We start from the raw sequence: 72,089 nt of genomic DNA, 5'->3' as shown, positions 1-72,089 counted from the left end.
CATGTGTATCAATTTTCATCTTTCTTTCTTTTTTGTAAACCCCCTTTTATTACTGGGCATTTCTGCCTGTCTCATCTTATAGGTGTGTGGTGGGAATCAACTGGCCTTTTGTTTTCTGCAGATGGAAGGAATATGACACCAATGTACTTTTCTGGTGTGTTACCAAAATTAACATATTTCCTTCTCTGCCTCTTCCCCAGTGTTAGAAGAGTGATGGAAGTGTTTTGCCTTGGTTCTCTAAATCTATGGCAGGAGGCATCAGGGAAAAATATATAACTGCATGTTCTGCAATGGCACAAAGCTGAGAGAAAAGCTGCAAGGGTAATGTTCTGTCCTTAATCTAATAATGTTCCTTGTTCAGTATTAGTAGAAAATTACTTTTTCTGCATTCCTTCATATTGCTCTGTAATAAACAACAGCATAATACTGAAATTATGAAGTAATTTAGTAAGTTCAGGTTTTGTTGCAGATAATGGATAACTATGCACAGGAGTATAGTAAGTCTTGAATGACAGTTTTATTTGATTACCAAGCCTGAATGCAATGTTCCATGGCACTGCTTTACTGTAACACCCTGTCATGTTGTAGGGAGTCTAACTGCCCTCAGATCTGGTCAAGCAGTTCCCATTCTGTGGCCTCCAGTCTCATCAACACTGACAGACTATACCCCAGCAGTGCTTGGGTGGAACCTCTGGAGAAGATTAACGTACAATAGTGAGAAGTCCTGGTGGACTCAAGCCCACCATCCCCACCTAGTTCAAACCAAAACAAAGCCTCTGAGATAGTGCAAAAGAAATCAAGGTTTGATGCAGTTTCCATTTTCAGGTGTGATGTACTGCTCAGACTCATGCCAAATATTTATCACGGCAGGTTCCAGCCGGGCTGTGCCCGATGGGGAGCTGTGGCCAGGATAACTCAGTGGAGGCTCAGACTTGGTCTGATCTCCCAAGCCGTTCCCAGCTACTGGCAGCCAAGCAAGCTCAAGTGATTTTAGCTCTTAGTGATTATCAGCTCTGTGTGATTATCAGCTCTTTTTGCTTGCTAGGTGACTGGCAGCAGCAGATGCAGGGGGAGAGAGGAGAAGGCTGTTTGACGATTCCGCAGGATTCTTTATTAGGGTGTCCCACGAAGGTTCTCAGTGACAGCTCTTCTGCCGAACCAGGCAGAATTGGTGGTTTTTATACCCTACAGGAGTTTTGGAAATTGTCCAATAGCAAGGGTCAGGGGAAAGTGACCTGTAGGCTTACAGAGAGATAAGCAGGGTCTGAAAGGCGGAAGAGAGGGGCTTCTAAGGCCCGAGTCATCGTGACTTGGCATTTCCTAGCTCAGGCTTCTGACCGCCAAGGAGGCCTTGCAGGCCCTGGGCCTGCTACAAATATTGAGCCATTAAAATAGGTTCTATGGTTTCACTTATTTCCTTTTTTTTTTTTTTTTAATTAAATGAAGGTTTTTTTCAGGTATCCTTGCATTGTTCCTTGGTTTCATTGTAATGATCACTGAAGTGGTTTCTAATGGAGTAGAAAGATGGCAAAGTACTTTGCTGTTTCTGTTAGAAAGCCACAATTATTTAATAATTATTTTGCAGACACAGATAGGCAGATTTAATGTGTTTCTCCTCTCGTGCCCATTTTTTCCATTCATCCTCTTACCACTGTGCTACTTTGGCAGGGTGACTTTGAGCAAAACAAGAAGACATTTGCCAGCTTTCTACTGAAGCACTGACACTGTCCTTTAATCCTGCCCTGAGAGAAGTCATGGTATTTTGCTTTTGTTTGATATGAGGCAGCCAAATGTTGTGACATTTTGTGATGTGTGGGAGTGGGAATGAGAGTTTGTCCTCAGGCACTGAATTAGTTAACTGTTACATTTGTTTTGCAGTCAATAAAGTTCAGTCTGGGTTTGCTGAACACCCTATGGGTGTGGAAGGGTTTGCAGTTCAGTTAGTTTGCTGTTTTCTTTGTGGAGATTGGCAATTTTACCAAAGATCGTGTTGCACATGATTACTTTGTCGGGTTTGTTCACAATTTGCTGATTTCAATTTTTAGATTTTTTTGGTAAGAGGGTTTTTAAATTTTTTTTTGATTCCTACATTTACACATATTTTAAGGAGGTATAAAGTTAAATGGGTTTCCAATTATGTTTTTTGTTTTTTTTTTTTTTTCCCCTTGTTTTACCTGTTTGACAGAGATCCTAGGACAGGTGGAACTATTCTCAATTATAAGATAAATTGCTGGAATGCTCTGTGCTAAAGATTGAAGCTATATAAAACTACTTTGCTGGAACACCACAAGGACAAGTGGTGTTACTGTTTGCTTGTGCTAGAGAGAAAGATTGGAGGCTCGAGAGGTCATTTGGATATGCTCCTAACACCACTGTCAGCTCACAAGACTGCGTAAAAACAGCATTGGATCAGGATCACATTTTTCAAAGTGTGCTGTAAACAGTCAGAATAGGGGCTTCTCTGTATCCCAACCAGTGGATATAATTTATTTTGACTTTCAAAAGGCTTTTGTTATACACATTCATAGAAGATGGCTTGGGCAAAATGTGAGAGGAAGGGGCCCTTTGAGAGAAGGAATAAAGGCTGAGAAAAAATAGCTAATTCTCAGTGTAGAGGGAGGTTAATAGTGGGGCAGACCAGCTAAGATCTTGAAAGGAGTACTGGGAGATCAGAGAAGCTGTTTTAGAGAATCCATCACCTACTCTTTAACATCTTATTCACCACTGAAGCTAACTTACACTTCTAAGGAAACTTCTTTTGTCTCCCTAATTAGACTGAACGTTAAAAAGCAGCTGGAACTTCTGCAGCTAAACTGAGGCCAAGTAGATGAATATTGAAGTTTCAGGGTCCTATGAAGGCAATATAAATACAGTGTGATGAGGGCACTTGTTAGGTAGAGCTCCCGCCTTCTGTCTAGATTTGTGAAGGGAATGCAAGTTTGCAGGATTTGATTCATGTTTTATAATTCTAGAAAAGGCACTTAATAGGGAAAACCAGCTAAAGTTTTTATTTCTCTTTGAAGAAGGTGTTTCTATACTGTTAGGCCCAATAACATCTCTTGACAGACACCAGCTGTTATATTGTGTGTTTTACGGGTTGATTTATTTAGATCACATCAGTGCATTGAGCAGCCAGTGAGGAGACCAGTAATACGTAGCCTGTGGATACAGACCACAGATGAGAATTTTGCTCTAAGGAGCTGTAAGTCAACATGAAAAAAGGATGAACATCACCGTTTTTTTAATCCACTTCTGTGGATTTCTCTAATGTGGCTCATTTTATACATAATGAGGCTCATTTTTGCAGAATGCTGTGCTTGGATTATGCATGTCATGTGTTTGAGGAGAAGAGATAAGGACTGGAATGAAGTAAGGAATAGAACCTGATTTACTTCTGGTCCCTTTAGATTTGAATAATACTTACTAAGTCAAGTATTTGGCCCTAATTCACTTGGCAGAATGAGCTCTCTATACTAAGGCTATGTGCTACATATACCTCAATGTCCTTATTTGCAACCAGCTATTAATGTACTACAGTTGAGTAAATTAGGGATTCATCCTGCAAATAGAATCTTGTTTTTCTCCTTTGGAAAATACATGAGCAGTACAGTCATCTTGGCACCAAGGTCTGCTTAAGTGTAACACTTGCTTTTTGCAAATAAATTCTTAAATTCTTAATTAAGAACTTAAATTCTTAATTAAATCCTTAAATTCTTAATTAAATCCTTAAATTCTTTTTTTTTTTTTTCAACCGTATCTGCTAGTGCGACTCAGTGGCATAAACATATTGGAAAGTGATTGCAAAAAATGTGGTCAAAGGAAGTCTTCTGTCTATTTTGAGATTTTAACATATATATATATATGTATTAAAGTTCTGTATATAGTATTCGCACAGATCTTAACTTGCTGTTCTTTTACTCAGGGAATTGCTGAAGTTATCACGTATGTGATGCTGCCTAAATTAAAATCTACTTTGAGAATGGCATATTTTTTTTATCTAATGTGTTTCTTTGGCCAGAAACTGTATCCAGAATGCAGCCAATTAGAGATTGCCCTGATGATGTAATGGCCATTGGTTGCCTGAGGAGAAAGTGGGTGGAGGTGACAGAGCACTGCATGTACTCCACTCTATTGCCTGCATTTCATCACGGCTTTTAATCAGCTCTCGCTCCCCCCCTTTTTTCTCTCAGGACATCAAACTGATTTGAGAAAAAAGTGTTAAGCCAGGAAGAGAAATCCATTCTTTGTTCTTGAGAAGGTGACAGTGAGCACAGACATGATCCCCTGTGCAAGTGCAGGTAGAATTTCTCTAACACGGCCAGATTTGTCAATACTTAATAATGTGATGGGGGCAGGACATGGCTAAACTGTGTCCATGTCACTTCAAGGGATTAAATTGTGCCCACTGAAATGAAGTGCACACCTTGCTCAGAGGGGGCAGGATGTGGACCTGAGTGATGGAGGAGGTGGTATTACATGTGAGAATGTCAGGCAGAAAGCCACTGTAGCGTTAAGTGTTGATTTTTGTAAAAGCTGGATTTAATGAGTTAAGTCTTGTGTCTAGGACCTTGGTAATGGACTCCTTTTCCTCCTTTGGGTGTTTGGTGTGTAAGGTGGATGTCTAATAGGTACAAACAACACGTGCACAGATGTAAAGACAGCAGGCTTTTATTTATTTGGGTCCATCCTTAAGCAATGGATGAAAGCATCCATAAGCACAGAGAGCAAAATTCGGATATTCAACAAATACTGTCCTTTCAATTAAGCAACAGGCTGAGTTTTAGCTTAATTGTTAAATTTCCTTATGACTTCGGCTTCAAGTCACCTTCTATTACTTTCCCTTGGTTCTGTTGCATGTAGGTGCAGTATCTTATGTTGGAATGGCTGAGGAGTCTACTAAGACCATCTGACCTGTATTATAGAGAGCTGACACATCAGAATTCTAAGTTGTGTCTTTGGTGCCAGTAATCTACACAACCCAACAGGCTGTGACTGCATTAAATTACTATGATTTTTGACAGAAGAGACCTTGTTTGCATAAATCCCGTGAATACCAATGGGAGTGTGATTACAGCTTTAACAAAGGGAGAGGTTGAATACAAATTTGGGAGGGCCAGAAAGTGTTTAGCATCTCTTATTGTTTTCATCAGAATTCTAAATCTTACTCATGCTGGTGACTGATCTTTATATCAATGCACAAAAAGAGAAGAACAGAGGAGCAGAAAGACTCTTCTCTTTTGACTGAAAAACTGATTTTGTTATTGTGTTACCAATGAGTGTCCATTTGGGATATTATTCAAGCACAGTGATCAGTGCTGGCCTTTTGAAAGAGCACTTAAATGTTTGGAATACATTTTCCCTTGAGGGAGATAACCTACTGCAAAAAAGTTATATTCAAAAAAGGAGATAGAGAAGGTGGGATTTTGCTTTGCACATTGATGCTTGCTGGCCGAGCAGTTCTGCCTTAAGCTTAAAGCTACCTGCATTATTTTGTAGCCCTCTATACTTAATAGCTGAGTTCTGTTTTCTATGTCAGGTTTTGTTCATGAAACAAATTGGCAATTAGCCACTGGCTGAGGCAACAAAGCGTATTTGTTTGGGATTAAATGTGGTGATCGGGATGTGTCTTGCTATTTGGTTTCTTTTGAGATCAAAAATACCAGGCATGTGTTTTTTTAACCAAATAGGTGAAACAGACTTCTTATTATACTTAGACTACCCCTTCAGTTTTATTTTCTATGTCCCTTATTGCCTCTTGTTGCTTCAGGGGTGGTAGGGGTGCCTTCCAGACAGACCTGGACAAACCTGAGAAGTGGGCCCACAGGAACCTCATGAGGTTCTACAAGACCAAGAGCCAGGTGCTGCATCTGGGTTGGGGCAATCTCAGACATGAGCACAGACTGGTAGGGGAATTGAGAGCAGCCCTGTAGAGAAGGCCTAGGGTCTTTTAATGGATGAAATTCTGGACATGAGCCAACACTGTGTGCTCACGGCCTAGAAAGTGAACCACATCTTGGACAGTATCAAAGGCAGCGTGGCCAGCAGGTGTAGGAAGGTGATGCTCCCCTCTCTCATTGTGAGAACCTTACCTGGAGAACTGCAGCCAGCTCTGGGGTCCTCAGCACAAGAAAGATTGGAGTGAGCCCAGAGGAGGGCTGGATGATCAGAGGGGTGGGGCACCTCTCCTGTGGAGAGAGACAGAGTTGGGATTGCTCAGTCTGGAGAACAGGTGATTTCAAGGAGGTATCATTGTGGCCTTCCAGTACCTAGAGGGGGCTTTATAAAAAAGAGGGAGAGCAACTTTTTACATGTGCATATAGTGAGAGGACAAGGGGAAATGGTTTTAAGCTAAAAGAGAAGAAATTTAGGAAGAAGTTCTTTAATCTGGTCATGTGGCACTGGCACAAGTTGCCCAAAGAACTTTTCCATGTACCACACAGGTACAGGATTTAGATGCCCTTTTCTAGTTCTGATCATTGGTTGATTAAAGTTGTTTAAGAACTGTCCTGACTGCCTGGAATGTTCCATATGCAAAATTACTCTCCATATAGGCAATGTAAAGGTATACTTAATCATAAGTACATAAACCTACTGACAGATTTTTCCCATGGACGTACACAAATGGACTGGGTCTATTTCTGTCTTTTTTTCCCTGCTTATCTTCCTTCTCCACCTTTCCAAGCTAGAAGAGCTGCCAACAAAGGACATTTCTTCTTAAAGGAATAAGATCTGAATAATTAAAATAACCTTTTTAAGAACTACCATGGGTCATTAAATAGCACTGTAGAGAAAACTGAAATATAAATAGCATTATTGGTTTATGCTTTTATCAATACATACTGCCTCAGAAGTGAGCACTTTACTTTAGGTCATCAGTTTTGACAACCCCAAAGAAAGAGTTGTTAAACAAATGCTCCTAATCAATAATGCAGGGTTTCTAGGTATACATCTTTATCTTAGTTACCTTTTTTGTGCCAAGTGTGTGGAGTGCTATAGGTAGCAGCTCATGTACTGCAAAGGAAATACAAATACTATTGATCTTATCCAGTTTCTCCAGTGAATTTGCTGCTCTGTACTTTCATATTTTCTCCAGCACTGTAAATCACATAAATGCTATTAGGGGATCATAAGCAGAGGAACAAGAATACTTGCAATGCCAATTGCCAGTCTAACAGCAGGGTGCAGTTGTGTTTTGTTGTCCAGTGCTATTTTTGTCACAACACTGACAAAGATGAATACTTCAGTAGTGCTCCTGTGGGCTCCAGCTGATGCAGAGGTGTCTAAATGAGAATGGGCAATGTGAAGGACTGGAGTGTGTGTGATGCATATGAGTAGGAGTGACGGAAGGCCATAGGAGGTGGGGGAGCTGAGGAGAAAAGCCCTGCCTTTACCTGCCTTGCCAGTTCCTTAGTACCAAAATCCTGTTGTCTTTAGGTGCCCTTGCAGCTGTGGAAGAAGCTGGACTGCAGCACTGTGCTGTGACCCCTCTTTGTGGTTGCACAGGTTACACAACATGGTGCTGTGTTTGACACAACAGCAGTTGCCTCGCTGGTCACAGGAAATGACAGATTGCTGTCCAAGTATTTCACTGTATTAGTCCAAGACTTGTATAAGAGTTGTTCTGTGTGATAATTCAAAGCAGAATGATCTTTGAAACTATTCCTGCTCTTCTTTTTTTGCTTTCCAAACAGAATGATGTTTGTAACAAAGGAAAAGCTGGTGTCCTCTGTTATATTAAAAAAAAAAAAAAGATAAAAATATTAGGAATATTGAAGTAACTCATATCTTGCTGCTCACTTGCTGCTGTCTTTTCTCAGATTGCTTCAGAATTAGGATGAAGCTATTTCTAAATTACTTTCAACTTTACTGGAGTTATTGAAACTGGAGTTTTAGAGCCGAATATCAGCTATTTGCAAGTTCCTAGTTTTGACTTTCTTGCTATACATGACAATGTAGTGACATGGCTAAAATGTCAGTGTACAACCCCCATGACTATTTGGGATTCATTCTGATTCCCAGTAGACAACTTATGCCCTAACAGGCTGTCACCTATTTAATACCTTGGCTTTTATCTGGGCCTCTCTAAACAATTAATCAGGAACCACTTAAAGGAAGTCAGTGAAACTTGCCACACCCCTTTATCATATGTTGGCTTGAGTAGCACTCATTTGTGAAGGGAATTCTCCTCTTCTTCACATTTTATTTGCTTTCATAGGAATGAGAACCACGAATATCATGTGAAGCCTAGATCCTAACACAAAGAAATAAATGAAGGCCCCATGGCCAGCATTCATTTCTCTCTGATCTTCTTCCATTTCCATAGTTTGCAACATAACACCTTCCACACACCTGATTAATACTCAGATTTTAAAAGTTGAATCTTGCAGATTTTCAGCTCTATACTCAACAAACCCAAACCAACCAAACAACAACAATATATATATATATTCAAACCAAATGAAGCATCTTGAACTTCTAAAGTACTGCTTTCTGTAGCCAAAAGTAGCCAAATGATGGGCATCAATATTTAGCTTGCTAGGGGAGACTGGTGTTGTCTGTAGACAGAATGAAATCAGTGATTAATGAATTTTTCTTGTGTGCAGATACTGGGACTCCCTGAATATATGGAGGTTAATCATGGGAGATGTTGAAATAAATAAACAAAAAATAGTATACAATCATCACCACTGTTTCAGGGAATGAATGGGACAAATGATACGCTGGATTTTTTCAAATTTTAAATGGTTGATTATTACATTTAATGGCATACTTGTTTCACCTTCTTACTAGGTTTTATGGAGAAATACCTTCAATAGGGAATAAGTATATAGGAAACATTCTGTAACTTGAATTTGTCTAGTTTTGATTTGAAATGTTGCTTGTATAAGCCCCTGTTAATGGGCATGAAAGCAGATATTCATTTTCCATTTGTTTGATGAAATCAATGGACTTGAGGAATGTGCTTCAGGCCAAAACTTGACCATCATGTCCGAGCCAAGTGTGAAGCATGAATATGGCTTGAAAATAAGCAGTGGAGAGACAACATGATTGGGGGTTTGCCTTGCTGGGTCCCTGCTGCATTAGAGATAGTGTTTCTCACTTATTTGCTTTTTGTTTTCCATGTGAGAGCTTGCAGAGGGGCCCATCTTGTCAACTTCTTGGCAGGGCTTTTGCCTGGTCCCTCTGTGGGTTGAAGATATGCATCTGACCTAATTCCCATTAGCTAATGGGAAAAAAAGAAACGCTGTCTGTGGTCTCAGACCTAACAATTCAGGTTCTGAGTGCCTGTCTGAACTCAGTAGTTACCTTCCCAATTCTGGATCTTTGGAGCTAGGATCTTCCCATGGAAACAATCATCTGCTTTGGCGGGCACTCAACTTATACTGAATTGCATGAGATCACCATGAGTGGTCTTGAGTGGTCTTTCACAGCGTGAGAGCTGTGAAAAGCTACTTACACAGGACGTAATATTTTCTTCCTCCTTTCCTTGTGGAAGGAAGTATTGTCCTCTCTTTGCAAGCATCTTGAAAAGCCTTGAGAAAGACCTTGCAAATCAACATTTGTCTTCTGTGTTTAGGAGCAGGAAAAAGGAGGGGAAGGAAGCTGTCCTTTTCTCTGACTGTTGGAGGGAAATACAGCTTATAAATAATGAAACACTGGATACTTACATGAGGTGTGACATAAACACCTTTCTCTGCCTATCTTGCAGGTGAACAGTATTGTGGATTTTTGTTTTACTCCTAAGGAAAAATGGGGGAAAGACCTGTAGAGGTGCCAAGACTATAGTACAACCTTCACACCTTCTGGCAGATAGTAATGGCTATAGACACTTCAGGTTACACAAAGGCTGTCTCATTTCTTGCTGGCATGTGGCACAGCTATCATTTCTCTGCTTGGGCAGGGCTGTCTCATCAATCAGTGCTTGTGCTGCTTGCCCAGGCTGGGAAAAACATATTGTAATAATGACAATAATAATAGCAATCAAAATAAGAGGGCTGCTAGAGGAGCATGATGGGCCCTCCTGTTGAGAATGCATTGTAAACATATTGACAATTGGAAATGTACTTTAGTCCATTTAATGCTCTGTTTCCTTGAATACATTTTGATGATATAGGACTGCCATGTCATGTGTGGACTGGAGAGTTGCTTCATGTTTTGTTCCATTTATGTGTGCTGTAATTATGAAGTGGAAATAGAATTTCAAGTTGTCTCTCACCTGGGTTATGAATCTTCTGCTCAGTGCAGCTGAATGCATACATGCTTGTTTTCACAGAACCAGCAAACAACTACATTAAAAAGAGTGTTAAGGCTGTGAAATAAGTGTGGAGAGTAAGAGATGAGGAGGAATCTCCAGCCCAGTGATGTGGGGTTTAAAGGAATATCAGGCTACTGAACCACACTCATCTGCTACTCAGCAGAGGTTTAATACCTGGGGGTATGTTTCTGTGCTTATTTCATTACTTGAACGGATTTCCCCTGGTATTTAAAGTCCTATGTCAGCTGATACTGGTGGGTTGGTGCTTCTCTGGATAGTCTGTGCTTTCTTATTCTTTGAAATAACAGAAAGCAAATACTCTTATGAAATTACAAGGGTGTGTAGGCAGTGGCTGCCATGCATAAGAAACACATGTAAATTTATTCATATAAGCTTGTACTTGATATGTATTTACATTGTAGAATTATATACATCTATTCTATTTATGTAATTGGCTATTGTCAACCATATATTTGTATGTAAAGAAATACATGCTCTTTACTGACCGCTGTTTAGGTTTTTTTCAATAGATTGTATTGTGAAAGGAACCTGAATATGAAGAACCTGGCCTTCAAAATAGCTGCTTGAAAATGTGGTGATTTTTATCCAAGAAATTTAAATTTAAAGTATCCCATAAAGTACCTTTCTAGTTAATGCAACTGTCAGAATTCTGTCTGGAGTTGTTGCTGTTCACTGCACATGTGGTATTGTGTATAGAACTCCAATGGTGTTTGGAAGATCCTGATTTAAGAAAATTGAATTAGCCTCTCTTATGAGGCTAATAGTGCAAATTGCTGTATTTCTATCATATGGAAGTCTTTCAAGTACAGTTTCACAAATGGAAAAATAGTATAGCATTGTAAATTAGGCATGTTTTGACAACTGCTTTTGGGTTTACAGAATTAATTTTGAGGCTTGGCAGGGCTTTTCTTTGCATTTTGAATGTTTATTCTTTTCATGTATTTTGCCTGCTTGAGAGCACAGTTGTTCCTAGAAGTTAACGGAATTTAAACAAACACAAATGCAGTAAGATTTTTCTAGTTAATTTTCCCAATTCTACTTCTAGATGAAGTGTATCAAAATTGAGGATATTTGTTCATAATATATTTAAGTTACTGAGTTTCTAGTTAATTTTCCCAATTCTACCTCTAGATGAAGTGTATCAAAATTGAGGATATTCATAATATATTTAAGTTATCTGAACCTCAAATATCTTGGTATTTAATAATGAAGTACAATTTTTTGAATCAGTTTTTTTCATCTTGTCCTTTTGGTCTCTGAGAACATGAATTTTGGTTTCATTTTGTAATTATTCCCCCTTTTTGTGTATGTCTGAGCTCTTATCTCTTTCATAGAGCCGAAGCAACTTGATAGGTGGTGCCTGAAAAAGATTTGGAATAAGTGAGTGCTGCTAGATCCAGCAGACAATGTTCTATTGCTGTAAAGACCAATCAGTTTTATGATCACTTTGTCAGCTGTTAAAAATATGCTGTAGTTTGCAGAGTAAATTTAAATAAAGCTGTACAATAAATTATCCTGTAATGCTTCTAAATTAGGCACAATTCTCAGATTGTAATGTCAGAAGCAAAAACTGTAGGGAGACATTCTGCTTAAACCTCTCCCTTTCACAAAGGAAAGCTGTTCCATACAGAAGTCGCACTTATTACTGAAGTCTGAGCTTTGTTAGAATAACTTTTGCCTGAAATAAAAAAAAATTCTCTCCATTACATAGCATGCTCCTGTCTCCATCGTAATTGTTGCCAACTGATTTTATTTATTTTGTTTTTTTTTTTTTTTGGGGGGGGGTGTGTCATGTTCAGCCCCTTCAGAATAGAGAGATTTCCTCTGGTCAAATATGTTGTGTTCTACCATTTGTGTCTTTGGACATAGTCAGCTTCTCTGCTGATTTGGAACTTAAACCAGAGACATAATTAACCCCTAATGAGGTATGACTAAGAGTTGTGTGCCTTACTCCACTAATAATGTATGACTAAGCATTGTGTGTTTGTTAGTGTTCATCTAATTACAAATTTGATATTGATCATTGGAGTATTTGATGAATATTGTATTGTTTGGGATAGCAATTTAAGGAGACTGTTTTTCTGAAAGCTGACTGTGAAAGATTATATGAAGGTAAGGACATTTGTTTCTGTACTTGTGCCATTTATATAAGGTGAATACATTCCTGAAGGAAATGCATACATCAAACCTGCTTTTGGCTATTGATCTAAAACTCTGACTACTGTTTGATTTTTTTCTGCCAGCACTAAGATCACAAAATGAAATAAAAGAAACCCAACAACTTTTCAAGGAGGAGTTAGAACCTGAAATAGAAAGAGCAGGGGAGATGTTCTGTTGTACAACACAGAATATTACAGGGGTTCCTCTGGTCCTCAATACAGATTTAAAGTTAGAAGTCAGGTTTATGCTGTTCTGAGACTGAATTGCAGCCTAGAGGGGAAGCATACAAATGTTTCTGATTGTGGTATAGATACTAGTAACAGCATTCATGCTATGCAGCATGATACAGAGGACTCAGAACTTTGATTTTGGCATTTATAAAATATGATGCTGGTCGTTTTTCTGCCTGCCATTAGATGTAGATGGTTCTACACTTTGGTACTTTGCAGGGTTTGGAAAAATACCAATTTTCATGTAAGATATTTTTGCTGATGGCGTTTTTCCTCTACTGTGCCTTTGCTTCATTGGTGTTTGTTTTTCCTGGAGGTGTTTAGTGACAACTCCAGCAAAGAGGCTTCTCAGCAAGAACACTTGACATGGTACAATGTCCCTGTTTAATTGGTTCCTGTGAGAGCATTTCCAGAGCCCTGGCACAGGTACTTTGCAGCTGAAAATAAATGGATGATGGAGTAGAGTATTCATCTGGAGGCTGCTAACTGGAGTAATTAGTCAGCATAACAAGGATGCCATGACATTGCTGTGTTTATATCCTGCTGGTATATATAAAACAAGTAAGAATATTTCGATTATTCAAGAATTTGACTTAAGAAATCAAAATAAATTAAGAGTATCTCATTCCTAAGATGGACTTTTGGATGATTGATAAAACCAAACATTATCCACAATCTCAGAGGTACATCTTTTTGTATTTGCTTGATGAAAGAAATAAGTGTCTTAAATTTGGGAGCAGGCCAGCAGCCGTGCTATGCTCAGTCCATGGGATGATGGGCTCCTGCATCTCCCATGCATGAGCAGCCAGCTGTGCCTTCATGGCCACGTGAGGCCTGCTGCCTTTCAGGGAGGCATGGGTGGCAGCTGCAGTGAAAGGCAGCAGGAAACCAGGCTCATTTCCTTGGATGTTACTGAAAAGGAAGGTCCAGATCTGTGGCTGATGGGTGGAAAATCACCCTGTTCCACCTGTGACAGCCCAGCCCCACCTCTCTTTGACTGGCTGAGTATGGTGGCATCACTGCCTGGCTCACAGCAGGGTCTGGGAGAAAGCTCTATGTGGTCCTGCCTGTGGCTTTCAGAGGGGCCTTGGATCTAATTCCTTTATTGTTTTGTCCAGAGGCACTGATGAATCCCATGACCAGGTCTGCCTCTTGTCCCCAGACCCTGGGATCTGGTGCTGAGGGCCACCAGGGCTGCTGTCTGCCTTGCCCTGGCGGGCAGCTGGCCCTTTGCTGCTGCCTGACACTGGGTGACTCGGGTGCCCAAAGATACTGTGGGTCTTTGTCATTGCTTTTCTGAGGAATCAGGTCCTGGAAACCAGCGTTTGATTTGCCTGTTTGTTTATCTAAGGTGGTAGTTCTACAGGGTAAATAATGTTAGTATTTCTGGTAGCTTGTGACAGAAAATATCTCCTTGATATCTTGCTTGCAGAGCATAATGAAACAATGCCATGATGACCCAAGACCTCTAGTAGTATAATAACTGTGGTTTTCTGCACCGTGGGGTCTAAAACATGGTACATATGCCATTTCTTTTGACAGACATGCAGCACTTGAAAAAACTGGGTTTTCAACTACAGAATGCTTCTTTACAAACCTGAAATGTGCTGGTGGTATGAAAGATTTTTAGCAAGATGTTAAATGAAATATAGTGAATGTGGGTGCCAGCCAGAACAGTCCTACATATAAAACAACAGTCCTACATGTAAAACAGCAGGAAGCATATGCAATGCTTTCCTTTGTGATGGGACGGGAGAAGGTGACAGCCACCAAGCAAGAGCTTGGCTGTAGAGGCAGTGTAAACAGTGGTTTGTCTTGGGGTCATCATGCTGCAGAATTGTTTCAGAGGTGCTGGAGCAAGGCTGGGAATGGCTTGGCTTTGTTGTGCTGTATGAAAGCATGGAGAAATTATGATCCTGAAAAATCAGGACTGGTGGAAACTTCTTTTTATTTTTCCTTTTTCTATGACAATTTTAAAATTAGGGAGGATTTTTACAAATTTTATTAATGTTACCCACATTAACACAACATCTCACTCTCCTGAGTGGAAAAGAGAGTGGAAAAAAGAATGGCCAGATTAATATGTTGCAGTAAAATGGGAACTTAAATTGACAGAGATCAGTGGTACAATCTTTTGTGTATCAGGGAAACATACAAACCACGCGAGTTCTGTGAATAACTACTTGATTCCCATCAGGATGTTCTTCAGAGTTTGTGGATTCCTTTGTGTTTTGTTGTCATGTGGAAGAAGGGAGATTCTTGTGGAAGTGACCAAAGCTAATGTGCTAAATATGGAAAGTCTTGGGAAAGGTGAATTTAAGGAAAGTAGTCACAATCTTGTTTAACTGCCTATACCACATTACCTTCCTGCTTCCCTCTTTTTGGAGTACTGGATTGTGTTGCTTCTCTGTACCAGTGCTGCTTGTAGATTACATACTTTTTTCCCCCCTCTATGCTTGCTCCCAAACACTTATCCTTGTGTCCTGGTCTACACAAGACACATAGGCACTTCCATCTTACTGTGCTCCTACTTAAGTTTTTAAAAGGCCTCAGTCTGGATCTAAGCTGAGGTAATTTTTCTCCCAGATAAATAACTTAAAGGTACAGGTAATGAAATAATCATGTAAATATAGGACACCCTAATTTAGTAGAGCCACTCAATCTACTTCATCAACTATTTACTAGTATATTAAAAATGCACATGCATAAAAATAGACTGAAGTCTCAGCTAAGTCTCTGCCCATATTTTTCCTAATACAAATATTTAGATAGAAAACTTAAGTGGTTTGAAGTGTTAGGTTGGCTGATAACCTTTTTCTTAAGGGCATGGGAAAATTGTGTGACCTAATTGTTACTCCTATAGGTATATTTTACTTCTTCATAAATTAATCATGCTAACTTAAGTCAATAAATGAACTCAGATGAAACTTATTAAAATCTAACTCCGTTCACATCATTAATTGCGACATTTCATATCCCTAGAATAAGCATTTCTACCGTAGAAGAACCTGCCCACAAGGTCATCTGTCCTTGCAAAGTTATGGATTATAAATCTGGCCCAAGTGTTTATGCTGACAGTCATTTTTGTTCTTCTCTTGCTCATGGTTCATAATATTTTCTAAATAATGGCATTATGGAACTTATTTTAGCCCAGTATGAGCATTTGAGTTATTTACAAGCTGAGAGCCCTTGCCTGGTACTATTAATGTAGATTTTTGAAATAAAGTAATGAAATGCTACAGTTTATAGTGTGGATAGAAACAATGTGAGTATAAGTAGAAATAAGTGAATTCTGGAAGTAATTACTTTCAAATATTGATATGCACACCCAGTGAATTGATCTGTGTTAATGTGATTATCTCTAGGCAGTGTCTAAATTCTGCAGTTCCGTTCTGTGAAATCTCTTAAGTTTTATCTCGTTGTGCAAGCAGATGAGGCTGCTCTTGTCATTACACTCTGTGTCTTGTTCCAGAGATTGGGCCTGCCTCTGTCTTATTGTCTGGTGGCTTGCTGATTGTATTTATGCTCTGCTTGTACTCTAGGATGTGAAAGTGCAGTTTTAGCTGGCTGTGCTGCCTGTTCTTTGTTCACTCGTTGCTGCCTTCTTCTGCACTGACTTGGGTCTGTGCTCTTTGCAAGATCCTTTGTAGCTTTAGATGTTACAGTTCCTTTGTCATGCAGTACTGATAATGTTGCCTTTTCCCTATAACCAGTGATGTGTCCTGCTTAAAACTTGGAAGATTATCTTCATTATTTTGCTTCCTCTCAAACTAGGTAAGAAATCCTAGCAAATATTTATAAATATACCTGTTCCCCCTCCCTATTAAGGCTACCCAGAATGCATCTTGGCTGGGCAGCTCATGGTCTAAACCATTTCTCTTCCATTCCCAGAAAAGATGCTTCAATGTGACAGGAAAGAGCATGGAAAGGCTGGGAGCAGGGGCTGGGTTTATGGCTCGGGATGGGATTTATCTGGCCTGTTTTCCCTGCTGCTCCAAGACAAGGGCCCAAGGACCACAGCTCCTCATGCGGCTGCATGGGGTCTCATGGCTTTACTGGGTGTCCTGTCTGTAAGCCACCTGTTCTCGTGGACTGCAAATATAATTACTAAGCTTTTGGGACAGATGCTGTCATCTGGATGTTTATGCAGTCTCTGGCACAAGTGTAGGATTATTACAGTAGAAAGAGTGTATAATCATCCATGGATTTTATGGAGAGTGCTTTATCCAGAATTTTAGCTGAAAGAAAATAGAAATACAAAGATGAAAGAGAATTGAAAATATTATTTATTTAAGAAAAATGAATTTTAGTGTGGGCTTTTTTAAACTAGTGCATTATGTTGTATGTTCTTTCCATATGTTATTTTTATTCCCACTTATAATGTTTGGAATTAAACGACACAGTAAACTCTCCAAAGCAGAATTGTTTTCTCAAATATATTTGTCTTGCAAGTAGCAGGCTTTCATCTTAAGAGAGCAGCTTCTTGCATAGAATAATAAAAAGCAATAGTAGTTACTTTTGTTTGGAAGTAAAGCTGAAAATGATGTGGACTGTATAGAAAAAGTGTAAAAACAGTAGGCTTTGTTTATGATCTCCCCATGTGCTAGCTTAAGCTATAAGCTACAAGTGTAGTTGTGGTCTGTGGATATACAGCTTTAAAACAGATACAAGATCATGTCCTGATGTATCTGTTCAAAAATTGTTATAATCATTAGTGGTTACAGCTGTAGATTATTTTAGTAAGAGTTTTCATCTACTTTACTTGGATTCCATATTTTACTACTGATTATGTTGACATGAGCTTACATCACAAACGTGACTCTCTGTCTCTCTCCTATGTGATTGTCTCTGAGATTGTACACGGGTCCTGTTGCGGGAAAAATAATTTTTTTTATGTATAAAAAGATTTATTACATAAGTAGAGTTTGTGTGTATGTGTTGGGCAGATTTTTAAAGTGTGACCTTCATTTTCTGCAACTCTGCAACCTGATATGTGCTTTCTAGTTTTCTTTTAAGTTAATCATAGGTCTGCAGCTCTTCATTGCTACAAGGATGCTCTTAAAGCTGTGATTTGTATCTTATTCAGGAGTAGCATTGCTAAAGTTCTTGCTTCTTCTCTGTTTTGTCACCCATTGTTATTCATATGATCTTTTCTCTGTTCTAATTTTAAAACTGTCTGCATTCCAGTTTAGCTGAAGTGTTCAATGTATTCCTTTTTATGTTACTTAAAAGTTTTTGTACTTCTTAGTGGCTTGATTTCAGAAAGAGATCTGACAGAGCCAACTGGCTGAAAAATGGATTTCTCCATTTCACAGGAGAACTTCACCCTACACTTATTTTAGAAAAATGATCTCTTTATTTCTCCAGCACCCCGATTTGAAATGGAAATGAAGTTCCAAATGTTCTGTGGAATTCAGTTTCTGAAAAAAATATTTCAGATGCATCAAGTTAAAAAAATCTCCAAACCCAAACTCTGATGTTATTTTAATGATTTATTTAACATTTTACTTGTGATATTTTCAACAACCAACATGCTAATGTTTTGGTCCCTTTAATCTGATTTTATTTTCTCTGCTCAAAAAAAGCGTAGAGGCAAAGAATAAGTACCTTTGCAAACAATAAAGTACAAGAGACTCTCTAGCCACGGTGTAAGAATACAGAGAAAAAGAAATAGAACATCTGTTGAACATTGCTTTGCCTAAAAAACCATGTTATGGTAAGACTTGTTTTCCTTGTGTAACTGGTAACAAATGTGAGAGTCTGTGCCTATCCCTGTGTCATTTCAGCCATTGCTACTCAGCATTTAAAAACCTGACAACACTTGTGCAGGTTGTGTGGGCACAGCACAGTGTGTTTTGTCCATGTAAATGTGCTGGGTATTTATCTGATTAATGGATAGTTTTTTAAAAATGCTTGGGGTCCCCTGCTGCTGTAGACTGGCTCCCATGGGTAGAGCTGTATGTTTGAAACATGCTGAAGTTAAACACTGTCTCATCTTGCAGGATAAACTTTCAAACCGTGTTTGCTGTGGTCAGTGTGGGTCCTGGGGCTGAGCAAAAGGGGGAGGTCTGTCTCTCACAACAGTTTCTTTATCATAGAAAGACAAAAATATTCTTTTACCCCAAAATGTCTTTCTTGGCTGTAGCCATGCAGTTTGTCCTCAGTACAGCAAGCTTTTTGTGCTGCCACACATAACTGTGAGCTGCAAATTCCTGTGATCTGTTACTGCTGCATTTAGCAGTAACAGTAGTTTTAAATCAAATTACTTCTGAGTGGTTCTCTTGATTAAAGCACTAGAATGAATAAATAATTCAGTGAACTTAATAGTAAGGAAAGAAATAGATAAAGTGGAGCTGTAATTCTTGAGAAAATATATTTTTCTCAACTTTTGACTTTATGGATTCTTTTAAAATATATTTAATCACAATGGTTTTTTTTTGGTTTTTTTTTTTCAGTGTTTTTGTTTAATGTACTAAAATCTACTTTGATCAATTGCTATGGTATTTAATAGGCAATTCTGATATTTAGCCTACAGTATCTTTCCATAATGTACAGACTAATGAAGGTTTACAAGCATTCATTTCTTCTATGTTTTCTCTAGAAAATATGTATGAAATTTAGAGCTTAAACTTTGTAGCTCTTTGTGCTTGTTTGGCATGGAGGAAGATGAAAATTAAGATGTGTAATGCTGAACCACCAGTATGTTTTAATTTTCACTCCTGAGAAGTTGTCTTGCAGGGCCTTGTACAACAGCAAAGATGGGATGAGATCTCAGGATGGGTAGGTTGGGAAGGGCCACAATGGGTCCATCTGGTCCAACCTCCCTGCTCAAGCAGGGTCATCCCAGAGCACACGGCACAGGGTTGTATCCAGACAGGTCTGGAATATCTCCAGTGAGGGGGACTCCACAACCTCTCTGGGCAACCTGTTCCAGTGCTCAGTCACCTGCAGAGTAAAGAATTCCAGAGTATTGCAGAGAAGGGCAGTTCAAAGTGGGAATTAGTTTTACCAATTCAGATGGATCTGCTAAGGTCTGGTGATGGGCATGTTCAGCTAGTGAACAAAGGAAGGAAGCATCAGCTTCGAGTTCTCTCAATGAAGAATGTGGGGTACATTGTTTCTTGCCTTGGGAGATAAAATCTGCAATTAAAAATACATGTTCAAACAACCAAAGAGAGGGAGAGTAACAGGTTCCTTCCCTCCCACCCCCCAAAGAAATATCTGATCTTATTTGACTGACTACTGAGGTAAGGCATATTATCCTCAATCTCCACTGAAATGAACAATTTAGGGAATGTCGAATTTGTTCAGAGATGTGACAGAATGGAAAAAAGAAAGGATATGTCCAAAAATTGAAGCACTCCTCCCCCTTATAATCCTGTGCCTTTTGCTAGAGCAAAAATGATTTTGAAGTACTAGTGAATTTTGGAGTACAACACCAAATTTAAACAGAAAACAACAATTCAGCAACCTATTCCCTTTCCCCAAACTATACCATTTTTTAATTACTCTACTCTCTAGCAGAAGATAAATAGCTCTTGAAGATAAACAACATGTTTTTATTGAATTTTTCCCTGACAAACAAATAGCTCCCTTGGAATCCAGCCAGGTCCTGGGATGAAGATAACTCTTTACAAGAGAAAATTGTGCCTGCTACACAATAAAGGGGTGATGTAATCGACAATTAATACCCAGTCAGTCTAAATTGCTGACAAGAGCAGGGTGCAATCAAATAAAATGAAAGCACTAGAGGGTAAAACAAGTGAGAGGAGTTAACACTGAATTTTTTTCATATAAGTCTAAATACAAATTATGGAGGAATTAAAAGAACGTAATGTGTAGAGGAGTCAGATGACAAGATTGATTCTGACCTTTCTCCTGAAAAAAATCCAGTGAGTGCTTTTAGTATAGGGCATTTATGGATTGGTGATGCATGGGTGGGAGAGGAAAACAAGCTTGATTCCTGGTAGCAAGAATGTAAATATGTGTATGGATTTTGTATGTTGCCATAAGAGAAGAAATCAAATGTCAGCTTGAATGAAAAGACCATGTTTTTAACTTCTGTTATCCCTCTTGTGATGCTACTTGTAAAAAAGTTTGGTGGCCGTGATAGAAAGCTGCCTCTGCAGTAGCTCCTCTATGTTAATTCAGGGATCTGGCTGCTTGACTAAGATGTAGAAGACTTAGGTTTAATTCCTCTCTAGTCTGAGAGTGTTATTTCAACTTTGTTTCTTAGGACAGTGCTGTAGGCACTGATCTAGAACATATGCTGAACTAGATTATTTTCTCATTTGCTGTAGTTGACATTAGAGTCTTCATTTAACCATTTCAGAATGAGGTGGTGGGGAAAAACCCTGTTGCCACTAACTCAGGTGTAAGTTTCATCCTTTGACCAAATGGAGTGGTCCCCAAGGTGGAGTTGGAGGAGGGATATTCAGGCTGTTCTCCTGTGCACTGGGTAAATGCCCTAGTAGCTCTGGGGATGGAGTGGGATGAGAAACACCGTCTTGGTAAAACCACAGTGATGGCAGCACAGCTGATTTTATCATCAGCTTATTATGATTAGCTCTTTGCCATATCTGTGAAGATTCTCAAGAGGGGAAGGAAATATTTGTTCAACAGGGCACAAGAATGCTTTCATTCTCAGCTTTGATAATGACCATGAAATATCCATCTTGAGTGGATCCAAAGTCATGTCCTTTTTTAGCTGATGCAAACACTAAGCTGGGAACTCCTCCTTGCACAAGGAGAGCTGTTCTGGCACAGTCCCTTCCTGGAGGGAGCCTGGGGCAGAAAGGTGTTCTTGTGCTGGGTGCTCGTAAATGATCTGAAGATGAGTGAAAATCGATGCACCCTTGGCAAATTATGATTTGGGAGCTCATTATCTCTTTGTGAAACTCATTTTCCAGCCTAGTGATTAGGCTTATAAAAGCACAATTTTAATATGCCTCCTGCCCTGTTTTTAATTCCCTGGCTGACAGTAAAGAAAATTCTGACCAACTCTCAGGACAATTTATACTCTTCTTTTATCTTGATGGCATATTGATCCTGCTGAACGTTCCTTCTGAAAAATAATGAACATGCATCTTAAATGCATTTCATAGGAGCTGTGTAGTAAGCTTTTTTCTTGCTAGGGGCAGTTTGCTGCTTTTGTATTCTGAGAGCAGGTGCAACCTAGGAGGAATGGGTCATGGCTCTTCTGTGGAAAAATCTTTCTGATCTCTGTCACTCTTGTTTACTCCTTTATTAGAGTTTCCTGACATTTAATGGTCTTATTGTTTTTAAATTTTAATCTTGCGTTTCATTATAGAAAATTGTCCTAGTAACTACAGCAGTGACTGTACTTGGCTGGGAAAAATCGTATCGAAAATGGTCTTAGAAATCTGTCCATGAATTAACTAAACACGGGAAACTCTGCATTTATTTCTTTAACACTGCACTTGCTTTTTTTCTTTTCTTGAAAATAAGTAGCCTAAATCTGCCTTGCCTCCAAAAATAAGAGACTCCCAAAAGAACCTTCTGGTGTAATGTAAACCAGTCTCTAAAGCTGAAAAACCCACTTATGCCAAAGGAGGCGGGGGGAACCATTTGGCTTGGGGAATTTCACTGGTGTATTAAAGTACATTAAACTCTCATCCTACCTTACTTGGTGATTGCTTTCCTTCTTGGAGAAGCCCCAGGCTGTGGGTGCATACATGGTCTGCAGCAGTGCTTGGTCAGGCAGCCCCTTTGCCCAGTTCACTTTGGGCTCTCACTGAGCTGGAGCAGAAGCTGGGATTATCTGCATGTAATTTTTCACGATTGTGAGCAGGGCCTGACTCTCTGAAAAGGAAATAAAGGTCTCAGGATTTGTCCCTGGAATAATGACAACTTCAGGCATATTTCTTTGCAATGCAAGCTAAACTACCTGTATTTTTCCAACAAATAATTATTGCCTCATTCATGCTACACTCTGGAGGCGAACAGGCTCGCAATCATATGAATGAGGTAATCTTTCAGCAACTTAACACTAAACTTGAGAACAGATGAAATAAGGAAACCACTTAGAGGAAAATGACCTCTCTGTGATAGCCCTTTCTCAGAAATAGAAGATTTGCTGTTCAGCACCAGCAAGTGTGTAGGGAACCAGCTGAATGGGAGAATCTGTCCACTCCTCTAAGTACTTAATGGGACACTTATTTCCCTTTTCTAAAGAAAGGCTGGTGACATCTGCATTTAGTTGAAGAAGCTAATGGCAGAGGGAGACAAGGAAAAAGGCTATGCTGTAAAGCAAGAGGACCAGGTGAATATTCCTTTCAGGTCAAATACACCCTTTCTTTCTCATCTGAGGGATGAGGGGGCCTCTGCAGAAGAAAAAAATGCTTCAGCTACTGGAAAATTAAGAATAATCTAGGACAGGAATAAAGACTGTAGGTTTGGCTGGGAGGTGGAAAGGAGAATACCTCAGGTATTACATACAAGTGTGTAGTGTGTAGAATTCATCTAATGCTACAGAGTGTGCATATTTGGAAATTGTAGCCTTAAAAATAAACTTGTGTCTTCTGTGTGAAAAATGTAACTCTCTATGACTGGAGATAAGATAGCAAATGGTAACGTGGTGGTTTTTTTTTTTTTATTTTTCTTAGATTTGGGACAAAATAAAAATTTTCAATATAATCCAAAAGGAAGTTGAATTCCAGATTCATTTTCACACTGAGCTGTCAACACGGAAACTCTTTTTCAAAACAGCCACAGGTGAGCTGAGGTAATCTATGGTGTAGATGTAGATCAGATGTAGGTTCTGCCAATAGGGGCTTAAAAATCTAAAACTAAAAAGCAGAGTTGGGAAGTAAAAAGGAATTTTCAATGAAGAAATGAGCTGGTTTTAATGCTGTTCTAAAGCGCAGGGAGTGTGTATTTGTTACCAATGAGCAGGCAGGTTTGCGTAAATCCAGAGAAGCTGAAGGAGTCTTGTGTGTATTTTTTATTCCAATTCCCAATTTGTAACCACAGCCATTTCTAATTCACATTTATCTCTGCTAATACTGAAACATGCTGGTCTTGTGACGTATATTGTTTTATGCTAGTAAAACTAACAGGGATTTGTCTACCCCAGTTTTGTTGTCTGTACCCAAATGAAACTGATGCCAGGGTTATTCACAATCTGTTCAGGTCATGTTTTTTGCCTTTGGTAAAACTTTGCTTAAACTGGATTTGGGTTCTGTGATGTTTCACTGCAGGTATACTTTCATGATCATTTTTCTCACTTGTGCTCCATGTTCTGCTAATAGTTTGCATTGGAGAGATTTAAATTACAATTGCTTTGGCAAGATAGGAAGTGAACTAGATGGTTTTGAGCTTGAATACTATTCAGTTAAAACTGGTGTGCACTTTCTGTAGATGCCGATAATGTAAACAGCCATGACAATTTTTAAGCCATATATTTGTGTGAGTATATTTGATTACAACTAGGGAGGAATCTCTCATGCAGTATTGATTTTTTAACTTAGTTTTTTTCCTTGTGGTTACAGCACGCATTGATTTGGTACAGTAAGAATTATATAAATTGTTAATCCAGTTTAGCTGGGGTTTGAATTAAATCTGATCTTTTAGAAAATAAACTTGGGTAGTAATGTGAATTGCTTATATCAAGGGGCTCAGTGTGGACCTAATACTGAGAAATGCCTGGAAAAGCAAGTGTGTGTGGGGGGTTTAAATGCAGATGAATACAACTATAAGAAACACAAAGCAACTGGAGGAGGAGTGGGGGCCTGTTTGGAGGCTTCCAAAATTTCACTGTCAGAAGAATTGAATGTGGATGATGATGGTGATGATGATGACGTCTTGGGAAAAAATCAATGAGAATCTCTCAAATATAAGCCTATACACAGATATATGTCCAAAAAATATACCAAACTTTGACAGGTTGTTTTATCAGAAAGATTTGCTTGTTTGTGTTTTGACAGCTGAGGTTGTTCTTTAAATATATATATATATTTTAGGCGTGTTTTAAACATTTGATATTGACATATATTCTACAAAAAGCATATGACTAGAAAAATTACTTATCTAGTTGTGCATAAAAATTCCTCCATTCCTAACAATTGAGGTGTGCTTTGGCTGAATTGTTCCCTTAGAAGGTCATTTAAAATGCAGAATTCACTTCATGGACACTCTAGCAGTCACTGTGCACCTTCAGAGCTCATTTCCAAAAAACCCAGAATCCTTCTTCACAGAGCAAAGCATTTCACTCTTAAACTGAGAATGGACATTTCATATGTCTTATGACATTGAAGAATATTTTGTTTTGAAATAGCCTCTGTGGTTCAAGCTACAATCTAGGTGAGGTTTGTAGAATTTCATATTAACAGTGAAGTTCTGATGTGGTCTGTGTTCTGTAGAAGCAAGTTTAAGATAATTCCAGAGCTGTCTATTAGAGTATAATAGTGATAAAACCCATGGTTTTTTAAAAATTCTGATTAATAATAAAGGATGATCTCATCTATCTTATTTTTATTAAGATAATTGCAAATCTGACAAAATATGTAGTTGCATTGTGGGCAAAAGAGCAGTGGAATTTGGCTTGCATGTGAACTGGTTAAAAGTCTTTGGACATAATCTTTTATTTGAAATTTGTTCTTCTCTATTGTCTTTTTCTATTCTCTTGCAGTTTCTCTGTCTCTTCACAGGTATTTAGATATGGGTAGCAAGGTGTGGGGGCTTTCTAAGTTCTAGAGGAGAGGGAAAAATGTTTTTCTTATGTGTTATACCATTCTATATGAAAAGGAAAAGTTCCTTAGAAGCTAATAGATAAAATTAGTAATCAAACTAAATCTCCTTGAAAATTATGGTTTAGAAGAATCAGCTTGTCTGATTTCAAATAATACATAAAATATGAGTGAGATGGTCAGAGGGATTTGTGGAATGGAGACAGATTTTTAATTTGGAAATGAGCAAGATGTCTCTTAATGAGGTACATTTGGAAAGCTTATTGTGATCTATTCATAGTACTGTAGCCTTATATTTGTTCTGGCCAGAATAACTGTTGGAAATCATACTGAAAACTTTCAAAACTATTGAATATTGTACAGGGTGAAAATAGTTTTCCTTATGAATACACTCTTAGATTGGAGAATCAAATATTTGGAGGCACATTCTCTCAAGGGTTAATGGTGAAATAGGTTTTTTGGTTTATTTTTTCCTGTCAAAGGATTCAGGGATTTCTTTTTTGTTAACTGTAAAGAATAGAGAAATAGCACATTATATAGCAGGAGAATTACTGAATTCTCCATAGAGAAGTTGAAAAAGAAACTTGGATTTTTGAGGGCATGTGGTAAATCCTTCAGGTCACTTACAGGTACAGTGTTATAGCAATGAATGGCTTGTTTTTAAGAACAAGGGATTTTTAGAATCCCTTTTAAGAACAGGGATGTTTTGGTTAATAGCTTCCTGTAAACAAGAGCAGTTGATTAATCATGAAACATGTTGGGCTGTTTTTCACCCTGCCTATGGGGTTTTAATAGATCGAGGGGAAACCAGCTGCCCTTCCAGGTGGCAAAAGATGCTTGGGATTTGGAACATCTAGGTAACAACTGTTTCCCTGAGAAGGCTGAGGTGAGAGGTGCTTGTCAGCAGTGACTTCCACGAGGGAACATGCTGTGACCTGCTGGGATGAAGGCGATGCAGCCACTGGGGGCTGTGCTGCCCAGCTGGCTTTAAACCCACCTCTGCTCACACACATGGGCAGGTGGAAGTGTGCTCACCTCAGCCAAGCTGTTCCTACAGGTTTTGGGGAGAGCTGTCTCCCAGAGGAGCACAACCATAGCTCCTCTGAGGATAGCTGCTGGTGAGCAGCTCCTTCAGTAAGGCTCACATAATAAGGATGTGTCTTGCAGTCTTGTGCATTGTCTCCTTTATTTGTTGAAAAACAGTTTTCAGCAAGGGAAAGGTGGGATGACACCTGTCAGGATTTCATTGCGTATGTACTCCTGCAGAGGGAGGAAACCCAGATGTTGCAGAAGCTGTGATTGCTGTCAGTGGAAACAAAAATTGCACTGTGGTTTATGATGATTTGATGTTTTCAATAATCTCATCTGAAGAGCAAAAGGCAAGGGATTGCTTTTGATATTAGACACTTATTAAATGATAAAACAACATAAATAGAGTGCCACATTTTGGAAACCTACTCAAGGTTAGACTGTTCTTTAAATGCACTTGTTTGTGAAACTGATATTACATAGAGAAATTTTAGTTTAGATTTGTATGGCATTTCAGAGTTAAGAGGAAAATCTGCTTTCCTCTGTCACTGCCCTGACACTGGAGGATGATGAGGAGGAGGCGAGTCAGTGCATCTTGTTGGTGCTGGTTCTGCCATGTCTGCTCTGTGGGGCCTGCCTGGGTTGCCATCAATGTATGCAGTGTGCTCTGCAGCACTTTGATGTTTAAGAGGAGCTGGCCAAAGTGGAGGCATGGCAGAGTCAGGGCTTTTCTCTTCTAAAAGCTGCCCTACATTCCAACAAATACAGGCACCTCAAAGCTGTCTCTGTGATGCAAAAGCCTACAAACTACTGCTTTCCCTGGCCAGAGGTGTAACAAAAGCTTCCAGGCATAGATGAATATAAACTGAAGGGAGGGGGCAGGAGGAGGAAAAAGTCTAATGCCAGAAACAGGAGTTGAACACCCCCCTCCAAATCCCAGAAATAGAGGAGTAGATATTATGAAGCAGGCTTAGTTTCTAGCAGCTTGATCTTTGCCTTTGTGTGCACTTGGCTTTGTGTGCATTGATGTCCTGTTGGTAATTATCATTCTGTTGTCACCTATATTCATGATGACACCCCTATATCACATTTTCATCACAGCGTGAAATGTCACTCTTTTTTTCTTTTGTTTTGTTTAGTATTATGAGTTTTGCCCAGAGCTGAAAAAAACCACAAAAGACACTTCTCACAACCCACAATGGTACATTGATAACCTTGCAGTTTAGTTACTGATCCTATCTCAATGCTTCCATCTCTCTCCTTCCTCCCGCCCCTCTCTTTAATCAGACAAGGTTTTCCCTCAACAAGCTGATGACAGAATAATTTCTCCAGGTTGATTGTTTGCCCCACATGGTCCTCTGGATTTCTTCATACAAGTGGAGAGAAGCAGATCAAAAGCCTGCAAGAAAAAAACAGGCAGAGAATTGTAAAAAACCACCATAAAGAACCTCCTCAGGTTTCATTCTGATGATGAACAGGCTTGTAAAGTATTCTGAGACCTGTCAAATTTTCCCATCTGAAGTCCAGACCTATTTTATAAAGAATTTTCATAATGCGTGTCTCTTTTCCTCCATCCACAGGCTCAAAATATTTTCTGAAAAAGTTCTGCAGGGCAGAGGAGTTGAACAGTTGATCACATGCAGGAGCACGGGATAGATGGAGTACAGCTGACTCAACAACTACAGGGGATTTGGGTAAGTGCCCACCATGTCAGCCAACTAGGACTTACTAAAATATTGGTTAATATCTCACAGTATTCATTACTTTTAAAAGGAAATTCTTACTTTATCACCTGTCAGACAAATATAACCTCACTAGGAAATCTCGGTGGTAGTTTGTTGGGGAAAAAGTAGGCAGGGAATGGTTGATGCAAACACGATGGCGTTAGCATCCAACTGGAATTGACTTTTGCAAGTTAGCTTTTACCTGAGGGTAAACCAACCACACTTGTGCAATTAATGCTAGGGGAGGAAGGTTGTAAGCCCTGTGCAATGTGGAGGCTGTCAGTGTATGTCAAACCCACTTGTGTTGCTTTTAGGAGGGAAACAATTAATTGCTTGAAGGAGGCAATGTTATCCAACTTGTGGTGTAAGTCAGCCTGTTCCCAACAGTCATTGTATTGATGGAGGAAAATTTTGATAAGCAGGACTTCTTATCTGACTCCACTGCAGTTGAATGACAAGGGTTTGTTGATTGGGAGTGACATTGTTTCGGGTCACAAAGCTGGCTGGACATGGTAATTGAACCACCTTTGTTCATTTTTAAAGTAGTGATAACAGCGATATATTCTTCAGTGCAGATCGCCGGGTTTGAAATCAAGTCTTCGGTTAAGCTGATGAACTGATACTGTCCAATTTGACATAGTTACTATAATTGCCTTGGGTACTGTGGGGGGAAGCCTTAAGAGCTGCAGGAGATAGGAATGCTGGCCCTGCTTGCATATTCTTGGTCAAAGAATGGTTTTACCAGTGCATGGTGATTTGTTTTTTTTTCAACTAGATCTTCAGCAGTACACCTTGGGCTTGTTTTATAGGTTGGCTCAAAAATTACTACAAATCTTGTTTTAAGTCCCAAATGGCTACAATACAGACTCAAAACATGATGAAAGAAATAACCATAAGCGAATCTCTTCCATTTCACAATATAGTTTTTCTTTTTTTAAATATAAATTTGAGAACAGAATCTCTTTGATTTAATAGTTTGTGAAATCTGTGGTATTACATACTTTCATAGACCAACATATTGGCAGCATTACTTACTGCTAATTTGTTTAACTTTCAATGATGAGATAAAGTTGTACTCTACTGCGGCGTTATTCTACATCCTTACTGCTTAGTTGTTGTTTCTAAAAGTGAGGAAATTGAAGTAATCATGATGGCATAAACCCTTGGTGCTTTTTGTGAGGGAAGTCTTATTTTACTGGTAACTTTTCAAGCTGCAAACAGATGGCTGCAGTATAATCTACTTGCTAGTGACATCAAGCATTATTTTACTGAAGATTTATATTTATATTGCTCTCTGCAAAAGCATAAAAAGCATAATTAAGTAGAATGATACTCATTTAGATATTTATCTGCCCTTGTGATTGCAGGGCTCTGGGGTCAGGCAATAGGATTAAAAGCATCTCATCACTAGGTCAGTGTGTTTGAATCCAGACCATGGTTAGAGGCAACTGAAGGCTGGTATAATGTGATGACACTTCAGGGGCATCTATCAGATGATTTGACAGTCTCTGTAAATTTGCTAACTGATGGAACCCCCATAATGATCAGTGGTCTGAGAAGGAAATCTGTAGACTGAATGTGCACGTGTGGAGAATGTGTTTAAGCTTAGGAACAATCTTAGTTCCAGGTTTTAGGGGCAGTCTTTGTACACTACCTGTGCAGGGGACATGACACAGCTTTTACTTTTGTGTTTCAGTCCAAGGTGATGTTGGACTTGCTTTAGTCTCAGTGATTGTCATATTGCAGTGTCTCCACTGAAAGTTAAAGAGAAACACAATGTAGAGCAGCTGCAATAGAGCTAAATGGTCCCATTTTTTCCTCACTATTGGATTAATTAGACAGTTTCTTAAACACTCTAGTTCTGTTCATTACAGATACTTCTATATGTGCTTGCCAGCCTGTAAGTGAATGTGGCACAGCTGGTGTTTATCTGATGGCTCTTGTTTTGTCATCAGCTTGTTTATAGTGTTTTGTGGCTGAAGTAAGATAAAGAAAATCCAACATGATTTTTATTTTAGTTTTATGATGTGAGTGAGGAATGCAGTGACCTCAGTAGGGAGTCTATGAATGTTTTCAGTTGGTTTATGTTCCTGGTGTTTCAGTTGCATCCACTGAGGGCACACTAAAGAGTTTAACCACAAACCACAAAATTAAAGAAAAGCAGCACACAAGCCAAATTATGTGGATTTTAATGATTAAAAGGAGGTCGTGATTTGTCAGGAACATCCAAATTTGAGCTAAAATGATCTTTTCAGACTAGTCATTGCAATAGTCTCCAAATCTTATACTGAATTTCCTTTCTTTTTTCTCAGGTATCTTGCTGATGTCAAAGTTTTTCTGATGCAGTAGACATTACTAAGCAGAGCTATGGTGAAAGTAATATGGAACTCTGTAGGGGGAAGATATCTGAAGAATATTATTTCACTAGTGGATGTAGGAAACACTAGAATAAATATGCTATTTAGCACAGAATAGCAGGAAAACAGACCTCAACACTTGCAAGTGAATAAATTTAAATAGACCTAGTAAGTCAAGATCTCTGGCTTGTTCAACAAATAGCTGTTTAGATTTATTTATACTATTATAATTATATTTTCCCAGTAGTCTGACTTCTTGGAAGAAGGTATTATACTGCTTTGTATAAATCTCCTGGAAATATTTCATAAAGGTGTAGTATTCACTTGATCACCATTCTCTTCTTACATTGCAAATATGCAGTTAACTTAGTTTCTTTTCGGACTAGATTAAAAAAAAAGTCAGTGCATCCAAGGATCGGTTGTTAAAATAAAGACATACACCTATGCTAAGGTACAATGTTTAAAAGTTTATTAGGAATGTTTTGAAGTGTTAGAGGGTAGGATTTTTTTTGTTTGTTTGTTTGGTTTTTTTTAAGGGCTTATTGGCAGTATGGAACACCAAATAATTTCCCTAGTCATTAGGCAGGCAGAAAAACTGTCTCAGCTGGATTTTTGCCTATCTGAGGCTCTGAGATGAACTTCAGATGGACCTGTACTAGAGCCTCTCTCTAAACACACCTGGTTTTATAGATTCAAAAGCTGTAAGCCTTCTATTACTTACCCAACATACACATTTATTTCTCACTACAGTCATAAGATTCACAAAAAATACTGAGCTGTGAATTCTGGAAGCAGATGTAGGTTTTCACCCTTTTGGTGTTCAGAAGGGTTTAGAATTATTTCATTTCAATTCATAAGCACATTATATATTACTTCTGTATAAATATTTTATGATATTGAATATGAGTTGCCCAGTGTAGTGTGCTGGTGAAAATCTGAGGTGTTTCAAATGAAAGTCTAATGGTTTTGATGTGGCTTCCTTTTGTGGAAACTCAACGTCTCTTTCTCAGACCCTTTGGCTTTTTTGTTCTGTGGAAGAGATTATTGTAAAAAGACTTGAAAATAACAACATTCTTTTAACTTACACTAGAATTTTTTTAACTTTTGGACCAAATCAAAAGCTTTGTTTTCCAAAAGCTGCAAAAATTTCTTCAGTCTCATTTTCCTGGGACCGTATAGGCACCTACTTGATTCACAAAACATCTTAGCATTTGAGACTTTAGCTATGATTTAGAATTGGTCAGGGAAAGCTCCTGTTTGGTTCTGGTAGTATTTTGATTAAGGAGGTGTTCCAAGCTTTGTCCCAATATTTAATTAGAAATCTAATATATTATGGAGCTAATTCAGGATTCTTTTTTACAAATCTCAAGAACTGAGGGCAAAAATATGACTGAAAAACACATTCAGGTCATTCTGAGGCCAGATAATTGATGCTGAAGGCAAGTCTGTGCCCGACTAATGTGTGTTTTAAATCATGGTCTTTCTCATTCAGTCCACAATTGCTGTGTTCTGAATAGCTGTGAGAGAGATTAGTTTACTTATTCAAAACAAAAGTATTTTCACATTTTCCCTGTGTGAACAATCAGCTGGTTTTGTACATCTTGAGGTGTACTGATTTCTGATGTTCTTATTTTTATTATTTCCTTGTATATGTCAAATTATTACATTTTCTGTGAGCCTTGAACACTGTAATTTTGGGAATATACAGGCTGTTCTTAGGTTTAGTAGGAAACTGTTGGACTTCAAGGCTCATGTATCTGCCTCTGTGTGTTTGCATTTGTCATGTAGGTATAGATATGTGCGTGTCTGTACATATTTATTTTTTCCATTTTGCAGGTTTTTCTAGGTGTCAGAAATGTGATGGCACTATGGGGTGAAAGCACAGAACATTCTAAAAAAGATTTTAAAGTCTCAGAACCAAAGATTATCCACAAACATAGAGAAATTTTGTAGTTGAAATATGTCTTAAAGTTCTTTGCATCTCAGTTGCCCTTTTTCTATAAAAAATCTTTTAAAAAAAGACAATTATCACCTTTTGATAGGCTTATTTTTAAAACAGTTGCTGTAAAGATCTAAGTCCTGTTTTATCTGCATCATAAGATATAAAGTGGAAGGCAATAGTGAAAACAATCTGGATAATTTATTTCAACAGGATGTACAAATCAAAAGAGAAAATTCCACTGAAGAACTTGAGGTAGAGAGATATTCTTCTGTTTTTGTTTACTGGGTTACTTTTAAGTGATGACAAACAGTCTCGTGTGTGTTTAGAAGCAAAGTGGTTCTGGAGGACCTGGCAGTGGCACAGTAAATGCACTTCACAACTGTTCACACCTTGGGTGCACATGCAGAAACAAGTGTGGCAGAAAGATGAATGCAAGCCAGAAGGACAAGGAACTATTTTGTCATGAGATGACTGAGATGGACTTGTTGAACTATGTAATGATAATTTGAAAATATTTTTGTGAGCAGAAGTAATGTTCCTATTCCATTACTTGTAGATACCTGATGTACATTGCTGGACAATATTTAGGCAGCTACTAGGTATACTGGGCATGTGTGAAAACACTTACAAATGTGGCACCAGCTTATTATGAGCTCATCACATCTATAATTGTCTTTCAGAAATTTTTGTTATTACTATTAACTATTATTTTTGAAAATGTATCCAGTCAGAAGGCATGAGGATCACCATATTAGTCTGCTGAACTACCATACCCTGTGAATTAAAAATAGAGAATTAGCAGTGGACTATAGGAAGTTTTTATAAAACACAGGAAGAATATTTGAAATAATAATGTACTTAGAAGTCACAACTGGCTCACAAATGCAATTCATTAAAAATGTAGGGCTGAGTCAGTGAATGTTGTTGACAATGGAAAATTTTTGAAGATCTTTTTAGGGAGGATGGGAGAGAAGAAAAATGAATATCAGGTCATGACAGAGGAAAGAAGAGGGAATTTAAATCAAATTATAGCTTCTCAGTGGAATTAAATTCCTAAACTGGCTGCAAAAGCTTGTGATGTTTAAATCATAAACATCTTTACTTGGGAATTCTCTGCAGGTTTTCTGACATGACGAAGTTTATCAAAGCAGGGACAAGGGCTTTGTAAAGTGATGAAAATTAAAGTGAGGACTGCCTGTTGCAGCTCTGACCTCTCTGTACTCTTCAGTGATGAGTAGCACAGAACAGCAGGGCCTGAGTCTTGGTACATCAGTGAAACATGATATGGATTTGTTGTTTAGGAGTTTAATGAACAGAAAGGGTCAGATTTCCCTTGCAGTATATGTTGGCATCTTTTTAATCCTGGAAATCTTCTTAACAGCCAAATATGTTTGTTGTAGATCAAAGAAGCCTTTGTTTTGTTAAACCACCAAGAGCTGCATTTCTCAAAAAAGGCATACTAAGAATTGCATATTAAATGAAGAAAAAAAGGCAGGTCTCTTCCTCATGAATTTCACTCCAGGATTGTAAATCCCATTCCTGACACTTGCATGCTATCTTATAGATAGCATGGATTTTTAGTTTCATATTTATATGCCAACAACAACATCATGTTCCTGTTAATATTTTGATAAAACTTTGATGCGTCTATAATTGTATTAAATGGTCAGCCACATTGGTATGGTACAAAACTTTTGCTTAGGATGCCTTATACATTTGGGAGGGCTGAAGTTCAGAAATTTCTGCTGAGAAATAGGTTGCTAGGGGCCTTTAAGACCAGACTGGAAAAGCAAGAATGGCTGCCTTAATTGTGTCTGGAGTGGGCAGATCAGTGATGTTGGCCTCTCAGGATGCTTTCTAGCCCTGCAGTTCTCTTGAAAAATGAAAAATAATGCATATTTGTAGCTTATTTAAACAAAAGCAGCAGGAGTCAGCTCAATTGGTGATTTGGATCTGCATGTTGATTCATATGCAGATGAGTCAATAGCCAAAAAGCAAGTAGGACATTTTTGGTTATGGTAATATCTGAATTGTTCTGAATACAGCTAGAGAAATAATGCTATAAATACTTAATGTCTTAATTCAGATTTGTTCCTTAGCAATCATCTATTCTTCCTCCAAAATGCAGCAGTTTAAGTTATGTTTAATAATTAAAATTTTAGAATTTATTCTGAACTTCTATTTTTCATCTAAAATAATAATTACAGCTTTATCAGTGACACCTTTCATTTAACTCTTTTCAAAGTTTTTTTTTTTTTTTTTTTTTTTACTAGCAGAAAACCACTGTGGATGTTAGAAAATTAAACTCAGGTTTAGATCTAGGTAAATTGCCCTTGATGTATCCCATTGTAATGGACATCAGAAACCAGCCCATATACAAGAGAAAAGTCATACCCACTTTATTGATGTAACTGCTGTATGTACAAGCAGAGGTAAGGCTCCAGAATGCTGGAGAAATGCCAGCTTTCTGAAAGAAAAGATGTTTATTTCAAAATAACGTACGCATTTTCATAGTAAACAAACAAGCAAAACACTGCTGTGCTTCTCCATGTGAGAGTGATGGACAGGGTGAAGAGATCATGAAAATACAGAGGTTTCATAGCAACCCAGTTGGAAATTTTTTTTTCCTTTCTTATGTTTTCACAATTCTTCATCAACATTAGCTGCAAGTGCTGTCAATCTCCACAGGAATCTAATGGAAAAATTTTTAAGAGTCAGAGTGCTTTTGTTTGGAGTTTAGTATCCACCTGAAACAAAAAGGAGGTTGCATTGTTGCTGTAACTCACTCGTTGAGAAAGTTGTGAAGAACTAGGTAGGAGAGCTGCTTTTGGATGTGATAATAGCAAAAGTTACACCTGACCTCCCAAATGTGCATGCTTATCTGGAAGCTCGTGTTTCCAATTCTGCGTTTTATTCCGCGTACTTCTGAGCAGAATTACACAGGAATCATTGTACAGTTGGACACACCTTTGACTTTTTAGAAGAATTTGGGTCAGTGTTTTCTTGAAGTTGATCTGTTCATTCACAATGCATGTGGGAGTGTCCTCTAAGGGTCTTTCTTTCAATGCAGAGCATTAAAAGAGCATGGTTTGAAAATTAGTGAAAGCCTTTGTATTACTGAAGAGAAGCAGCTCAGGCTGCTGTGTAACACCTTGAAAGATCCAGTAAAGAATGAGGGTTTGTCTCAAGTGTTCCCTCCATGTGCTGTGGCCAGCTCTTAGCAATGCAGAACAGTTCCTTGCCATGCCAGGTATGGCTGCATTTAGGTGTGCTCCATCCCTGGAGTTTGCACATGTGCCTTATCCACTTGGAGAGAGGTGATCTGTAGTCTTAGAGGAAGCAATTTCCTAAATCTTAGAACTGCTGAGTTCCTGTCTAGGCAAATGGAGAGCATTGCCACATTTGGGGTGTACATCAGCAGCTATATTCTCTGGAATTACAAAATCTTACATATATAAAAAAACCCAAGAAAACAAACAAAATAAACAAAACAAAAAAAATAATGCACTTGGATTTACTGACAAAAATCTCAATATTTTAGGATGCTTTTGACAGACATGTGTAAGAAGTTGGGCATTTTTTGGTTGTGGTAAATACCACAGGTGTTACACCTTAGAGCCTTTCCTTGCTAAAGGAATCATTACTGAGGACACTTGAAATTCATGTGTTCTGATTGCCAGATACAATTCAAGTAGATGCAAGTATCTGTACTAGCTCTCTGTATTAAGCAAATTAATTGCGTTAATTGTATTAAGCAATTTAATTGCATTTGTGCTGCAAAGAACAAATGTTTGGCAAATAGATATGAACCAAATTTTATTCTAGGATCTTGAGCCTGAGAATTGCTGAGCTAACCATTTATTTCTATGGTTTTTCATGACTTGGAACAATACTTTAATCTTAGCCAAGACATCTTTCTTAAGGAATTTTACACTGAAACATCAAAAAAAAAACAGTTGGAATTTAAATATTCAAGCAATTTTAAACTATCAATATATTTTAGGGTTGTTTTTTCCATTTTCTCTTATCCTTATGTGCCTTTTATTTTGCCACAAGTTATGATTGAAAGTTGTAGAAGTTAATAGAAATTGCACATTACTCAGGAGCAGAGAAATGGGCCCTGCTGTCTGTGGCCTCATTCCCACAAGCTTGTGAGCTTTATCCCCAGTTCCTTTGCTGGAGTCCATCGCCTCCTGAGCTATAGAATGTTTGCAGTGAGCATCTTTAATGCAATGAACAGATGTGTGTAATAACCACTCAATGTTTTGCTAGGTTTTGCAATGGAACAGGTATGGTTGCTGCTCCTGCTGACGATTAAAGTGCTCCCAGTGACTGCTCAGTTCAATGGATACAACTGTGATGCTAACCTCCATAGCAGGTTTCCTGGTAAGTATTTAATAGACTTTTTTTCTAATGGCTTCTTTATTGTCTTGCTTCAAAGCAGTGCTTATTTTTAAATACAGCGTTTTAAATCTGTCTAAGGCCTGGGGGTAGGACTCCACATTAAGTGAGTGTTAACTGTTTTTGTGACAATGAACTTGCCTAATGCTGCACTTTATTTCCTTCTTAATTGCACAATGAGTCAAATTCAGCCTGGTAGCAAAGCAAACAATTCCCCTCACACCAGTGGGGCTTGACCTGCTTTTGCCGGTGCTCTAAACTGTCCAAGACATTTACCAGAGCTCATATTATTGTAAATGTTATCTATAGATTTAACACTCTCACACTTCTTACTGGGTTTTCTTTCATGTTTAGGTTTTATAGTTTTCTTTTCTTGAGTTAGAGAATATAATTATATCCTTTTAGTAAAATAAAGAAATATGTATCTGTTTTAAGCAAAATTATCTTGATGGCAAAATTTTAGTGCCTCACTTCAACATTAAGGCCTTGCTTGGGGACACGTGAAGCAATGAGTTTTGTCTATGGATGATGTATTTTCCTTCCTCTAAGAAAATGGGAATGAAGTAATTTTGGGGACATTGGGTGTTCAGAGCTGTTAATACAATGAGAAATAGAAATGAAATGTCAGTCTTGGTGGCATGGTATCAGGGTTTACTCAGGCAAAGGATCCTTTTAGTTTCTATTACATTGCTGATCCTTCCTGCTTCAGTTGTATTATGGGCAGAATCATAATAATAAAAAGAAGGCTGTGAATACTGTCTCTCTCACATCTTGTTTTTCTGAGATAGTGATTGAATTGAATAGCTCAGTAATGAACACTCAGTGTAGTATTACACTGTAATACCGCTCCTGTTGTTGCTTTCTGAATAATAAAAGTTTTGATTTTTTTTTTCAGGAAGGGTCAGCTTTTTTATTAAATGTAAGTCAGCAGAAGGCAGAAAGTCAGTTTATTGATTCTCGTGTGACCATCACACTGCTAGGTGTTTTGTTGACATAAGGACCAACAGTGGGTTTGATTCTTTTCTACTTAATCAATATGAAGAACAGAGAAATAAGACATGCAAAGAAGATCAAATACACTGTCTCCATCCCTAGAGAAAATCACACTTTAGCTGAGTATTACTTTTTAATATATATGTGTTCCTATCCTATTCTATTCATAATATATATATATATATATATATATATATATATATATATGCCGCTTCTTAGAATGAATTTTTGCAGGCTTGCTTCTGAAGTGTGAGTGAATTTTGCCCATCTGCTTCAGAGCTACCTTTTGAGTTTCTTAGGCAATTGTGGGTTATCTGGTCCCCATTTCAGGCTTCTTGAGATGTTTGCAACAGGTAGAGGGAAGCTTATGTTCCTCTTTCTGTGTTTTAAAATTTTTCTCTGGTCATTTTTTGCACCTGCTCTGTGCCAATGTTTGTTTGCAATGTGATACCTGCGAATGGAATTCATCTCTTATTGAGGGTATTTAGGGGCCTCTTGCAATTCTGCCTCATAAAAATGAGTCATATCAGATTCCATGTCTGCCAAATCTCATTGACTGGGGAGAATATCTGTTTACGTTACAGGCAAACAGATTTTTTTTTAAGTAAATTCTAATCACCCCTCACTGGCCATATGAGCTGAGACCAGAGTCCTTTTTCTTGTTTGTCATAAAAGATTCAAAGGCCAGGATTTAATCAACAGGCTTACTGTTGATTTTGAGAGCTACAAAAGAAAAATAATTCTGTTTGTTAGTTGTGCATCTGAGGTGGAGGTAAAAGCCAGGAACCCCTTTTGCCCCAAATTTGACAGGTGTTATTTTCAATATGCAGAATGGTCTGCTATGAGCTGGGGCTAGTGGACGTGAGAGGCTGCTGAAGATGGAGAGAGCCTCTCCAGAGAGAAGGGGCTCACTCTTCCTGTGCTGGTTTCCCCAGCACTTGGCTCAGGAGAGGTCAAAAAGGAGAACTGGTATCTTCCAGGCTGAGATACTACTCACAGAACCTTTTTATGGATAGATTTTTCTTCCTGCTCCTTATTTTTTCCACACAAGGAGTCTTTATTTCTGTCAGCTGGAATTCCAAGCATGATATGCAGGTACTGGAGAAGCCATTGGGTGTTGAAGTTGTCTCTTTTTCTTTAAATGTTGATAAGAAATAGAAGTTGTCTTCCACAAAGAGGATAAACAAAGCCTTCCTAGAGGAACCATGGAGCTCATCCATTTTTCATTTGTTTGTGCTTTTATCATTCATCGCTTAGGTGACTTCTTGCATAGGAGTAGTGCTGCATAAATAAGATGACAATCAAACAGAACTTTTGTTTCTGCAGTTTGCAGGCTTATTTTAGAGTGCAGCTATGCAATAGTCATCAGGAATGAAGGGAAAATAGCCCCATTTTTGGTTGACAAAAATACAGTGATTTTTTTTGTGTACCAAAGCTAGATGTGTTCTAGAGAATATATAATTAGGTTAGATCTTGCCATCGTTCAGAGAGCTTACACAGGACAAAAACTTTAGTTCTGCATTGCAGTAAAGCATAGTTTTTAGAAGGCTTCTGGGGCATAGAGCCATAGCAGTCTGTCTCCAATTGGGACATGCAGTTTTGATTCAGGAGGTTCTTGTCTTGAGTTCATGTTGAGAACTTAGTAGGGACTGAGAAAATGTTGCAGCTTTTTCACATACACTGTGCATTTTAATTCAATATCAAAGCAGTGATTTGATCAAAGAGGAGATTCATGAGGAGAAACTGGTTTTGGACTGCACAGATCTTTTCATTCCTCTTCTGATGGAATGACTTATCAATGGTGATCTTTGGAAGCTTTTGTCCTCTGAGGGTTTTTTTGATGCCTGCCCTGGGGTGAATTGTCAATGTGTGGAGGGGTAACAGAGCAGAAGTGGGCAGTGGAGCTCCCAGCATTTGCCCCAATGAGTCTGCCCATAATTCAAGATGGTTTCTGTTTCTGTAGGATCCGTGTACCTCTTGGGCTTTACTCTCTTGCTTGGGAGACATCCATGAGCACCTCTGGCTGTAGGTAGCTTGTGTGATTTGAGTCAGAAAGAAAACAAGTAGTTTTCCTGTACGGAAACCCTGAGAGCATTATAGTTAAGGCTTCATCAGCTGGGTGCTGTAACCTTCAAGCCATCACTCCTCTGACTCAGAAAATCAGAGGCTTTTAATGCAGAAATGCAAATACTTTTTTTTGTTTGTTTCTTTACACTTATATAGGAATAATATTTACCTTCCCAAATTGTCAAGAAATATGCTAGATATTTAACATCTAAGAGGGCATTAGATCTGTTTGGGATTGGGTTCAGATAAATTTCTGCACAAAAAATGTTTTATTTCTGGAATGGACTAATTTGGCAGCAATACTTCCTCATGAAGCAGTGGGCAGGAAAGGTTAAGTCTGGAAAAGTTGTGTATCCTCCTGTATCATGCAGAAGTTGGTTTTATACGGTATGGTCTCATTTCCCATAGTGTCAAATGATAATTTTGCAAGCAGTAATGATAACTTAATTGGTAAAGTTATTATTCTGCTTTCTGAAAAGGCTTGAAGTGAGTTATGAAATTAACTGAGCTACTTTGCAATCCTGCAATTCATTATGATCTGACTGTGCATCAGTCCAAGGAAACATAAATGCACACTTTGCCATTCCCCTTTTTGTGCTGGCCCCTCTACCTTGGTACACTCATTAAACAGATGGTAATAGTCTTCCTGCAGAGAAAAATGAAGGCATGTTGCTTCCTGATCTTTGTGTGTTACATTAGTGGGATTGTGTACAAACCAGAAGAATTTCATGCCAAATCACTTCAATTCCTGTCTTGCCTGCAGTACCTTTCCACCCAAATTTACACGCAGTGACTAACATTTGTCATGGAATTAGCTCAGGACTGAGTTTGGCCTTTTATTTTCTGCACTTGATTGTTTTGGTTTGAAAGTCACCATTAAAGCTGTCTAAATTAAACTACTTGTGCTCCTTTACCATGAGGGAAGAACTAGTTCATTGTAATGGAAATTTCATTTCCTCTCTGCTATGACTATGAAGTGAAGCAATTCATTTTAGCAGGCTTAATGGTACAGTATTGACTGAAGTTGTTCTACAATTTTTAATAGCCCTTAAAAAGATGTAATAAGATTTATTACATCTTTAAGCAGATGTAATAAATTAGTTCTATAAAGGAGTAATGTCTGTGTTTAACACAATGCAGTATGTATTTTTGTAAAGCACTAGGGGAAAACACCAGAACAGCCCTCCAGCCATCTATGGGCAAAGAAGACCTTAAAGAAGAGCAATGTTAGAGCTTTAAAGCAAAATAATCTGTTTCTTGTGTCTGTATCTGAACCTGATGCTTCTCCATTCAGAATGTAAAAATCTTCAGAACTTTTGAATAAAAGGTCACATTGGTGAAGACAGTTTTTTTTTTTTTGCTGTTCAAAAATTGATCAGTTTTAACAGCTGCTTCTTTCTAGGTCTTTTGTGTTGTCATAATGCACAGAATGAAAAATTGCAAGATGCTTTGTGGTATTGATCATAGCCTTTCACGAGCCAACTGATTTTTCATTAAAGCTCAAGTTGATGGTCCTTAAAAATCTCCAAAGCCAAAACCCAGGGAAAACCAACCTTGGAGAGATCATAATAAATTACTCTGATATGCTGTTGATTGTACTTCAAAGTCTGCTCAGCCCGAGACTGTGATCTCATGCAAAGTGGACTCCAGATAACTCAGGAAAATGTAGCCAGTTTCCATGCCAGAGTGGGCTGGGAGGCAGAGCTTGGCCTTCTCTATTTCTCAGAATTGCTGGAAATTTCTGTTCCAGAGGGGGCTGCTTAATCAGACTCCAAATATTTAACCACTTGATGTTTTCTACTCTGTTGCAGTGTTTCATTTTATGAATGTGCTACTAAAAGATTTGCCGAGGGATTAATGTATTTCTTGCTTGGTTACACTGTGTTACTATATTAATTCTTGGTTTTTTCTTCAGTGAAATGGTAGAGTCAAATCTGTTCCTCAGACTAATGCAATTCCTACCCTTATATTCTAATATTTTCCTGAAACTGAAATCTCAAAATTTATTTGATTGGAAGTAACAACGCTAGACTAACTGCTACAATAGTTGTATAATGATTACTTCAAATTTTCTTACAATGTCTTTCCCTGTGTTTTTCTTGCAGCTGAGCGAGATATCAATGTTTTCTGTGGAGTACAGACAATTACTATGAAGATAAATTTTTGCACAGTTCTTTTTTCTGGTTATTCTGAGACAGATCTGGCACTGAATGGGAAACATGGGGATGCCCACTGCAGGGGCTTCATCAATAACAATACCTTTCCAGCAGTGGTCATTTTCATCATCAATCTGAGTACTTTGGAATCTTGTGGAAATACTTTAGTGGTAAGACCAAATCAAAGTGAAATTATAGCATGGCTGTGTATACATAGGATCAAGTGAATGCCCTTGACAGCATTGTATCTTTCATAGACAATATTTACTTTGTCTTACCCAGTTAGAAACATTGCATGCATCAAAGAAAACCAGAGAAAGTTGGTAACTTATAATCTTGATTACTATTGAGAAAATATGGCGGGACACACATTTGTCCTCTGATTAGAAAGTATAATTTGAATTCAAGTATTTTTTGAGTGGAAGAAAGATTGTTCCAAGGTGTTTCTAAAAATCTTGCTGACCGTGCCTTAGATTTTGCAGAAGTGGAGAGTTTCACAGTTCATGTGTATCACATTGAGTGATATCAAAATACCTCTGAATAACTTAAAAAAAAAATGTGTAAAAATGTATTATTCTCAAGGCTTTTATTTTGTCCAAAATTCTTATTTGTACTTGATCCCTGTCAGTTTTTATAACAAACCCCCTGTTTTGTTGCTAATAAATTTGCTGAAATGTTTGATATGGTCTGTGGCCTCTGTGCCTTAGGCTGAGTTTTCTTTTAAAATTTCAACAAAAAACCAGTTCAGCCAATTCAAGACTCTCTTTGCCAGCTGTATCACCTCTCTGACTTGCAGTAGAAGAATTTTCCAGGAAGCAACTTCTTCCTGTTCCTGTGTAGCTGGTCAACTTCCTGAACTTGCTATTTGATCATAATTGTAAGGGCTTGATATTTAAAAAACAAAACAAAAAGTCCAAATGAAGTCCCCCACCTCATAAGTCCAAATGAAGTCCCCCACCAGGCTGCACTGAATACAAAGTAGCTGCTAAAAATATAACAAAAAATATTCCCCCATCCTCTCTGTTTATTCATGCTGTGCCCCCAAATAAAGACAAAAATGGAGTAGGGAGCATTTCTTATCATGTTCCCCACAGTGGAATTTTACAACCCCCTGAATTTCTTGGCTGTGTTTCACAGCAAAGGCCTTCAAGCTAATTTTCAATAAAAGTAAAGAAAAGACAACAGTTCAGGCAGAACTTGTGTAAAACCCATATCTTTTTGTAATACAGTAGACTCAGCTTTTTACTTTATGGGGGGTAGGGTGGTGAGGAAGTTAAAAAAGCTTTAGTTGTAGAGCACTGATTTAGCCTGTAGCGTTTAGGCAAAAACTCAGATCCTGGAAAATTCTATTTTCAACATTTTTGTGCCATTTAGAAAATTATTAAGTATGCTGTGGGCAAAATGCATACCTGCTTCTGTCTTCTAGGTGTGTTTTTGGTAGACAAAGAAATCTAAATTCCTGCTGTTTATCCTGTGCTACTTACTACAAAATGTTACAACTCGTGCACCTCAGGATGATTTTTCCATAATGAAATGTTTTTTTTTAAGAAACCATGTGTTTTAAAGCTACTGAGAACATCTGTTTTGCTAATACAGTTCTACAAAAGAAATGCTGCAGTAGAAGTCCAGTGCCATGTTAATTTGTTGTGTCTGTGCCTGCTGAGGAATTTGTGCTGTTCTTGGTTGTTTTCAAACCCCCTTATTCAGACCAGTAGCTACAGGTGGAGTGGGCCTGGACTAATACCAGCAGAGAAATGTCCCTCAGTTTTCCTGAGGACTGTGTGTTTTTTTCAGGCTCTGCACACTCTGTGAGCTGAGCAATACAGAAAAGCACGTGCCCATGGATACAATTTAGGTTGCATTGACATTAATTATGTATTACTTTTCAGCCCTGTAATTTCTGACAGTTTATAGCTTATATTTAAGATTTAGAAAGGTATAATATAAACAAAGTGACACACTCAAAGTTCAGCTATTTGGCTTGTGTCTGCTTATAAAGTTCCTTATTTTTGATGTGCCCAAACTGAAGCTCAACAGTGAACAAATATTGTTTCTGTGAACAAAATTGCTTGTGTATTGGCCTTTTTACTGGATATAGAAGCTCATTTAAGGTAATACATTTTAACAGTAATAGAAAAGTTGCTTTAGTTTTTTTCCAATAAGTGGCATGAATTCATTGGGAATGTAGAGAAAAAAAGTACCTACCAAAAAAAATGCTTCCAAGATTCATAATTATTTTCAAATGTTGCTCAAGTCTGTTCTAAGAACAGGGATACAGCTTGTGAATTTTATATGCCTGATTCCAAGGAGGTGAAAAACAGAACACAAGGAAGATTTAAAAGTAAATTAATTTTTGAAAGTTTTAGTGAAGATATTTCAGAGTAAATTATGGGCTAAACCATCAGTGTCCTTCAGGTTTTTCTGTTACACAGTTAATTTCAGCTAATAATAATTTTCTCTCTTCCTCAATAGGTATCCTCAGCTCGAGGTATCAATGCTTATGGAAATACCTCAGTGGTACAGATAGGTAATGTTTCAGGCTATATTGATACACCAGACCCACCAACGATTATCAGCTATTTGCCTGGGCTTCTGTACAAATTTAGCTGTAGCTACCCACTGGAGTACTTGGTTAACAATACCCAGCTTGCTTCGTAAGTGTGCTTTTTCATTTCTGTGTGTTTCACCCCCATGTTTGTGTAAGCATGTATATGTGCATGCCATAACAGCATTGTCCATGTAGCAATTTTGGCTGTTTAAGAGTAAAGGGAAAGGAAAAACACCAAAAGAAGATGTGTTGCAAGGAAAAATAAAATTCTGTAGCATCATTATATGAGATAATGTAATTTATGAATACCTGCTGTTATGAAGATGCCCTTAAAAATGTAAATTTTCCCTTAAAATTCAGGTTTTCTTTTCAAAAATTATAGCAGAAAAAGAAAACAAAACAAAACAAAAATACCCTTCATGAAATAGTTTGCAAGCTTGTAAATATAGAATACAAAAGAAAATATTTCCATGAGTAAACCTTGTGCATCATGTGAACTGAGATCCATTTTGTCACTTTGCCTCTTTGCTAATTATTTTTCTGATTTGTGTTTCCAGTAGCATCCATTATTTTATGCATAGTTAAGACTGTCAGTATTTTCACTATAAATTCCTGTTTCTGAAGTTTATAACCCAAATGCATAAATTAACTCTTGTGATATGACTCATTGAGTTTTTTAATGATAAAGCCTACTGAAGTATGCAAAAACAAAAATAAGGTATCTTTCTTCATGATGGTTTTTGGTTTCTGTGTCTGTTGTAGGTCATCAGCTGCTATTTCTGTAAGAGAGAACAATGGTACATTTATCAGCACTTTGAATTTGTTACTTTACAATGTGAGTATAGAACACAGTATGACCTGGACTGAATTAATCTCTTCTCTATGTGGATACAAACTGTCTTAGCAGACAAAAGTAGAGATTCCTCCTCATAATTTGCGGTTTCCTTCCCACTTCTCCCGTGAGCCAAGCCTTTCTTCCAGGCATCTTTCATCTCTGAATTCCTTCTTCCTTTTTGTTTGCATGTACCTGCTGTCTTGTGTTTATGTGGCTGGTCTTTGAGGACAGACACAGTCTTTTTGTCCTGTATTTATACAGTTCCTCAATTTACAGCTCTGCCTTTCAGCTGGTAGTGCCATGTGACCAATCAATTGTAGCCATAACAATCATACTGTAGAGTGCATATTTTGTTTGCATTTATTATGTTTCTCTGTGTGTGCATAGGTGCTTTGTGCTTAAACAGAGAGTGCTCTGTAGAATTCTATACAATTATTCCACACCTACTCCCATAGCAATGAACTGTAGCACTTTGGCCATGGGGCTTTTATGTTCAAGCCTCATCAGAGTGTTATGATCATCTGTGGTTGTTGTCAAGGATGAATCAGTTCCAAATCTATATCCTGATTCACATGTTGCCTTGCAGTGTGGACTTTAAAGATTTTAAGGGTTAATAATTATGACAGTTTTCATCCAATGCTTCTTCCTTATGTTTTAGATAATTTGAATATGCATTATTGTAAAAGCTTTTACCATGTAAATGGGTTGGTGACACTGAAACATGAAAAATGCAAGGACCTCTATTTAACATTAATCCCTGAAATTATATTTTTGTGTTGATTAAAATTTTTACTCATACATTTTAAATACCTGATTTAAATATCAATTTTTCAATCTATCAAGCATCATTTTTGGAAATTATGAATTCGATTTTTTTTGCATTATTATTCATGCCATCGTGTTGCCGAGTTATAATTCATGCAACTGATTTAAAAGTCAATGCTTTATGCTTTGAACATAATGAGCTATAAATATTGCAACAGGACATTTTTCAATGGCATTCTCTAAAAAATCACGTTTGTTTGAAAGAGCAGAGCCCCAAATAACAACCTATAATCTGTTAAAATGATGATTATAGTTCTCTCCTTTTTTTAAATAAACCTGTGATCAAAAAGATGGGGCAGAATGCAGATAGGCAAATTTCTCAGTCAAACCAAGCATTGACCACTGTATGTTGACTGTCTTTCAGGGCTCAGTTCAGCAAACAGTCAGGAATAAATGCTATTGATGCTTATATTGAGCACATTTTTTTTCCCTCAGATATCCCCAAAAGCCAAAATGTACTTTCATCCTGCCCACCCCTTAAGTTTACAAGTTGACCATGAACAGTGGTGTCTTTTCATCCTGGTAGCAGTCACATTACTTGCCCTAGCAAGTTGCATTGTCAGTGAATAATTCTGCTAAGGCTGGCAGATTTCAGTGGTGGATATGCCCTTCTGTGCATCACTTCCCAGGGCTGGATGAATGCATGGACAGCTTGTGCACTGCCTGCACTGCCTGTTGGGAGTGCCTCTGGAGACCTGCTGTCTTGTGGGCTCACTTGATCCCCGTTAGTAGTCCTTGTCTGGGGCCTCAAGGCTCATGTCCACCCTTGCTATTAGTGAGGGGATGTGTACAGATTTGTTTCTTGACTGCAAGCAGCTGTCTTCTCCAAATTTATCTGTAGTGTTATTTCTTAATGTTGACTCTTCATCTTGTAAGCTTACCTATGTCTTCTGTCACAAAATGTTGTTCAGATTTACTTTGTGATGCTAGTACATGTCATTGTTAGGAAAGATAAGGGCTGTTATGGTAGACTCAGAGTTTAATAGCAAAATGCTTAATGGGCTTTCACAGAGCCTGAGTGGCTATGTGCTTTTATGCCTTTTTGCAAATGTCTCTCTAAATGAATAAAAACTACTCTTAAAGAATAAAAGAGCGACTATGGAGTGTATAGTGAGGGTCTTGCACTTTTTAATCAGTTGCAAAGTGTGGCAGAACTAAGTGTTATAGAAATGTATAATTAATTTGAAAGAAGGCAAACCTACCTGAAGGCCTCTGATACTGCATAGATTAGATATTGGGCATGCTGTTAATTTTGGCATTTGAAAAAAAAATCACTTGGTCTCTGGTGTAAACCCTCTTGTTGCTGTCATTTGCTGATTGCCATGGTCTTGCTTGCCACAATGAACCTGGTGGAAATCTTTTCTACCAGTTTTTTTCATATATATTGAGTGTTTTGAACTTTCACAAGAGGTCTGAACTTTCTGAGTCACTGTGCTATCTGCATTAGCACTGTGTTTGACAAAGGTGACTTTACCAGGTAGTGCATTTTGATATTCTCAATTAATATCTGTCTCACAGATCTGTTTCATTGCTTTGTTGCTAAAGTGTAAAGTGACGTTAATGGTTTAGATTTTGAACAAAAAGCCCCAATAAAACAGCTATATTTAAGTAGTAGTATATGGGGAATTCCCAACTTTTATGTGGAATACATCTTTCTTGAAACAGCTCTTTTGAAATACTAGAATTTAAATGAAAATGTTTGTTACTTGTAGTTTTCAACAAGCCAGCTTTGACAGAAACTACACTTTGGCATAACAGAATGTCTTTGTTCTCCCAGACTATAGCTCAAAATATATAACATCTCATGGATAACATTGCTAACTCCAGTAATTCAAATAACCTTGGCAACCTTTCCTGGGAAAGAGTGCAGTGTGACAGCCCAGTAAAGCTCCCCTATTAGAACACCAGAGTAGCTCCTATGTGTGCCTGTAAACTCTGGGAGACTTACTGAAGTGTCAATGAATGATGTGTTTTCCTTAATCACTGATCAAAACACCTTATTAAATCATATATTCTCCCAAATTGTTGCATGGGGCAAAGCCAGTCTTTACAGACAAACTTGTAGGCAATTTCTCTGGCATTGCTTCTTGCTTCTTCCCTTACAGAGGGCAAAGTAAACAATCATTCTACACAGAAGGGTCAGAAAAATTGCTGAGAGCTCACTCTGGATGCAGATGGGTTGTTAAAATGCAATTTCTGTTACAATTGAGGCAGTGTTTGTTTTACAGGATTCAACCTACAGCCAGCAACTCCTTATTCCAAGCACAGGTTTACCTTTGAAAACCAAAATATATGCAGCTGTAAGAGCAACCAACCTTGATGGCAGGTACCATAGATGGTGTTATTTCTTGTCTTGCTTGCTTTTCAGCTATTGTTACTTATCTGATTTAGAAGCATCTGTCTTTCTTCATAGCTTTTTGTATTTCAAAATAATGGTTGGTGTTCAATAATCACTGCTCTCAGCTGGAGGATGTCAGGTCCTTGGCAGTGAATGCATATTTTGCTGCGGTTCTCATTATGAAAGTTTTCCTGAATTAGACTTTAAATCCTATATTGTTTTTTTTTTTTTTAAAGAAAATCCAGGGGTTTTAAAAGTGGGTTGGTTTTGATTTCTAGTCCTATTTGGCCATGATTTCTGAGAGGAGGTGTGCAGTGTGTTGGTGTGGTGGTTGACTTACATAAAATCAAATTATTTGATTTATAAAGTTCTGCTGCTATGTTGTGCTGTTTAATCTTCTAAGTAGTTGAAGAAACAGGATGACTGGCATGTGACCTGTTTAATACAGTAACTCAGTTTCACTGTAACAGCCTGCACTACCTGTTTGTATGCTTTTTTGTACTGTCCTTTCATCTCACCTCACTCATATCCCCCACACTCGCATTGCCAGTTCCCCTCATCTATCCCTTTATTCCCTGCGCAGGTGGAATGTTTTGATGGACTACTGTTACACCACACCATCTGGCAATCCTAGTGATGATCTTCGATATGATCTTTTCTTCAGGTAGGTCCTGTGCAAACCCAGTATTTTGTTGGTACTTCTTTAAAAAAAAACAAACTATAAACCTCTTCAATAGTGGTGTCTTAAATTGCCTGGAAATTTTAAGCATTATTAGTAGGCAGGACCAAGGGCTAGGCTTATAGATAGCATGTCAGAGCTTCTTTTTGGGTGAACATAAGCATAGAAGCAGGTGCCAGATCATAAGAATTATGAAGGTAGAAAAGCATATATCCAAAGTAGTTCTACCAGAGATAACATAAATGCTTAAAGTGAATGGTTAAACTGGCCTTTATTTTACCAAAGATGAATGTGGTGAATGACAGTGATGTGAAACATCAGAGACTTCAGTCCTGGAAAGTAGTTAAGCAAATGATCGAATATAAACAGATGCTCCTACTTCTATTCCCAGTAATAACATTTCTTTGAATTGGAACTTTGAAAGCATCCTGGCAATATCTCAAATTAAATTTTATCCATGATACCTAATGGAGAGGTACTGTCTTCATTTGGAGTTACCTGTCTATACTGGTTAGCATACCTGATTGCTTCTTGCGTCAGGTCTCAAGTTTCTTTGAGCGCTGGAATTAAATGGTACCTTGGTTATTGCTGTGGTGCTGCAAAACAAAACAAGTATTTTTGTAGGAATGTGTTTCAGCACAGGAACCTGCAGCCTAACAGGCAGATTGTGTCTGCAGATATTTTCATTTCCTTGGAACTAAAGGGTTGATCTTGCTGCTTAAGATATGATATTCCCAGCTAAGAGCTTCAAAATACTAACAGAGCTGCTCATCCCAGTTTCACTCTTCTCTACAAAAACTAGCTGTGACAAGGACCCGCAGACAACCATAATTGAAAATGGCAAGAGTCAAATGGGCCGGTTTTCCTTTGAGGTGTTTCGCTTTGTGAAGCACAAGAACCAGAAGATGTCCACGGTCTTCCTTCACTGTGTGACGAAGCTGTGCAGAGCAGATGACTGTCCCTTTCTTGTTCCAGTAAGTTGTAATTATTTGGATATAAAATAGACATCCTGGAGTTCTGCATACAAATGTTATGGAAGTTTGGATGGCACAGAATGAAAGCGACTTGTAGAGACTGTTGTAAGAATGTTTTTTGTGTTTGAAGGAATGTGAAACTACTGTTGAAGAATATGGAAATGAATACTGTCATCTGGAGATAAAATAATACTAGACCTGTAAAATGCAGGTTATTGAATATATGAGAAATTACCTCTTTGCCTTATGGTCCTTAATTTTAAAAGTAACAGCTCTGAGATGGCTTTCAGGTTGATGTTCTTAGTATAGTAGTAAGGTATCCATCATCACAGTGGATGAAGAGAAATATCTTAGAATATAGTTTATGGAAAAGTTAAAACTATAGAAAGTGCTGTTATACTGACAAGAAAAATTTGTGGAATTTTCTCACAGTGAAAAAAAATACCATGCCCCTTAAAGTATATCATCTCTTCTATCATCTGAAAACTACTCTTGCGCTGAAGTTCATGATGTTATGTCCATTTAAAATTAACTAATTTTAGGAGTATCAGGAACAACAAATACATTTTGGAATTAGAAACATTTAAATAAACGTATAAACACAAAGTTCTGTGCTGTCTTCAGAACACTGCATTGTTTCCCACTGAATGACTTCCCATTTAGAATTTTAAAGTGCGGTCACTTCAGTGTACTCCTGAAATTTTGTATGTTGTTTTATATTTTTATGTTACGCATTCACATAATTAATTCTGAGTTCAATTTATGTTCTGAGATTTTTTAAGTTCTTTCACAAGAAGCTGAAACTAAGGAAATGCTCTTGTTTGGAGCACTCTTGAGTACAGTAGATTAAGGTAGATGTTAGATTACAAACGTTAAAAGTGGATTCGGATGAGAGTGTTGGGGATTGTTGTAGTGTGTCATTGCTATTTAGAACTCCATGGAATATGTGCAAGCTCTCACTCAAGAAGCTTGCAAGAATAGGGATTGTCAAGCAAAACAGATTTGCTAGGGAAAACTGTCTGTTAACATAGCTTTGGGAAATTAACTACTGAAAATTTAATATACTATAAGATGGATCTTGTACACAACAGCAATGTAGTTTTGTAAACAAAGTGAGGCAAAATAAAATGGGAAGCCATGAATTTATAAGATGCACTTCCAGGCAATATTGCAGATGTTTTTATTGCAAAGTGATTTAATGCGTACTAAGAAATAAAATCAAAGTTGTAGTATTGCTTACCAAAGTGTTCATATTACATCAGGAAGCACAAAAAGGCTGCAGTTCTGTTCCACACTGAGTCTATGATTGTTTTGATTGACCACTCAGATCTGCAGCAACAGAGAAAGGAGAGACACTGGTGGAAGGACGACTTGGCGCCCTCAGAGCACATCGGGCAATGCTGTAATCTCTGCTGGCCCCATCATTACAAGGAGTGGTAGGAATAAACAATCTTTCTATATGGACTGCAGCAATTTCAGAAACCTGGGGAAATGTTTTGCAGTTTAATGTAAATTTGAAGTGACTTTTTGATGAGTATTTTTTTACTACTGCTGAATATTTTTTACGACATTTTTTACTACTTTGTTTGGTAGAAATTTTGAGCTAGTATTTTTGTTTGGCTCTCACATGCTTCCTCCTCCAATAAAATCACTGTGGGATACTTTTATACATATAGGGCCATTATAAAAGTCCAGACTCAGTGGGTTGACTTCTTTTTCATCAGATTTCACTGGAGATAATATAATTTAAGTTGCTATGTTCAGTGTTGCAATTTAATTTGGATGGATAATGAATATTCACTGTCACTTTCTATTCACCATTTCTTCCAGTTTCCCTCTGGGTTTTTATCTACATGTTGCTTAAAATTAATGTGCATTATTCTTATATTCAGCTATAAGAAAGAAATAGGAAAAACACATTGTAAATTTTAAACAGTGGGCCAAATTTCACTGCTTTAAATTGAGGGTGAAATTCCCTGACTTTCATTTTTATTGCCAATTGTTTTAGGAAAAAAATAAAAGGCAGCTCTAAATGTAACCTGCAGTCTCTGAAAAAAAATGTATATGACTGCTTTTTAAGTTATACAAATTACAAATATTATAAGTAGTTGCAGTTAAGCAATTGTTCTTAGCAATCTTAGGTTTAGGATGGTGAGAGCAGGACTAAACCTGGTTAGGAAATCTAATTTAAAACTTGAGAATAAAATCCTTCTTTAAATACCCAGTAGTTGTACCTGTATACAAAAAGAGCAACTGACCCTCCAGGATGGGGAACCACCTAACAAGAGACCATTTCTAGAACAAACAGGCTCCGTTATGAGCAGCATATCTGCAATGAAAATGAGAGGGTTTTTTTCATTATACATGGTCCCATTAGAGTTGCTTCTATCTGATTAGCCAAGAAAAAGTTAGAGGAACTAACTTCAAAGTTGCATACATGAGTACATATGGGAAATGAATGACGGAGTTGCTCAGCCAAACAAGCATGCTGGAGTAATGCTGCCTTAGGCAAGGAATGGAAACTAGATACAACTTCTTATACAAGCCGCCCCTGGTAGGTAATATAGCTCATGATTCAAATGCTGTGGATGCTATTTTGCAATTCAAAAATTTAAAAAAAGGATACTGATCAATTATCTTTAAATATTGCATAGCTTCAAGCAAAGAGATCTGATGGATGTTTAATGGTGCCAAAGAAAGTATAAACAATTTTGTAATTTCATGGCAACTGTTGAAGTTGTTTAAACGAAATCATGAATATGGCAGAAAAAAGAAAATAATTTTTTAGGCATATTCTAAAGGTGGGTGGGTAAAGCTTTCTTGATTTCTCCATCTTCATAGTGTGCTTTTGGACCATTCCACTCATGGTGGCAGAAGGATGGCTTAATGGGAAGTACTTGAAAAAAATGGGATTAAATTCTAAACTCTGCCATGAATTTCATGATTGGCATTGGGCAAATTGCTCAATCTCACTTGCATTTCCCTTTTTCTTCTGGATCAGAAATAAGGAATTATTCCTGCTGTCAATTCCCTTTGTGAAAATAAACTCGTAAGAACCAGGAGACTTATGAATAATATTGTTAACAAACTAAAAGGGGGAAGATCATGTGAGAACTTGACCAAAACTATCTGGATGATGAATAATTTTGGATAAATTTGGAAAATTTTGGATAATTTTTTTGAATTTAGGTAAATTTTAGGTGAGGGATGCCAGGGTGCAGTGCTGGCTTGCACTGATGTGAGGGTGCATGGAAGCGCTTACACTGTTTTCAAGGCCAACTCTGGTCTGGCTTTAGCACAGATGCATTTGTCCAGAGCCCATGAAACCTGGCTCAGCACGGTCCATACGCCAGTAGTAGGACTGCACAGATGTGCCCTTCCCTCAATTAGGGTGGAGCTGAAGCTGTCCCATGGCTGGCCTCTGCACATCAGCACCTGCAGAGGCTCCTCAAGGCAGCCAGGTCCCCCCATGACCTGTCACCAGCTGCTCTGGCAGTGGAGCTGCTGATGCAGCTGCCTTGGTAGGAACGGAAGAGTGCTGCTGCAAAAGAGTGATGGTCCTTCTCCCGTGAGTTTCTGAACTCATATTTCTAACATTTGGCTCTTTTCAGAGAAACATTATTCTTTTTTGTTAATCCAAAATAAGTCATTACAGCAGACGTACACAGAAGAAAATTTTTTAGTCTCTGTATGGAAACAAAGCAGGGATCTTCTTGTGAAGTTAAAATTATGTAGCTTTTGATGGGTGTCTCACTTAAGCTTGGGAGACAGCTGTTCAAAATAAATGTATATGTGAACTGTGCTCACAGATTGCACAAAAAGCCCCCAAAACAGTCACAAGAAATGTAATTCTGAAATGGACACTGGTAAGTAAAAACTGAAGACAAAATCCAAATGTTAGCCTGAATATAAAGCCACTATGTGACTGCCAAGAGGAAAATAAGCATGGCAAAAAGAGCTTTTGTAATAAGTTATGATTGCTGACATATTTTTTCTTGTAAAACTCAAGTTTTTTCCTATAGAGTGATTTTATAATATGATTAAGTGAAGGGGCTTGCAGATAACATTGTGTTTATGCTTCTGTTCTTACTGAGGGAGACAACAGAACTGGCCAGCTTTTCAGGAATTAAGAGATTCCTGATTTAAGGTGGTGTTGGTTTGTTTTTCCACAAGACACTAAAAATTTTAATTAATATTTTAATATCTCCTCATATTAAAAATGAAGCAATGACATGCAATTAATGTTATTGACCATATTTTAACAGAGATGCTAAAAGCTGCTAGTCCATGTGGCATGTAGACTTGATGTATTTTTAAAATAAAGCTCCAGCTATTGCTTTTCTGTTGCAAGAGGGGAGGAGATAGGCATAGGTATTTTAAAGCAATGACACATACAATTTTTTTTTTTTATATAGATGAGACGCCAACCAACAATTCACAGCTTGGTAAGTTAATCAGAATTTCAAGAAACATAAGAAAGGGTTTATGAGGGAAGCAGAACTGAGGATGAATCATTTTGATTAATATCTATGCACTGGGATTTTTTTCCTTTTTTTTTTTCTTTTTATTTGTTTTTGTTGCTTAAATGTGTCAATACCAACATGCACTGAAAAGAAAGTGATTGGTGAGTATGGAATTCTCAGTTTAATTTGTGCACCCAGCACCATCTACATTGAAACTTTTAATTCCTGTGATGAAATTGAAATAAAGATCTGATGCTACAGCATATGAGGGTGAAGGGTACGTTATAGCCACCAGATGCAAAACCAGACTTCAGCAGTAAAATTTGCCCATGCCATGCAGAAGTAGAGCAGGAAAAATGTTGTTATGTGCACTCTAGCTTGGTTCATGTCTCAAAGCCAGAAGGTCAGAGCTTCAGGTCTTGTTCTAGCATTTAACCACACAAGGAGCCTGGGGAGAAAGTTGGATGGAACTCGTGCCTTGCTAGGGTAGTGAAGGAAATAGACTGCAGGGGAGTTCAGCTCTTTAAGTTTTAGGGTGCTTTTCCTTTGGGCACTTGGAACACTTGTTTCAGCCTATCTGTTACTATTCTCGCTGGTAACAAGGAGTGGCTGATGGCTAAAATGGATGATCAGGTGGTACATTGGGCCATTCCACCCTGTGTTTCTTCATAACACAACTGTCCTCTGAACTCTAGCACTATTTGCTCCTTTCGTTACTGAGTTTAGAACAAATAAAAGCAGCTGCTGTTCTTGTCTGTCATGGAGAGATCTCCCTGTAATTAATTGCTCCCTGGTGTGCTCCTACCTATGGATATAATTAAAATGATAAAAAGCAAATTCTTTATTTGCTGCACACAGTTTGCTCTGTTGATGGCTGCTATGTTTTCTTCCCATCCAACAAAAGAATCATCCTCTGAATCCCAGAGCAAAAGCTTTTCCTTTGCCTGTTGCTGTCTCTGTGGAGACCACAGAGGTAGAGTGAGGTGAGGTTACTGCTGTAGCAGCCACAAAGCAGTACGGTGTTGGGAAGGGGAGGGTAACCAGATCAACAGTGCTGATTTCCTCTCGTCTGGGGTGAGAAGAGTGGGATTAATGGTGTTGAGGGCAGGTGGCTGCTTCTGGGAGGAGCAGGCTGTTTTCTCACATGAAGACAGTGTTGTCATTTCGCCTTACTCTCCACCACTGGAAATGACAAATGCTCATTGGTACTCAAATGCTTTTTTCCCCCTGCTGCTGGAAAACACAGTACCGGCTGTGGGTGTATGTGGCCCATTATTTCAGAACTGGTCCATGAGCATCTTGCTGATCTACAATAAGTATTAAATATGTCACCTTTCCAACCAGAGAATTTATAAACATATTAAGAAGTCCTTTCTGAAGGTGTGCAACAAGCTTGCAGAATGTCCAATATCTGGTGCCAGAAATGTCTGCTGATTTATATAGACTTTGAATTGAAATGTAGATAATGATAGTGGGGAAGAAATCCTTTCATTAACTTGATTAGGCCACAAATCCTTATACATCTACTTTGATAGTCCTTGGATAAGTTCTTGGATAAGGCCTTGGATAATGATAGTCTTGCCTCGAGTAACTGGCAGATGAGAGATAATGCCTCAGAAGGCACAGGTCTTTATCCCCCAACATGATTGATGTTGAAAGAATTAATAACTGTTTTCAAAACATGCGTAGATAATCTTTATCCAAGTAGACAGGCGCTCGTTCTGAGGTACAGTTAGTTTTAGTTCCTTCATTGCAATATTGTATATTGGGTGTTGGAAGGGGTGTTTGGCACTCATGAGAGAGAAAACCAGATGTCACCTGAGAATTTTTCTTCTCCTTGCAGCTCACCCAAACGGACCTCCTTTCCAGATGAACACAGTCACCAGTGCGCTGATTTCAGGCATTGTCGTCCTAGGAATTTCAAGCATTTTCTTTTTTGTATGTTCTCTAACCCTTCTGCGCAGGAACTGGCCCAACAGTTCAGTCCTGAGTGGCATCCGAAACCCAGTTTTCAATTGAAAGTGATGATTTGTTTGCACTTTTTGTATGGGGTTGCCTTTCTTGTCTGTGAAGTACGATACCATTAAAAAGAAATGTAAAGGCAACACTCCAGTGGTATCCAGCTTCTGTTCCAGCTATTCTGTATGTGTAGATTTGCTAGATGATGTTGTGTAGGCAAGCAGCAGTGACGTTGGTAACAAGCCTAGAAAATGTTGAGAATCTCAATTGTGTTTGCGATCAGACTGCATGACATTTGCCCATGAATGTGCTGACAATAGAGCTCACGTCTTCATCTGCTCAGTAAGGTCTAAAAGCTGAAGAGGCTGCAGATGAGAACCTTTCCAAGTATGCCACTTTAATACAAAGGCTGACATATTCAGAAAAGTTCATAAGTTCATGAACACCTAGTAAGATAAGGATAACTTCTCTTTTGTTATTACATTTTTCACAAAAACCAGTGTGTCTCAGGAGGGACTTTTTTTCAGGTGTATTGGCTAAAAAGTAGCCTCAGAAAGGCTTGGAACAAGTGACTTTTACTTATTTGTAATTTGGAAGTATTTTCTTAAATATATCTTCCACTGGCTTGTGGAGGTATAATGTATCAAGTATTGCCCAAACTTTTCTCACAGAAAATTATTTTTGGAGCATAATTTGGCAACAGAGTAAAACTCTCACTAACTTATTGTTAAGGGCAAGTTTTACCCCGTGAGTTTTTCAGTTCTCAGATAAAATTTTCATTTCCACATGAACAGTCATCAATCATTGCTTATTTTTTTAGCAGATTTTCTGTGTGAGTTAGATTTGTTCACTGCATGGATGAGGGGAAGAGGGCAACTTGAAGGATAACAGGCCACAAGCAGTACTGTGCTGTTGCCTCTAGTTAATCTGATGAACATCAGACTTACCTGAAGTGAGTGTGAGTGGCAGGTGCCCTTAAACAGGAGCACAAGGCAGTGACTTAGCTGTGTAGACAAAAATGCTGGTACTAGATGGGCCACCATAGACACAACATATTAAGCTGGACTGGATAGACAGTTGGGATTTTGGTCACACATACAGCAGTTAAATTTCATTTTTCATGTACTGTACATATTGGCCTAGAAACACCTCATTGATATTTATCACCATCCTGTGTTAACTGTGTCTGTGTCTTCACTGATGTGACAGAACTGGCTAATGATCAGGGCTTTTTGGCTCTCAAGGCTAAAGACAAATACAGTCTTGTTCTCAGTTTTCTCTGACCCTGCAAATGCTGTATAAAGGCCTGTTGTTTGCAAATTCCACTGTGCTATAGGGCGGTATCCCTAACAACCAATACTGTGCCTGTTTTCCTCCAGTCTTAATACCTCAGAAACATTTTTGCACTTCAGGGGTTAGGTCTGATGACATGTAAAACACGATTGTTTAATAAAATTAAACATTTCAGAGTGGATGCTTTGTCTGAACTGTTTTCCTTCCCTTGTCCAATTGTTACTTTTCTACATGCTTCCAGGGACCTCATTCTACAAAAAGGAAAAGTGGACCTGCTTTTTTAAGTTGGTTTGGTAAGAGCTTTCAATATACAGCATAAATTAATATAATTATGGATTTACTGACCTTTAAAGGAGTGTGGTAAGCTCTGGAGATTTATATTCCAGCCTGGAGATAAGTAAATTCAGATCATCTATTTTAATTTACTAATAAAGACAACCACAAAATCCCTTTAATGTAATTACTACTTAGTAAGGAGCAGCTTTAGTTGCTTTCAGCTTTAGCTGAAAGTTTCCAGTGATGGAGATAGCCATTATCATCCTTAGAAAGTTGTTTCAGTAGTTAAATGATCTCTTCAATACTTTTTAAAATGCTTACTAATGTGAATATGCTCATTTTAACTTACCAGCTGTTAAAAAATGTCAGGATTATGTCTGTTAGAGAGAGGGAGAGACCCTTTTTCTAACACAAATCCCATACAGTATGGCTAAGACCTCAAAAAAAGAAAGTGAATGGTGTCGGAAGCAAAGTTGCTGATATAGTATCATACTTGTCCTATTTGATTTCTTTGTGTTTCTGGAAGACAGTTTGTTGCTTTTCTATAAGGAAGTGTATTTCATAGTAATTAACATAGTCTTGTTGACCACTTTTTTGAGGCTCAGGTTACCTATTACAAAAATGGAGTTGCTACTCAATAATGTGATATGCAGAATATTATTCTTCTATTTTTTTTTTTTTTTTAATTTCTGGAGTGTTTTGTTTCTGTGAAGAACCAGGTAAGATATTTGTGTAACTTTTGCTCATATGGAAATTGCTAGGCACCAAAGGATGTTCTCCCTCTAGCTAAATTAGTGACAGAGTTCCAACAGCCATCTGTAGGAGTCATTACTGAGCTTGCTGTGGATTGTGAATGTATTTGTCTCCATCATCTATTAAAAGAGATAAATATGTGTTCCTCCTTGGTAAAGAAACATGGAGAACCACAGGTAGAAAATGATGCCTAAACCAAGGTTTATCCATTTACAGATCTGACATGGGAATGATTTATGACTTGCAGGGGAGCTTAAAACTTGAGCCAGGCTGGCAGAATATTTCTAGGAAGGTGAAGACTGACTGAATTTGTAAAAACATCCCCATCCTGGTTTGTTTGAAAGAAATATACAGGTATTAAGGAACACGTAGAATCCATGATTTGTGACCTCACAAGTTTCAAGTCACAGGTTAGGCAGAAGTTGAGTGGATGTGCATGAAAGTAACACCCTACTTTTTGAAAGGCAGGATGTCAGGTGAGAGGGAATGGGGAATGGAATGAAAATATAAGTTTTAAATGAAGTACTGAAACTAAGACGACACTTTGTACCTTGTGTGAAGGAGCTCTGGCCCGATACAAAATGGGAGTTTTGCAGGTGTTAAATGAAACAGAATTGCTAAGAGAATAGTGGCTCTGATAAGGCAAGCACTTCTTTTAGGGGTGCCTGTTATGTGTGTTTTAATGGTTTTTTTGCACAGAGGTCAGGTTTCTGCAGGTAAGCACAGCGTACTGAAATATTCTCAGGTCTGTGACCCAGATTGTGGAGCAGACTGAAAAGAAACTGAAATTTTAAGCTCAGTTCTAAATCCAGTAGAATTTAATAAACCTATAGAAGGGTGAAAACACTTCCAGGCTTCCCCCTTGGAAGAGATAAATGGCATATCCAACTGGAGCTGTGTATACCAGTGCCTGGGATAAATTCACTTAATGTTTGAGAAACAGGCTTGGCCAAGAAACCTGGAAGTAAATCACATTTCCTTCATTACATACTACATTACATCACATACTTCATTAAGCAGACAGTATGTCTTACTCTTGATATCTCTGAAGATCCACAAAGGTGCCCGAAGAAGCTGACTTGCTCTGATTGAACTACTCACCTCTTCATCTGGAGGAGACATAGGTAGGAGTATTGTGGTAAACTAGGAAATGCAAATTGTTGCAAATTGGTTCTTCCTCAGGTTACTCCCAGGTTTTATTTCAATGCCACTTGGGCCTTCCACCATGCCTTTCAGGAAGAAGCAGGTAGGATGGACGTGGATGAGAGAATAGCTCTGCACAGACTGGACCTGTGATTGCAGTACTGTCATGGCTCTTTGCCATAATGTTTTTTTTGAAATGTTTTATTAATTTTTATATTACTAGTTAACTAATTCTTTCCTGCTATTTAAAAGACAATGTTTGTGTAATTAGGAAGCACACCCTTGAGATCAGAGAACTGAAAATATACAGTGGAAAAGTTGTTCAAGTGACTTTGTGAAGAAGGCAAAGAAGGCAAACTAATCCTGTTTGGTAAACCGAGGAACGTGCTGGCCAGCCAGAGTTCAAATGCTGCTATAGCACTTTTAACCTCTGCTTTTGGACTTCAGGGTGTAGCATGAAAACTATTTTGTGCTAAAGCAGGATGTAGTCCTGTTTTTGCAACCAAAAAATACCATTTTGCAGGGGAAATCTTCACTCTTTTGAACTCATAAGATGATAGTGGTTATAGACATTCGTTATTCTTACCTGCATAGGCATAAAATGCTGTTTACATCCTGAACTGCTTGTGTATAGACTCTATGTCGCTGAAGTGTGTTTATTGAACTTGTTTCTTTTGCATAAATAAAAAACAAAAATAGCTTTGCCTCAGCATGTTTTTGACCCCTTTTTCTGGACTGAAGATTAAATTGAGAGAGGCCCAGTGTTCCTGCCAGCAGTCTGCTATATTTCTTATCAAGAAAGAGAGGATGAATGAACCCATTACAGACACTCTTCTAAGTGGACAAAGAAGAATCTGCTCTTGTGACTATTTTCTCCTCAGTGTTGTAATCCCTTGTCTCTTGATTCCAGCTGAGCTTGAATCAAGCTCTATTCAGACAATTTTATTACTTTTATCAGGTAGTAATATGTCTCTGCCCAGCGGCTGTTTTGAGGGACAGGTCTCATTTTAGTATGTTTTTTTAAACTGATTTTTTAATTCTTTTGTTTTTACTTTATGAGGAGGAATTAGTGAACTGGACCAGTCAGTGCAACCACAAGCTACTTTATGCAGCAGATATTCCTGATTTGTGTTTTCCCCTCTCCAGGTTCTAACAGATAAAATAATGATCCTGTTAATGCAAATGCTAATTGCAAATGACTGTTAGGGCAAAAATTCAGTGTAGGGTCTGTAGTGGATGACTCAGAGGAGCATGCACGCACAGTGGGTGTGTATCCTGCAGAGGCTTGCACCCATTCTGGAGCCCGTGACATGTCAGGAGGTAAGTAGACTGGGCACCATCTCACTTCCGAGTCAAACCCTGCTTCTGGATGTTAGGGGCTGCACAGCTGAGCCTGTGCCATGTGATGGAGTGATGCCTTGGGGCTTCCCTCCCTTACCCCAAAACACTGAGCACTGGGTTGCATATTGTCATCACAGCACTGCAATTAGTATGGGCAGAACCATAAGATGGGTGGCCAGGACAGGTGCTCCCTGTCAGCCACTGTGTCCTGGTGCTTCCCATGCTGCAGGTCTGACTCTGGGAGAGCTCTCCATGTGCACTGGAGCTTGGCGAAGTGGGAGCAGAGCCGTGGCAGTGCTGTACTGCTTGTTTGTATTGCTGCTCCTGCAGACTGCTGAGCAGCTTGTTCTGCTGCATGTGAACTCCACACAGACTTGCTCTGCTGGGAACACCAATTAAATACAGAAACAGAAATGTGTGAATTAGTGAGAAATCACTGAATAAACCCCTTTCTGGATAATTGTATTTGTTTTCACGAATGAGGGCAGGGCATGGAGATGGAGAGCTGTCAGGACTGTGGCCTCAGGTACAAAGGCAGCAGCCTCTGCAGAATAGGCTGCCAAGATCTCAGACCGCAAGAAAGAGAAACAGCTTAATTCCATGTGTTATTTGGCAGGAATTTTTAATGTTTATGGTGTCTATGGAGCAAGCAAATATCTTTGGTATTGCCAGGTACACTCCAGGGCAGTTAATGCATAATGTGGGCTCTGTGGTATGAACTAGGAAGGACTGACTCATCCTGGGGAAATCTGCTTTGATATTGAGCTTACATCAATATCTTAGGTGTTCAAATTGAAACCTTAAGCACTCATCTACTTTTTTCTCGTACAGATCACTTCTACAGCAGCAATATCTGTTTTGCTTCAGTGGCACTTGGGTGCTTTCAATTCTGTCACTTTTTTATCAGTGCTTGCAGAACATTGCACAGGTACAGTGCTCAGATAGGAACCTCTTCCTGGGAGCCACTATTAAATTAATTTCACTTAATAGAAGTGTTTCTGGTCTGTCAGGCCTGAAATGGCAGTGTGACTTGTGCCTTCACTGCTAATGGGAAACTTAGACATACTTTGAGTAGGGTCCTGTTTCAGTGGCTACCCTAATTTTAATCCTTACAGTGGAAATTGCCAATAGTGCTTTGTATTTTCTTACCATTTTTCAAATCTTCAAAATCTTTAAGCGTATTATATTCTTCATTCCTTCAGCAGGTGTTCTAGCTGCTGACTATCTTGTTGGCCCTCCACCAGACTTCTTCCGGTTTACTGATGTTTTCCTTCTAGAAATGACATAGGTTATCTAGTTTGTGCAAAAAGTGATGAGTAGTGGGGGAAAATGACTTCCCTCAATCTCCTGGCCATGCTCCTGTTCATACAGCCCCAGGCACTGCTGACCTGCCTTGCTGCCAGGACCCACTGCTGGCTCCTGTGCAGCCTTCTGCCCACCAAGATCCCCCACTGCTCTTCACCAGGGCTGCTCCCAACCAGTCAGTCCCCAGCCTGTATCACTGCAGGGGCTACTCCCAAACAGATAGAGGACTTTGCAGCTCTACTTGTTGAATTTCATAACATCCCTGTCAGCCCATTCCTCCAGTGCGGTGAGGTTCTTCTAAACAGCAGCCCCGCTCCCAAGAGTACTGGGTGGTGATCCTAATTTGTGGCATTTGAAAATTTGACTATAGTGTGCTCTGTCACCTTCTCCAGATCATTAATAAAGGTATTAAAAAGGACAATTTCAAGCAGATTTCCACAGTACTCCATTTGTTGCTGGTATCCATGCAGATAGCGACTACTACCCACTGAACTAAATCATTCCTCCATTTGTCCAGTTGAAAGAAATTGTGGCTGTCAGTTCAAGGTTCATGTTCTGCTGATCTTGTATGATAGGGACAATGACAATGCTACACAGCAGAGGTTGTTATATTGCTTATTTTTAATCAGGAAATTACATCAGAAATCCAATCCTGACAGAAAGCTAATGGTACAAAGTAAAACACTAAGGAGCTATGCTCAGACATGCTGTGTTTTTTTGGAAATGTTCTTATTTTCCTTGGAATGTTGCTTTGCCTCCTAGGTACAAGGTGAGCAGTGAACCAGGGTAGTTTCAAGCAATGTTTGAAAAGGAGTTTGCTGCTGAGTGGAGCCCAATCTTCTTCACTAAAGAAGTTAAGTTTCCAGTGAATAAGGCAGGGAAGTGGTCCAAAAGACAATGGCTGTATGGTGAAACTGGTTGATTCTGGTTTGCCCAGTTGGACAGTGCTGCTGGGTCAGTCTCTTGCTGGATGTGGCTGGAATGACAGTTTAAATTGAAGTCAGGTTCTGTACCTTAATTCTTAACCTCCTCCCCACCTCCAATGTACTTGAGCCAAAGCCTTAATCCTTGGCATCGTTCCTGGTGCAGTTTTCCACCATTGTGTGTGTTTCTGACCCTGCCTGCTGCTTTAGGGCTTTTTGAGGCTGTAACCCCGGTGGTCTACCAAGACCATTTTTTCTGCTGCTCCCTGACTGGGTGGGTGCCTGCTTTCTCTCATGCCTGGCCCCGGCCTGCCTTGACTGTAGTTCTGCTTTTGGTCTCACAGCCTAGCTCAGCCCTAAGCTGTGACTGTGTGGGAGCCACGTAAGCATTATCATTATCCCCATTGTGTTTCTGGTTCTGAGTGTTAGTGTTAGTGTCCCTCCTCCAGCTGGTTAAGCCAAACTCTTCTTAGGTGACTGTTGCCCTTTCAATTGCCATTTACTTGGGATAGGGCACAGGAGACCTCTGGTTATAGTAATGAAAGCATACAGTGGCTAACAGTCTAGAAAATGAGTTCTTGTTTTGGTAAATGTCAAACTTACTGCTCCTCTGGGTAAGTCTTCAGGAAATAAATTTTGATGCTCAATATATTGAGCATGGTCTGCTGCTGTTGTCATACTGGAAAGAAGATCTAATAGCATTAAGAGGAAGAAAAATGTGTCAAGCCACAGTGACACATGTTACTAATATTTTTTCACTTGCCTCATAATTAAAAAATAAATTGAAATCTATCTGCTTCAGTAGCATTTTTGGTCTATTCCATTTTGGACTGGAGTTGTGCAAAAAATTTCACTGATACATTCTGATTTACATGAATTTGCATACATCATGAGGGCCTTCTAGAATTAACAAAATAAAGCATCAAGACACCTGTGTTCTCAGAGGGCATCCCTCTTAAGTTCTTCCTCGGCTCTTTGTCCTTACAACTCATACAGGTTTGCTCTGATGATACAGAGGCTACTTGCCATTCTCATAATTTTACATGTTTTGCCATGGAAGAAGGCTGGAGAGAGACCTATATCCTGCTTCTTGTTTCTGTTTCTATGATTGACTGGGTTAATTCTACTTCCAGGTGTGTTTAAGATAGGTATGGAGATCACTTGTCGTTGGCTGCCTGCAGGTAGAGAAACTGAATTTTGCTGCTGTTTTGCCATCTGGAAAGAGCTTCCCTCTGTGAGGAATACCTCTGTAATGATTACCAGGCTGTGAATATACAATAGAATAGCTAATGGTATCTGAATCTGGTTCCATCTGGTAAAAACAGTCTGGCCTCTCACATAGTTGCCTCACAAACAGTTCCCTTTTGAATTGCTGAAAGAAACACTGAATTGAGTACACTAAGAGAAGCATTGCCAGCAGGTCGAGGAATGTGATCCTGCCCCTTTAGTCTGCCCTAGTGAGGCACATCTGGAATGCTGTGTCCAGTTCTGGGCTCCTCAGGACAAGGGACACGTGGAGCTCCTGGAGCAGGTCCAGTAGAGCACAATGAAAATGAATAATGGACTGGAGCATCTCTTTTGTGAGGAAAATCTGAGGCATCTGGGCCTGTCCAGCCCTGAGAAGAGATTGCTGAGAGGGGATCCTGTCAGTACCAACAAGTATCTGAAGGAAGGGTGTCAGGAGGATGGATCCAGGTTCTTCTTGGTGATGCCAAGAAATGGCACCAGAGGCAATGAGCAGAAACTGAAGCACAGAAGTTCCACCTGAACATGAGGAGGAATTTCTTTACTGTGCAGTGACTGAGCATTGGAACAGACTGGTCAGAGAGCTTGTGGAGTCTTCCTCACTGGAAATGTTCCAGACCCATGTGGACACAATCTTGTGCCATGTGCTCTGGTATGACTCTGAGCAGGGCAGTTGGCCCGGATGATCCACTGTGGTCTCTTCTGACCTTACCCAGTCTGTTGATTCTGTGACATGGGTGTATTTTATAGAGATGCAAATTTTGTGATGTAAGCTGCATGCTTCCTTTTCCTTTTTTTTTTTTTTCCCATCTGTACATGGTTTCCTTTTCTTTGAAACTTTGGTTTCCTATCTCAGAACCTTGCTGAAATCTTTCCTTTCTTAATAGTCATCATTCAATACCTTCCTCATCACTGTTGCAATAGTCCTTTACCCTCTGACTTCTGCTGTAATGCACTGATGTCTAATAATTACAGTGCTTCTGTTTGTCTGTTCATTTTAAAGCTGCTAGGGACAGTAGAAAAGGTATCTAAAGAGGAAAATAATAAGCAACAATCTGAATTTTTTTCTCGGTTGATTTTTGCAAGATACTCTTGATCAAGTATTTGCTGAGGTATAGCAATGAAAGTCAGGATTAGCAAAGTAGCCTTTGGGAAGGCTTTTATTTGAAAAAAAGAAAAATCTGTATATCCTTCCATCCTGCATGAAATATCTCCTCTGTCTTTCTAGGCTATAGAGAATTCTTTACCTGCTTTTAATTGTAACTGGGTGACTTGGCTGGGCAGGGTTTCTTCCAGTAAAATATAAACATGGGATAGTAATGTACAAAGAACACATAAACTGCGAAGGTTTTGAGGAGAGCTTATAAAACAAGTTATTTGCTACCATTTTATTAATTTAGTCATCTGAAGAGCTATGCCATTGTAAAACTGAGGAAATGGAGAGATATTCCTGTGAGATACAACAGACCTCCTGACCTCACATGTTCTGTTTGACCAACCTGATCTCCTATGACAAAATGACCTGCTGATGAGGGAAAAGCTGTGGGTGCTGTCTGTCTAAACTTCAATAAGGCATTTGACACTGTCTCCCACAGAGGTCTCATGGAGGAACTGTCTGTTCTTGGGTGGGATGGGAATGCTCTTTATCAAGTAAAAACTGGCTGGATATTGAGGCCCAGAAAGTGGTGGTGAATGAAACTAAATCCAGTTGGCAGCTGTGAGTTGGAGGTGGCAAGAGCTGTTTGGTCACGGTGGTGTTGTGCAGGTTTGGCTGATATCCAAACAAGAAGAATGGGAAGAAAAGTTAGCTGGGACTAGTTCATTTCCTTGACAATGGGATCTGGCATCTAGTAATGTTCTGAGTCCCACTCTGTTGAGACAAGTCTGTACAGTCCTCAGCTGAAGGATTATTCATTGATGCTGTAGCATCTGTCTTGAGCAAGCGATGCAAGAAAGATGAGGTACAAAGTTATGGTTTGTGAACTATGTTATGGTACTTGGGCAACCTTAATCTGCTCTTAGGGCTGGGTAAGACAGCTGTTGTGGGGCAGCTACCAGAAGATAAATACCAAAAGATAAGTAAAACACAAATCCATGCCCAGCTTAGGGTGTAACTCCCTCCTGGAGCACTGGGAGGACAACTGCTGGCTTTTTGGAGTGCAGAGTGCCCATCTCCTGCTCTGCTGGAGCAACACCTACGTATGTTGTAGCATCTTTGTCACAGCATATCCCAATGTTTACCACTGTGGGTTGGATAGTGATGGAAAAGTGGGAAGGAGGCACAATTAAGATGAAGAAGCAAGAATGAGAGAAGTTTTGCAGGTGAAAACTTGAAATTTGTCAAGCCTCAATCACTTCCTTGAATCCAGACCAGAGTTGTTTTAGGGATGTATTGCAGCACCTTCCCTGTATGGACACAACAGTTAGATAGGGCATAGTTCCAGACAGCAATGCTTTGAAGGTTATTTTACTGACCAAGGATTAAGGAGTCACACTGGTAAGTTAGCAAATAGTGTGACAGATGCAGAGATATGATCAGGTTTTGTTTCTGAACTAGCTCATTTCCAAGTCAGTCAAGGCAGCATGAGGTTCTGATGAGCACCTGCTCTCAGTTTATGGTAATGCTAGTAAATTTTCTGAGGAGTCAATGGGAATCATTCAGGTTAGTACACTTAATGCTGTGGTGTCTGTGATGTCCATGTAAGATCAGTAAGTGCCCAGAGAAGTGCTGCTGATAGCACCAGCTATATCAAAAGATTTCTTGGAGTAGAGTTGGGAAGAAAAATTCTTTTGCAGTTGTCACACTTGATATTTACCAGTAAAGAGAAGGCACATAGTGATTATAAAGATCAACATTTGAAAATACAAATATATGGTATTTACCAGGAATTTATGTATCTGTATATAATGAACTAAAATTCTTGACCTTATCTCATGCCCTCTTTTGAAAGATAGGAAGCTTCTGTCCTCTGGCTTCTGATGACAGGTCAATACCTCTTTCCTGTTGCTACTGGTTCATCCCAAAAATGGTGGCAGAAATCAGAGCCCTGCAGCTCATATAATCTATCTTGATATTTTGCATCAGCTCTGTCAATCATTACTGTACTGTACCAGGCTATTTCACATCACCCGTATGAGCTCTGAGAAAATGACTTTGTGCTGAGGAGTAATATCATGTTTTGCTTTTGTAGTGCTCTACGTTGTACTGCAATATGAGGAGATTGTTTTTTCTTATTATCTAGTGCCATTATTTGCTTCTTCCATGGACAAAGGCCATACAGATGCCCTTTGCGTGTGTAATAAACTCCTTGGCAGCAAGAAGGAATAAGCTGGGTTTTCAGGAGCATTGACTAAGCAATTAAAAGCCAGCTGAAAATGCGAATAGGTGTTCTCTTATATGAAAAACTTCTACTCTTTGTAGAAGTGTGTGCTGGTTTTGCACAAAAAGAGACAAACTGAAGAAGTAGTTTGCAGTTTTGAAGAGTACAGCACTGTTTTGAATAAAAATCCTTATGTGCCTGTAGCAAGATAGTCTTCATGTTAAGTCCTGTCCTTCCAAAATCAGTTCTGGAGTAAGCTGCTTAAAAGGTGGGGATCCCCTGGCTCTGGGGAAAGGCAGGAAATCTTGTGCTGGAGCTGGAGTTCTTGAGAATAATTGTCAAATACCAGTAAGTGACAAGAAAAAGAAAAAAAACCCCACTTTTTCTTCAGTGACCTCCTAGTCAGAATCCTTGGGGTTTGGCTCCTCTCTGCTTGCAGGCAGGTAGGGGCAGTAAATGAGTGGAATACCACAGAGAAGGTTTGTGTGGTACTGAGGATGCTCCAGGGCAGCGAGGCCCAAGTGCTCTGCACGCTCATCTGCATGGATGGATTTAAAGGCTGTAATTTCAGAGTTCATAACATCCCTCCTGGCCAAGGTAAAGACCTGTGTTTGTCTCACAGTGTAGCAGGTGGCTCTTCCTAGCATCCCTCTTCTGGAACTCAGGCCCAGCCATGGATTTTCAGGTAAGACATCCTACCCAAGCGTAAGTGGCATGCATAACCACCATTAGCTTGGTGTTCTTTCAATCTTGCTGCTGTGTCATAGGTTAAAACCAAAACTGCTGGAAGCCTAGTAGATCAGGAGCTTTTGGACCATTCTGTTTCAAACTGAATTCTTGTATACCTTTTGCCTCTGCTTTTTTTCTGGTTTGTTTTCTTGGAGCTCAGGGTGTGTGAAGGTATCAAAAGAGTTAAAGAAAGTTCTTACATTTTAAAAAGGCAGCACTTCTGTATCCATTAAAAAGTTCAGTTAACTGTTTATAGAACAGGTTTAAGCAGTCTTGCTTGCCACTGGCCTGATTTTTCAAATTATTTACTAAGCACCTGAGATCTCTCAGCTTTAGAGGATACAGGGGAGATAGTTCATTGCAAAGCAATGATAACATGAAAAGGAAAGAAGAGCATTCCTTGTTATCTCCTCTCAAATTTATTGATTTCAAGCCAACTAGATTGCCTTTGGTCTCTTTAACCTGCAAGTCTGTAGTGCGTTGTAGAGCAACTCCAGAGCGAGCAGAAACATAAAGCAGAGCACTGGTGAAGTATCAGCTGGTAAAGAAAAGTGTTACTGCCCTGACAGGCAGCATCAAGTCACAGAAAGTTGAGTACCCTGTATCAGGTATGGTTGTAGCAAAGAGATTCTCGGGACCCATCACTTCACCACACAGAGTGAGTAACTGCTAAACCTCAGAACATGAGCAGAGAGCCTCGGAGACTTTGGGTCTCTGGTTTGGTTTGGTTTCTGATGTTAGTCTGCCCTAGCTAGAAAGGCAGTGGATGACAAACTCATGAGCCTATTGTGTTTCACATTTTTCTCGTGTTCTTGTTGTCCTCTGTGAGAATGACAGGAGGGAAACAGTGTGCAAAGACCTGTTAATATCATCAGATGTTCTCCTCAAAGCAGGGAGCAACCTCCCTCTCCACACTAGAGAAGACAGGAGTGGTTTTTATTTGTGAGATGGTGGGGGGTGAAGTAAAGGAGAAGAAAAAGCCTCAGCATGATAGCAATCTATGCCTAGGAATAAACATAGAAAGTATTGTATAGTGAAAAGGAAAAAACATCTTAGGGATAGGTTACTCAAGCCAACAAAACTCTGTCAACATTAAATGATGTATGAGAATCTCAAAAGTGTAATTTGAAGACAGATGTTGTGCCAGTTACACTACTTTGACTTCTTACAACAATTTCTGTCAACAGATACTGCAAAGTCAGTACCATTTCATGAGTTGCTATTGCTGTTGTAGGAAATTGCTTCTCTCTGTTTGGTTTTTCTTTTTCCTTTGCTGGAGATTTGCCTTTTATTAGCCAAGACCCAGCAGTGACTGATTCTTGGAAGAGTGACATTTGAATAGCTGAAGCTACAGTGACCTACTTCTTGTAACAGTTTGATAAGAAGCTCCACAATGGGTCATGCCTCTAAACAGCTGTATCTTGCAAAAACATTTGCTTTGTGGGAATTTTAATCTCATCTCTGCCCCTTTGTATCTAACTAAACATGTGAAAATATAAAGATTTTCCAATGAGTGAGTTTGCAAAACTGAGTTTGTAATGAGTTAAATGGTGCAGAAAGTGAGCCCTGACTGATATTTCAAAATGTGAGAAATGCTGTGAAGTCACAGCAAGTTAACTCCTCCTTGGAACAGGGTGCAGGGGTGGTGGCAGTGTGTGTGTCTGTGGCTTGGCAGGCTGGTTTTGCTCACACTGCTTGCTTACCTCCATCTTCTGCCTCTGATTTGGAAAAGATCCTTAGCTGCTTGCACTGCTCTCTACATTTCCCCCCATCCTCACACCTTTCTCCCCACTCCCTAATTTTCTTCCTTTATTTTTCTTGTAATCATGCCTTTGCTGCTTCTTCAAACCCAGAATAAAAATGAATCTATAAAACTCTATTGATAGTTTCAAATCAGTTTGTTGATTTTTAGATGAAAACTGGGTTCTAGCACTTGCTCCTCTTAAACGTGACAAAACAGAGAAATAACGTAGTAAATGCTTTATGGAGAAATTAAAAAAGGAAGAGATAAGTATATAATACCTTGACTCTCCCAGTTTAATTATTTTCTCTTTTTTTTGGTCAAATAATGCTTAATAGATCATCCTAGAGTTAACTTTTCAGTTGGTTAATATTGAGGCTGTTTACATCAATAACTTACTGCTATGTAAAGTAACAAATTTGCAAAAGGTTCAGGACAATGATCTTCTGGCTGTTTTTCAAATCAATAGGAATAAATGAGGCATTTCCATTGAAATTACATTTCACTCAGGAATAATTTTGTGAAAATAGGCTGCTACAATTAGAAGTAACTCAGATTAGTGATGATCCATTCCACAAAATCCTTCCCCAAAAGAGAATGGACAAAAATGTCTCTCCCCAATAAAAACATGTCCTCAAAAAAGATCTTTCTCTTTGTGCTTGTTCATTTGAATAGAGAAAAAAAATCAATTTGATGTTAAAGCTTTTCTGTTTACAAAAAAAAGTCCCCCCTCAACACAATCAAGTTAACTAATGGCAAAGCTATTTTTCTGCCAAGAGGCTGCATCATTAAACTGGGAATTAGACAAATGAGATCCTAATGTGTTTTAATAAAAACAATATATTTCTCCCTTCACATTAAACCCCTGTAGTCTTGCATACTTTTTGTACTTATGCCACTGGCTATGTGGAGCTCAGTTATAATTGCTCATCTTATAATTCCTTCTGACACTTATACCTAGAGCAGATTGCATTACAAGGATGTAGATGTATTCTGATTGCATGGGATATTTTTTAGTTATTCTAGAAATGTTTTTAGGAGAAATTAGGGTAGTTGTGAATGGCTTTTCAACCACTGAAAATATGAATCTGTTATGCATTTTATGCATATTATGCACATCTTACTATTCTACATTTTTCCATTAAAATATGCATTTTGGAAAGAAATGGCAATATGTAGGAATAGCATTTATCTATGCAACAGTTCTGTTCCTTGGGCATATTGAGACATACTATATCATTTTGTGAGTAAAAGTAAATGTTGTGACTTTTATTTCTTTTCCTTGCAGCAAATGTTCCAGAAACCTCCCCCATGAATGTGGAGCCAGATTCTTGTCTCATCCCTGCACTGTTGGTTT

At 38.6% G+C, this 72,089-nt stretch overlaps 1 protein-coding gene across 1 annotated transcript; it reads left to right on the top strand.

Moving 5' to 3' along the window:
- Positions 1 to 36,705: 36,705 nt before the first annotated feature.
- Positions 36,706 to 56,723, top strand: ZPLD1 (zona pellucida like domain containing 1). Its single transcript, XM_041422445.1, has 10 exons — positions 36,706 to 36,811; positions 41,992 to 42,212; positions 44,515 to 44,696; positions 45,353 to 45,425; positions 48,479 to 48,576; positions 49,172 to 49,252; positions 50,070 to 50,241; positions 51,569 to 51,677; positions 54,657 to 54,686; positions 56,548 to 56,723. The coding sequence occupies exons 1-10, from the start codon at positions 36,706 to 36,708 to the stop codon at positions 56,721 to 56,723; spliced, it is 1,248 nt and encodes a 415-aa protein (XP_041278379.1).
- Positions 56,724 to 72,089: the final 15,366 nt, after the last annotated feature.

Source organism: Onychostruthus taczanowskii, unplaced genomic scaffold, assembly GCF_017590055.1.
Source record: "Onychostruthus taczanowskii isolate IOZ18803 unplaced genomic scaffold, ASM1759005v1 scaffold73, whole genome shotgun sequence".
In the NCBI taxonomy this organism is placed as follows: domain Eukaryota; kingdom Metazoa; phylum Chordata; class Aves; order Passeriformes; family Passeridae; genus Onychostruthus; species Onychostruthus taczanowskii.
This window is presented reverse-complemented; position numbering and strand designations above follow the sequence as displayed.

Excerpts from the sequence above, each read along its gene's own strand:
- ZPLD1 (XM_041422445.1), top strand. The coding sequence starts at position 36,706 with ATGGAACAGGTATGGTTGCTGCTCCTGCTGACGATTAAAGTGCTCCCA. Across the intron at positions 36,812-41,991 it reads CCTCCATAGCAGGTTTCCTG|CTGAGCGAGATATCAATGTT; the intron begins GTAAGTATTTAA and ends TTTTTCTTGCAG. Across the intron at positions 45,426-48,478 it reads TGAATTTGTTACTTTACAAT|GATTCAACCTACAGCCAGCA; the intron begins GTGAGTATAGAA and ends TTTGTTTTACAG.